The sequence below is a fragment of the Vidua chalybeata genome, chromosome 4 (assembly GCF_026979565.1).
Source record: "Vidua chalybeata isolate OUT-0048 chromosome 4, bVidCha1 merged haplotype, whole genome shotgun sequence".
Classification (NCBI taxonomy): domain Eukaryota; kingdom Metazoa; phylum Chordata; class Aves; order Passeriformes; family Viduidae; genus Vidua; species Vidua chalybeata.
In genome coordinates this window covers 62719863-62791951 of record NC_071533.1, presented here as the reverse complement: position 1 = coordinate 62791951, position 72089 = coordinate 62719863, and positions in this window count along the sequence as shown.

The following is a 72089-nucleotide window of genomic DNA, read 5'->3' as shown; positions in this document are numbered from 1 at the left end:
TTGCTGGCAGCCAACATCTGGACACATGAGTTACAATTCCTGTTAGGTTTACGTGAGTTGGGTAAGTCAATGTTTAAGTCTCAAGACTAAGCAGTAGGTGGGAATCAAATGAAGTGGTTGGGTTCTGGACAGGAAGTCTGGCTTTGCCTTCAGAGCATTCCTGGGCAGCAGCCCAGGGCTCTGCACCAGTGCCTTGTTTTGGGAGTTTGGGGTACCTAAAAGTGCACATGGTATGTCTGGGGCATCACAGTGCTTTGTTGGAAATGGAAACATTCTGGGTCAATTCTAGGAAATTTCCAAACAAAAATACTTTATTCACAAGAAACTCTGCTCTCTGATCATCACTGAGCATAATGAGGCCTTTTAAAAGAACTCTGTTTCCTATGGTGCAAAACAATTGAATTTTCTTAGAAAAACTCCATCTTCCATAAATTAAAAATTATAAATAATGACCTTTTGAAAATTTTATTCTTTTTTCTCTCTCATAATTCTATCCATAAGTACTGTACTTTCTTGCCTTTCTAGTGGGGCAAATTCTCTCTCTCTCTTTTATTCCTGAATATATTAAAAAAATTAATTAAAAGGCTGAGTTTTTGAGGAAAAAAAATGTTTTCTATGACTCAGTGGGAACTGTGCTTGTTCTAATTCTTTATTTTAAAATAGCTGCATTATTTCTGGCAAAATGATGCTTAACCAGCACCTCAACGTAAAAAATAAAAAAATAGCAGCTCTAAGGAGCAATCTAGCAGGATTTCAGCTTCCAGTGAACAGGTATCTGCACAATGTATGCCTCCTGTTTTATCCATGCCTACACACTTGTACAGTCTCCTTCCCTTCCAGAAGACACACAGCCATGGTGTAAAACCTCCTGCTTCTTGCAACATTATGACTTTCTTTTGAATTCTATTATGAATTTCTTTTTTTCCTAATGCTCACTCAGGAATTTTAGGGTATTGGCAGTAGTGTCAAAGTGGCCAAGTTTCTTATCTGCCATCTCCAGTATTTTTTCAACAGCATGATGAAATTTAACATTCATGTGAAGGATTATACTTTATAGGTATATGCTTCAGGTGATGTTTTGTTTTTGTATCTACAGTGTAGTAGTTTGTAGAGATAGGCACAAGAGGATTTGAATAACCCCTTTATTACTCACAAATTTCCTTGGCCAGATTTCCAGCTCCGTTAAGGGACTCTCTTCTCAAGTATGCTAAAAATTCAGGACCATGGGTTGTTTCACTGAGAGACAAAAGAGACAGAGGAAAACAGTTTCATGGTCAAAATCAGATTTTTGCAAAAATACTGTGAATATTTCCAACATCCTTCCCAGTAAGCTGAGCCACATACAAGCCATGTCACAATCTGCATGCACTTGGGAGGGGCTACCACCCTTTCCATCACCACACAATGGAACAATCCTATTTGATCATGTAGGGAAGGAAAAGACACAGAAAGCATGACATTAATGTCACATCAACAGGTTGAAGGCACAAAAACAAGCTTTCTCTCTGAACTTCAAAATACCTGGTTAGGTGTTTGAGCAGTCTGCTGATATCTGAGTTCACAGTAATAGTTCCCAAGTTTCCAAAGTGTTTGTGGCAAAGAAAATAACTAAGAAATTCCATCCTTGCCCTGTCAGTGTCTCAGAAAAAACTGCACAGTAATAATTGCTTAAGCTGCAATACAGCTTTTTTAAGAACTTGATGTCAACTAATCTTGTTTCAGGCCACCTGGCAGTATCAGCCTGGGCTCTTTCACTCCAGCCCCACTAAGCCTTCCTTTCATCAGCTGTCTTTCGAAACTGCAAATTGGCCTGAATTAATTTAAGCAGGAAGTTAATGCTGAGGGAAGAGCTACTCTTCTTTAAGTTCTTTAGAATAAGCTGTCTCTGACCACTAATAAAGCAGAGTTCTTTAGAGCTGATAAAATGAGCAATCATCACCAAAACGTCCTTCCTGTTCTTCCAGCCCTCAGCCAAGACAAGGAATAAATACAAATACAGTTCATAGGTAACATTTTGTGTTTTTTCAAATAAACTAAATGTGTCTTAATGCCCGTGATCTTCCATGAAAATCTTCGTATTAATAACTTCCATAAACCCAGGCCAATAGAAACACAATTCTTTTGATCAGAGTACATATAATTGGTGTAAATTATTCAATGTCATACTTGTGCTGGGTTGCTCTATAGAGTGTACATAAGAATAATTTATTTTTTGCTTCTAGGAATATCCTGGTTTTTATCACTGCATAGCATGCTTAAAGAGTTTGATAGGTTTTTTTATCATAATCAGTACTCTCTGCTGGTTTTGTAGACAACCTTTTTTTTGAGAGGTACTGTCCTCTCCACACTTCTATTTTTACTCCTATTCAAAATGTCATAAGCAGTGGGGCTGGCAAACTGACAATTATTTTTAAATCTGGAAGGGAAAGAGTCTGTTTCTGTGCAACTGAGGAATATATGACAAATAATTTTACTGAGATACAATAATTTCCTGGGCTTTGTTTGTTTCTCTGATGTATTTCTGGTTTTGCCAGCTTCCTGTTCAGATAAATCATCTCTCAAAAAATCAGCAGAACTGTGGATAAGGAAAGAGCACAACCAATCCTTCCTTTGCTGGCTAAATCTGTCCTGATATGTGAGTAAGAAGTTATCAGAATTATTTTTCTTGGGAATTGTTTAGACTCCCGTTTTTTTCCAAACCCTTCACTCCCATGCAAATCATGGACATGCTTTTGCTTCCACCGAAGCCAGTAAAATAAGGGATAACTTCAAAATTTTAAAGATGGTCCAATGCCTGTTTTGACTTTCATTGGAAAAAAAAAAAAAAAAAACAACCAAAACACAGCAGAAATACAAATTTTAGAATAAGTTTGTAAAGATTACAACATGAGGCAGCAGGACAAACCTACAAACCTCACTTTGGAATGTCCTTCAGCAGCAGCTCACTTGCTCTTATTTGTTTCCTGGTAACTCAGAGAAGCACACCCAGTGGATTCCCTGGAACACTGAGCATGAAAATCACTACTTGCTTCTTAAGTAGCCAGTGTCCTGATACTTTTGGTACTGACTTGCAGTCCTCTTCTTGGATTTAATATTTCTTTTTGCTAATCAGAAGAGTTCTTCTATGGGACACCTGGAACTCACAAAGTATGTTAGTTTTCCTGAGCAAGACACGTCTCCACTAAATTATTTTGAGTGTCTGTGCCAGAACATCTTTCTGCAGTAGATGCACTGATGATGTGGTAAATTCACACCAGTTATTAAATATCAGACTATTAATACTGATTGCTTTGTTAAAGAAACAATTTTCTGTTACTTTTCTAGAAATGTGATTTTCAGATGCAGAATTATTTAGTATATCTGAGGGTTATGATTTTTATTATGCTGGGAGCTTAATTTCTGATTTCTGCTTTCTGAGCCCATTTTTGTTGGTGATGTCCTGCGTGATTCTCAATTTCTTCTGACTGTGTGAAGTGTCACTTCATTGATTTTGTGTTTAGGAAGCAGTGCTAGCCCAAGAGGGGTTGTAAAGAGCAAGGTGGTTGGATGCACATACTGGGATGCTCCAAATTGAACATCATTTTCCTGCAGTAATGGTCAGCTCTAGGCCTTTCAGCTGTTCTGCTGCCCTGGCACTACACTCCAGAAAATGCATGGACCTTTTGGCTATAATAATACCTAGCAAGAACTATAGAAGGACTAAATAGATTCACTCTGAACTCTTGGGATCATTCACTGTAGCAGAGAGTGAGGACCCCAGGGGAACTGAGCTGTTCTTCTTCCTTCTGTTTTCATAGGAACATGTATAAAGACATAATCAGGGTAGAAAGCCCTGAATTAAAATTCTCTAGTATGCACACCTTTTGAGACACTAAAAACCCCTCTGTTTAAACATATAAATAGCTTTCTGTCATTTTAGTGTGCTTTCAGTCAACACACAAATTTGGATGGGTTGCTTAACTTCTCAAATTTTCTGATTAATGTTGTCCCCAAACACTCAGTTCTCACTCAGACAACACTTCCATTGACAGCAATGCTGGCTAGGGCTGCAGGGCAAGGACAGATAGCAAAGATCTTAGTACAAGACAAATTCATTAGACAAGCTAAATAATTTAGGCACATTTGAAAAGCAAATGAATGTAGAGGTGTTCCCTTATGATTATTGCTCACATAGATTTTTTTTAAGAGGAAAAACATAAATTAATAAAGGCAAGAATGTTTTTAATGACAATATTAGTGGCTGCCCTGTGGCTATTAAGACATGCACTCATTGTAAACTATATTGATTTTTCCATCGGATAAAATTCTTTGGTTAAATTTTTATTTGCAGCTATAATCCAGACTGGCTGTGTTGGTCATTATCATGATAAAATGTGGTCAGAAAGGTTTTCATTGGAGCAGTAACCACACATTTTCAGACAGACCCCTTAACAGCATCAGGGAGAGTCAGATGCTGTCTATAAGTGCAATAGTCACTGTTTTCGTGGAGGCAATCTTGCCATTGATTAATGGAATGGGTTACAATCTCACAAATTCTATTTTAGCTAAGAACTACCAGCTCTTTGCATCATGCACTGTGTGAATTTACTGCCTTTGCAAATTAAATGCCTGACCCAGTGAACATTCACATGACAAGTTTCACAGAGTTTATCCAAAACCTTTGTATATGTACATAAAGGGTTTTGCCCATGTACAAGGGAAGAGCTTCAGCCTTGGCAGTTTGCTGCTACTTTTTTCAGGAGGAAATGGTCAGTTAAGATGCAGAAGATTTGTTCTGCCCATCTGTGGTCCTGATTTTTACTTAAAAGAGTTACACAAATAAAGCTAAATGTTTAGAGATCTACAGGATATACATGAATGACTAGAGAAACTCTCCATAGGACAGGAGAAAAATAAAAAGAAGCTGGAAAATGTGGATGCAAAAAGCCTTTTCCACATTCTCCATAACCAGCCAATACGCTACAAGAACAAGTTTTCTTATGCTACTTTGAGCCAGAACATTAAAATTTATAATGGTTGCTCTAAACTGACCATAAATATTTTGTGGGACACCTCTTCCTTGTACATGTCACCATTTGTTATAACCATAAATAATTTGACTTATGGTTTATGTTTCTCTCATCCTGTTTCAAGGACAGAGTCATCTAAAGCTTTCTACCATTTCAATTCTCAGACTGGCTGAGGTCTTCAAACCCTTTCCTTTACTGCTGAAGCAGGCAAGAAATCAAAATCCAGCATTGTGGGAAAGAATGTGGCCCTAATTGTGCATGGGCAATAACCTGTTTCCTGAAACAGTATTTTTCCTGTGTGTATTTCACTGCAAATCTCATGTTGCAATGCAGTGGAAGTTTGTGGTGCCCTTTGGGTGCAGAGAGTCCTTGGGACCCAAGACACATCTTGAAAAGCAGTGATTTATTTTCTTGCACAGAGATGCCAAAAACTGCCTGAAATACCATTAAATGAATTACACTGAAATAAAACTTAGAGCTTTCAGAAAGAATTCAGCAATGAAGGTGGCATATTCTATTCTGTTCACAAGATTTCTGTTTTCATATGAATCATGCAAGGCAGAGCAGAACTCTTCATCAGATCATCAGAGAAATTCAGGGATGCTTCACTAGGAATATGGAGCTCCTTTTCTGTAGATCTCTGCAGTTTAAGGCTGTTTTTTTTTCCTCTTCTTTGTGGTTTTGAAGGGCTGGGGACCTACAGGAGAGGACTGAGCATTACAGATTTTTTAAGAGGCAGCTCCCAGCAATTTCTATCTTGAATAACTTCTAAGCTTTCAAGAATACAGTCTAGTATTGCCTAAATTACAGCGATTCCTGTCTAGGAGCAGAGCAATCATTGGTGGCATGGCTTGGGGCCAGGGCACAGAGTGAAACAGTGACTGGTGTCTGTATACAAGCAATTCTCTGTCACCATGTGCCAACCATCCATGCACACAACACACCCATGAAGACTAAGTGTAGTGACAAAAGAATCCTGCCATATGGCTTTAGTCCCTGCTTTCTTGTTGCCTTCTTGGATCACTTAGTCATCAGAATTTTAAAAATACTTAAATCTTTCCCTTTTTCAGATGCCCAACTACTTTGGAAAATTTAGCTATTAAATCAAGATTCTTTAATGAAAGATTTGGGAGAATACATACTTGATGTTTTGGTAGGTAGGCATGCCCATTCTACAGTAATAGAGGTCTTATATGTATTGAAAAGGAAGCAGTACTGTCACTTCTGATGCTCTTACAGACCTTGCCTACCAGGAGAATAAATGAGAATCAATGTATAAAGGAAGTCAGGAAGAGCTGCTTAAGAGTTTGCTGAACAGAGATGTCTTTTTTGATAAATACTCCATGTCAAATGCCAACAAGCTTAAAAAAGGAACGAGTGCTGTAATTGTGATATCCTGTTCAGGTTACACTACCCTCAGGGAAACTGCTACTAATGACTGAATTAATTAATGAGAAATTGTTCTATGCATTACAGAATTTAAACCAGCCCCCTGCCCCAGTTTCCCTGTCTGCTTATTTTTGCACCAGTCTGAGCAAAGAAGCCACTTGCCAATGCTTTGTTAACCTGCTACTCTTGCCAAGCATTTCCGTGTAGTCCTGTGGAAAGCAGGGTTGTGTGCATTTCAGCTGGGAGCAATGTCTTTTTGGATCACATACTCTGCAATCATTGTGTAGAAATGTGTAAAACAAGTACCTTCAGAATCCATGATTGCAATTTTTGGCATTATAACCACTTCTTTCTAAGCTTGTCGACATGATTTGTGCCATGGCGCTGTGGGAACAGACATGAAGAGATAAATTCAGTGATGCAGCTTCCTATTTGACTTCATACTTTTAGAACACCTTGGAAATGCAAAACCCAGTGCATTATTTATATCACAGGGTTTTTTTGTTGTTTCTCTTCAGTATCATCTAAGTGTGCCTCTTGAGAAGATGAGTGTCATGAGGGCAAGTTTTTCCTGTAATTCGTACTCCTTTGGGATTATATGATTATCCTTTCATGCTAAAACTGTTTTATCTTCACAGCTATTTACAGGGGTATGCTGCTATTACCTAAATTACAAAAATGGGCTGTGCAAAAGTACTAACTTATTTATGTGTAGGATACTGCAGTTTTGTTGGGAAGAGCTGAGTAAAATAAGCATCCCTGTTTTTAACAGGATTATGTGACACATGGGGTAGATATAGATAAGGTTGCACAATGCATCTTTAGTTTCTCTTTAACAAACAGAAAGACAGCTCCTTTTCAGCTCACAATTGCAGGCACATTTTGTTCTATTTGAAAGAATGCAAGAAATATTTTCCTGATTTTTATCTGCTTTTAATTAAGCATCTTCGACAAAGAAAGAATTTGTTACATTTTTTCAAGCAAAGCGAGCAAAAAAAAAACCCTCTTCATTCAGATACAGACTTGCCTTGAGTGGGAATGGCTAAATTAATATTCATTTTAGTCCTCTCTGCCTCTGATAATGGTAGAACATAGTGTGTTTGCAGTTCTAAGGCCTTGCAAAAAAGAAATCATTTTGTTTTGCTTGTCAATTTTATAAGTCCAATGATATATTCTATCTCTCTTCTTCAAAGCTTTGTCATGATACTGTGTGTGTACACAGAAGGATGTGTGTAGATACACACCTCTGCATCCAGCATAGCTCTGGTCTTATTTCTTGGCCCACATGAGGAAAAATCCGTAATGTTAACTCTACTTGCTACCACATTAACAATCCAAAGGCTGATTGGGAAATGAGAAACTCTATCCACACCTTTCTCTTCAGCTTCTGCGTTCCCTGCTCAGACGTGTACATGGCTCCTACTGTGGACTCAGGGCCGCCAGTCTCATCATCTACTTCTGTGACTTTGTGACATAGAAAAATATCAAAAAATGCCACATTACCTATCATAAAGTGGAAAACAGAGAGAATCTGAAAGTAAAATCTTGGTCTCCAATGAAATCAACAGTGAATTCCATGTTGATTTCCTGCTGGCTAGAATTTCAGCCAGGGTTTGCATAGTTTTATTTCTTTTGGATGCAGAAAATTGGAAATAAGTATGTTTGCAGAAGTTATACTTTAATAGGGTACATCCTCCCTACTCTTGCCTATGAATGCAGGTGTTTCTGTTACCAGAAGATCAATGATACACATTCATAAATTGCTACAAAGAACTGAGAGAATTTAGTCTTTTACTGAAAGAATCCTTCTGGGAAAGGTAAAACCTAACACATAAAATTCCAACAGTCTTACAGATGGGTTGGATTTTGTTTTCAAATCCAGAATTTTTGGGGGGTTGGTAGACAGGTGAAAGAGAAAAAAAGTATGTTTTGTTCAAAAAAGAGACATTTAACTACCTGAATATGTGTAAAAGAACTTTATTTTTTGAACCTGGAGTAATTTTGCAACATTGATACTATTTGTGTATTGCTGTTTATATTTACAGCGTATGAATATTTATATATAAGCAAAATATTTTTGAATATTTTATTTTATATATAAATGTAGTATTGGTATGTGTTTGGTCTAGAATGAGAGATGTGTTGTTGCAATACAAATCTGACTTTTAAATTGCAAATTTTAATTTATTGCAAAAATATGGGTGTAGTCAGGGGCATCAGTTTTCTAACCAAATGATGACACGGCAGAACTCATGTAAAAATCTGTGTACACACATTTAGCAAATGCAAGACAAAGGACACTGTCATCTATCTGTTTTCAGTGGTTAAAAAAATTATTGCTCTTTTTCTGCTAATTTCTGTCCTTCAGCTGAAAATTACTGTCCCTCAACCATGATTTGATATTTCAACGCAAAGTAAACTAGTTTATAAACCATAAATCTTCTTTATTTGAACTTAGATCATTTACTTAAAGAAAACTCTGTTTTTTTCTGGTACTGATTTAATGAGAGCAGTTTAAGGCCAAGGCTAAAAAATAGACTAAATTATTGCAGAGTAATTACCCTTAGGCTTCTGCACACACTGGGATCTGGACTACAACTCACTGATTCTGGAGTGGAGCATCTATACATGCACACCAGAGAGGTTTCCTGGGACAATCTATTCCACTTGAGTTACTCCAGTTAATTACTTTATCCTGATGAGTCTTGAAAGTCAGCTCTGCCTTTAGCGTTGAAACATTTTCAGAAAAAAGGGATGAATTTTCTTGAAACAACTTTACCACGAAACACCACATTAAAAGAAACAGTTGGGATTGTGAAGCATTACTCTGTGACACTTTTGAAAACCTTCCTCCTCTTGGCTGCTGGCATGATGCACGCAGTGCCAGGGCACCCCACAGTCAGCACTAGGAGCAGGCTGGTTTGCAGCAGGGAAGGCTTTGCTCCCATGTTTGCTGCCACAGATGTCTGTCCAAAGAAGGCCCTCATGCTGCTCACAGTGATGTACATGCCTCTTACCATGAGCAATGCTGTTGATCTCATGGGGACTTGCTTGTGCAAAATGCAGATGGAAGTTGTTTGCTGATTTGGGGCCAGAGCATGCAAATGCTAATTGAGCAGTGTCCTGTGCACGATTTATTGTCTCTGGATGCAAAGGGAAGCGTGTTCTGGTGTGTTACTGGACCATATGCTGCACCACTCTCTGAGGCTTCTCCTCATTGCTGGGGTGTCTCATTAAATTAGTATGGGGCAGCAGGAATATCAGCAAAACAGCTTGATCCAATCTGAGTACGTTCCTTTGCTCCTACGGCTTCTGGCCGTGAGCCTCAAGAGTTAATGGAAATTGGCAAAAATGAGTATGTCCCACTACGGGCAGCTCATGGCATTAAACAATTATGCAAGAATTTTCCTTGGAAGCTATTAGGGATGATGACATTGTGCTTAATATTTGACCTTCCCAGCTTCAACTGCTCAATACCTCTTACTGTACACAGAATTGCCAAAATCCCACCTAATGAGCTGAAAAATGACATATGACAGATCTGATGGCTAACTGCAGCTAGAAGAAGAAAGACTCCTACAGAGCAAAAAATTCTCAATCTTGCTCTTTTTTGCCTACTTTTTCTAGTTATAAAGAGTGTTTAAATATGTAATTTGAAGGCACAGATTAATTAAAGACTTAATTCAAAATAAACTGAATTCAGGCAAAGTTCTGTTGTTTTTAATGTCTTTTTGGCTCAAATCTATAATTTTTTTTACAAAGTTATCGGGTACTCATAGGTTTTCAGTTTTTTTTCTTTCTGGGAAAGCTGTTTTGGTATTTTTCCAAGGGGCACTGTTTCAGTTCCATTTATTCCTGGGAGATTTACACCCAGTTAACTCTTTTGACTTCAAGGAGAGGGAATGGTTCTTAAATTAAACTGTAATAAAAATATTGCTAGGGATAAGAGAATCATGAGTGCTTCCCACTGTACATTTGAGTCAGTGTGTATGAACCTCAGTGTGTTTATAAATGATGTCATTGTCTCTTTTCTCTCTTGCATTATTTAAGTTTCATCTTAAAAGGCCACTACTAAAACTGCTATAATTACTCTAGGAGTAATTAAATTAAAATAATTTTCAGCAGCTCCAGTCCTGTCTCAGTCAGACAAAACTTATGTCCTACTTTTGATAAGAAACAATGGAGTTGAAGAACTAAAACTTTAAATGTTAATTGATTTTCCTATGCAGCCCCACAGCCTTATTTTGCAGAGACCTTGGGATCTCTCACTTCAAATAGCATCAATCTGAAAGAAAATGTTGGCAAAGGAATGAAATTGAAGAGTTTTATGGAGTGTTTTTATAATGTACCTCTCCTATTGTAATCAGTGATACAATGTAGGGACTTGAACTCTGAAAACTTTGTGCATCCTCTAAGGGACCTGAGTAAAGCATCAGTAAATGAATGGTATGCACACAGCCCTGGGAAAGAGCCTTAGTCTCTCTGTTCTTCATCACTTGTGTGATTAAACAAGTTTATTATGACTTTATGTTCCCCCCCTACTTTCCTACTTCATCGACCTATTTTGAAAGGGATTCTGATGCATTGTCACTTTTTTTGGACCCCTGGTCCCCCCCATATATTGTCACTTCAATGGTAAATCACTAGATGGTAAATCTTGATTAACTTAATGAGATTTTTATAAGGGAGTAAAATACTGTGCAATATTTTGGGGCAAGGGTAAGCACACAATGTTTTATCCTACAGCATCTGCAGTTGAAGACTTGGTTAAACAGGACCATAGAGTGTGCCATTCTTCAGCAGTCTAAGCATAATATGCTGTTGAAAGAGCTTATCTGTTCCCTTTCCCATGAGGTCAACAACTTTAGAGGCACCTAATTAAATTCTTCATTAAATCATCAGAAAAAGGAGAAGAGGAAATAGCAAAGAAATCAATTATTTAGGAGATTACAGATGAGCCAGAAAGAGTTGATCTTGAACTTGAGTTTTGAAACAGAAATATTTTCAAGTATAAAGAAGTAAAAATGCCTAGCCTTACAAGAGTGATTTTTTTTTTTTTTAGTTTTGTTAAACTGCCTCCAAAATGCCTTTGTATTATTACACAAGAAATAAAGTGTATTGAAATGATATACTGGTTGAGCCAAATTCAGAGATGAGATTAAATCTCTAGGTTTTATGGTCTTTTGGAGTTTTTTAAAGAATGCATGTGATTGAGGCTTAAGATGCTGAACTGTCATGACATACATAGGGAGGGGCTGGGAGGTTTTCAAAGGCTGAATTTAAGCAGGCTACTTCAAGTTGCTGAAGATAAAAGATGAGAGGGGCTCAAAGTTCAAGCACCGACATCCAGCTAAAGGCAACCACATGGTATTTGTGGACTTGAATTTGGGTAAAACATGCTTAAATCCACATGCAAAACAATATCTAGACAAATCTTTAAAAATGTATATATCAGTATGTATGGCTAAAAAGTCTGAATTATTTATGGGCTAGTGTATGTTGAGCAAGTGTAGGATACAGTGTTTTGGGATAGATTTTTCAGTTTCTATGGTTTGAATTGTACTGGGGTTAAATAATAAAACAGAGCCTCTTGGAAAAATACCTGGATATTCCATGTGGATTTTTCGGAGTGCAGATCATGACTGTACTAGCAAACGGCACAAAACAGCACCATGACATGTAGCTCCAATGCAAATAAAACAGGCTCCAAAATCTACAGGTGGCTGTTGTGCAGTATGAGCACATACATATGCACACAAACAAAAGCTTACACTAAATTTCTGCTTTTTGTTTTGGGAGGGAATACAACTTTCAAATTGATTAAGAGAGCATGCCTAATTAGAAACATTTATCACATGTACACTCACAATTGCTTTTTTGTTTTCGCTCTTCATTTGAAATTGTATAAATCACAGGAAAATAAGTATCTCATATCCCAAATGCCCATCTCTTTGTTCTTTTTTATTTGATTGCAGTCAGATGAAAAGCGCTGCTTTGAAATAGAGGCAATGGCCAGAGGCCTATTGATTGCCTGTAAACAGAAACAAAAAAGCAGCCCTGGTAACATTTAGAATGGTTTATCAGTGATCAAAGCACAGGAGGTGCTGTCTAGACAGCCTAGGTGTGGACTAGCAAATGGATTTCATTAGGGGTCCTCTACTCTGGTGCCATTGTTTCGGCTCTGCTCTTCTTCAGGCCAATCTGTGATTGATTTCCAGAGAGGTGCCCAAGTGCCTGTGGCAATGGGATAAAGCTTACAGGACTTTGCTTGTTCTGACAAGGCAGAGTAGCTGCCTATCACATTAGCACAAAATGACACTTTCATTTACTTCCACAGTGCTTTGAAACAAATACTTTCAGCTACAGCAATTGCTCTTTGCAGCTTGAGCTCTGGAGTCAACTTCTTGTGTTCTAGAGAGTAAAAGGTTATGAAATAATTTCTGAAGTATCCTATAGTTAAAAAGGGTCATATTCTGATGTCTCTGACAGCACCATACTTTCCTCTTCTTGCATAGTCACAGTTTTTGTTTTAAGGATGCATTTTATTTATAATGTTACTGAGTGTGCTTTTCACTATAGGGGAAAAGAATTTTGCATTTTATCCTTAAAAATTCCTGTATGCATCCCACATGTGCTGTGCCTGCCTGTAAGGATATTTGGCATTCACCAACTGGTGCACTAAATCATGGGACTCAGATTATTCAAATGGTTTCACTACAACCCCTAATGTGAAAATGCAGGGCTAAGTTAACTTACAAAAAGGCCTCACATTCAGCTGGTGCAAATTACCAAATTACTATAAACTACAAAATTACCAATGTGCAAGAGCAGCAGATGTGGTCCATGTTGCCTCAGCCTCTCCACTTTGTGCTTGTGCTGTTTCACAGGTGACCTGATTCCACTGCTCAGATGCAGCTGCTGCTGGATGAACTCCTAGGGAAGAGGGTAAAGGCATGTGGCAATCCTGCCTGTCACAGCACCACCAAATTCTAGAATGGAATGGATCTCTGCAGATCATCTAGTCTGACAGTCTGGCAAGGCAAGGTCACCTGGAGCAGGTGACACAGAAACATGTCCAGGTGGGTTTGGAATGTCTCCAGAAAGGGAGACTTCACTGCCTCTCTGGGCAGCCAGTTCCAGTGCTCTGCCACCCTCAATGTTCTTCCTTGTGTTTAGCTGGAACCCCTTGTGTTTATGACTATTGCTCCTTATCCTGTCACTGGGCACCACTGGAAAGAGCCTGGCACCATCCTCTTGACACCTGCCCTTGAGATATTTATATGCACTAGTGAGATCTCTCAGTCTTCTGCAGATCCCATAGCCTCTCGTAAGAGAGATCCTCCAGACCCCTTTCTTGATGCCTTCTCTTTTATTTCCTCTGGGTCATTGTTTTGGTTTTGTGGATCCCACAAGTTCCACCAAGGTCATGGACCTCTTGGTAATGACAATACCTGTCAGGAAGCTCCGAAGGCCCCTGTTACTATTACCACAAGAAATATATGGAACCTCTAATGCAGAAATCAATGCTTCATCCCCAGCAATGGGATGCTAGAGCCTGGTGTGCAGGGCTTGGGTAGGGAGCTCTGAGCAGGATCACTCCCTCCACGGCCTTCATGGGCTCCTTATATTACTTCGAAGAAGTCTGAAAATGTTCAGGAACAGAAATCCAAAATGCAGCTGGTGAATTTGGGCAGTTGCTAAATGTATTAAATATAACTTTAGTTTTGCTTTCTTTTTTAGTTTATGGAGATATAACTGTGACTGCTGCCACACAAAAAAAAGTCTTTGTGAGACTTCATATACTATGTTAGAAAGATCTCTTTAATACTCTCCAGACTAGGACTAAATCAAGACATTTACTTTACAGATAAAATTTTGACCAGTGCTCTGGTTTCAAGTGGAAAAGAGTTTTTTCCCAGACTTTTTGAAAAACAGATGATGGAGAAACTGGCCAGGTGGTAGCAGGGGTCAAAGGGGACATTGAAGAAAAATGGACTGGAGCTTGATTAAGACACCAAAGGACTTTGCCATCTCCAGATACTGGCTTTGCCTAGCCAGGGTAAAATAAAATAAAATTGGTTTCAGGATGGTGATTTTGTTAAGGAATCTCTATCCAATATTAAGGGAAGAGCAGCATAGTGTTAAAGGCACGTGCAAGGTCTGCGTGCCATGTGGGTGCCTGTCATGTAACTCCTGAGCAGCTAAGCTATAAACCAAAAGATTCATACCATTGGCTCTGGGAACAGAGGATTTGGTGTCTAGGCTCACAGCTGACCCAGGCTGGATGTAGAGATGGTGACCAGGCATCACCTTTCAGGACAACAGGCAACAGCAAGCTCAGGTAAGCTGTGCTATCCTTGGACTCCTGAGGCTTCAGGAACTCACTGGATTCAGTCGATGTAGTCACTCACATGGTTACATTCAATAACCAATGCAATTCCATTACAGGAAATTGCCTATTGATTTTTTTTCCCCATAGCATTTCAGCCTAATTTTTAATTTACATTTTTTATTACTAAAGTAGGGCAAGACTGAAGAGAAAAACCTGTTTCAAATACCTGAATTCACTTCACCATTTTCTTGATTGCTTGTGTTTGCTCACACCAAACATGTGGGCTATTTGCAGTTGGGATATAAATGTATGCACTCACACATAAGGCTTACAAAATTCAAACCATTGTGAAGTGATTGCTACTACCTCTCTAGTAAAAGCTTAATATTATTATTGGCTTTGTTGAAGGCTGAGGTTAAATAGAAGATTAAACTAAAAAATGTTGCAATCCTAACAAAATGCCATGAAGTGGGAAGACTGTTAAAGTTTCTAAAAATGTGTTCCTCTCCTTCCCACTCTATCTGTTTTAACCCATTCCACTTCTAGTCCATTGCAGAGATAGATTCACTTCTGGTTTGGAACTGTTAGAAGAAGAAATTTAAGTGATAGTTGAAAAAGCAAGGGCTGAAGACTGAGTGGCATAGAAAAGTTAGTAAAACATGTTTGCAAATCTGTATCTGAATCAATGTTGCAGAAGAAGGAAAACATAATGAAGAAAGTCTCCACATTCTTTTCTTGTAAATGTAGTGACCAGAAATGGGCATTTCTTTGTTCTGATTTATTGTTTCCCTCAACACTTTAGTGATAAAGTGAATATAAGCTGAACTGGGAAACTTTTCAAACTCTTTTGAGTAATTATCTGCTGTTTACTGGAACATCTTTCCTAAATGAAATCTTCAGAACTCACACACTCACGAATTAGTAGTTTTATGCATAATTTTCTCACCATCATAAAAACATGGGGTAATACCACAAAACAATTCAGTTTTTCATTGGCTTAGTAAAAAGTTTAAAGATAATTTTCTTAGAAAAAAATCTTTCTAGCTTTCTGAGAAAAGACATTTCTAACTTTCTTGGAAGTTATCTTTACATTCCTGTTTTCTAAAAGAAAAATATATATTAATGTAAACATTGCATGAGAGAAGAAAGTGTTTTTCCAAAGAACTATTCTTTTGCATGATGGAATTGTGTGAATGCCCCAAAAAAGGTGCATTTGTAACATTTTAATTAGTGATAGCCTTTCCTTTCACCAGTGTTGTGCCCTGTTTAGACTTGGACTGTTTAACATTTCTCTGTGTTCCTGTGCTCAAGTCAACATTACAGTGACTTAGATCTCATTAAAGACAGAACTTCATACTTACTGCAGTAGATCATGCCTGTCTATACTGAGCTTTTCAAACATTTCAGACACAGCTTTTTAACAAACACAAGTTTTTTAAATGAAATGCTAATGAAATGCTGTAGACCTTTATCCACTCAGCTTCTTTGAGACCACGGTTTGCCAGGCATTCGCTCGGAAATGTCCAACAATGTTTTGCAACAGCAGTTATGTGCCTGGCCTGACCTTTGCCTGATGGTGCAAGCTCCAAGTGCAGAGCTTCTTGTGCCATTGCCAAGAGATGTCTTTCCATCATATCTGTTGCAGTTTTCCATTGACTTTTGGACAGGCCTTTAACAGTGACCAATTAGCTCCTTCCTACTCCAGTGAGTGGAGTGGTGGTTACCACATCAGCAGACCTGTCCTGTTTCTGAGCTGTGCCCTATTTTGGATCAATCTCTGTCTTTCCCCTTCTCTGACTCTTTTCTTTTGCTTCTTTTGACTAGAATAAGATACTAAGATACTCCATCACCCACTATGCTTTGGATTACTTAAATATATTCCCCTCCCTTCCTCTGCTTGGCCTGTTCAGGCTGAACTGCCTTATACCATGTGTAGCCCCAAAGCAAACTTGAAACTTAAATAACCTCAATAAATCTTATTCTTTGCTCTGGCATCTGGGTGTCTTGCAGGACGTGTAATGGGATGTTCAGGGCCTCAGCCACTGGGAGATGCCTTTTGCTGCCTGCAGCTCTCGCCGTCAGCTGGAAGAGAATGATTTAATCATTTAAGAAATGCTAAACGACCAGGTGTGCCATTTTTTGACTTCTGTGCTCACTTCTCAGTGCCACAATTCAAAGGGCAGTTCCTGGCCCCAAGACATTATTTTTTAATACAAAGTAGCACTTCCAAATGTATGTTTTTCCTGGGTATTCCCTCTGCTTTCTGACTGTCTGGAATTTTTAGTTTAGAAAAACAATGTCACGTTGAATCAGAAAATTCTATTTGAATGTAGTCTCTAGCCTCACCCAGTTCCTCTTACTTTTGGCTCCCTTCTCAGAAAATAAATCTCTCTTTCTTATATGATTTTTTTTTCTTTGTCACTCTATGGATTGAAACTTTCCTTTCCAGCTTTAACAGAAAACAATGTCACTCTCATTCTTTGCATTCCAGAGCTTTGGATTAGTTGATTTAACAGTGATTAATCATGCTACAGGTTACCAAATATCAATCTTCACATAAAAAGCCAAATTCTTCTCAAAGTAAAAGTTATAATTTCAGAAGTTTTATTAAAAACAAAACTCAGATATAAGTCTATGGCAAAAACAATACACTATATATGTGAAAACTTTATTTCAAGCGCCTTTTCTGTAACATAGATGACAGCTCTTGCAAAAGAATATAATAGTCTTTGGTATAAACCAGATCTTTCAGTGACAGAAATAGTGACAATTAACATTACCTAGGGATTCTTTCTCCTTAATTAGGATTCATTTAGAATTCACCTAGAAAATTTTAATAAACCTTTCTTTCTAACAAAGAAGCATGTGGTGGAATTTTAATGGCTCCATTATTTTAGAAACCCAAAATTGTAGTGACGATGGGAATTTGGCTGTACTGCTTGAAGAACATCTGGTTTAAAATAAATATGCAAATATCTTCATATATGTGTTAATCTGTCAAGTCCAAAGGATGCCAGAGTTCAGTGAGACCAGACACTGAAGTGTAGTAACCAAATAGAAGTGGCTGGCAGCAGCTTGGGTTTGCATCACACAGATCTATTCATTCGTATTTACCTTGTTATACTCTGATGAGACACACAGGCACATCAATAACAAAGACCTTGATGTTCATCCCAATGTCACCTACACCAGGCAAAACGCATATTTTTTTTTTTCTTTAGGTTTGTGAGAATGATGTGTCTTCTCCCACAAACCTGAGCTGTCAATGGTGACTGCTATGTCCATTTCCTGGTTTCTTTCTTGGGACCTAATTTCATGATGAGTATATTAGTTTACAGAGAAGGTTGGAAAACAGCTTCTTTTCTAAAAAACCTTTTGCATGGGAAATCATAGAATGGTTTGGTTTGGACAGGACCTTAAGGATCATTTCATTACAAACCCTACCACAGAACAGTGTAGCATCCTTCTCATCTTCCTTTCCACAACTATGTTGGCCCAGCTGAAAAAGTCCTCAAAAGTGATCACTGCTGCTCTGTGTTGTCATTAGTGAGATCTGCCAGAAAAACCTCCCAGCTCTGGATGGGATGGTGCTGAAGCCCTGATCCATCATGTTAACTAGGCTTCATGAAAGTAGCTGGAGATCAGCAAGTCAAAGACCTTCTCTTCATGACAGGCATTTCAACACAACATGTGGACATATGTATAATGATGGGGTCTTGTCAGTCCTGATGTAGATGGGCCACTTCCCACCTTCCTTTTGGGAAGTCTTGCCTAATGTGAACCTGCAGGTGATATCCTTGCTTTGTGTAATTCAGTACCAGTCAAGGACCAAAATTATGCTAAGAGATGTTCTGAGGAAGAGAAAGTCATTTAGTCATTTGAGGTTATATTGAGAGACATCTTAGTTACATTGACTAGCAATTGAGAGACAGATCCCAGGTTTCTTCTTTGTTTACATATGTATGAACATTTTTAGTTTGATTGCCTTCAATTAGGTGATGCTTGTTTTTCAGTGGCTGTTTTATATCTGGTTTTAATCTGGGCTATACTATACAGAAAAATGCTGCTTGCTTTTAAAGAGTATGAGGTAAGCAAACCCACCAAAAGTGCACTAGAAAATATTAATTTCCACAACTAATTCAGGAAAATTTTTGTTGTGCCATACGAGGTACACATGAAACAAATTTTTCAGATCCCCAAAGAAAAGAGAAAGAGGTCACTCTCCTTTACACTGTCCATACTAGCATGCAAGCATGTGGTTATATTACACCCTACAAAGAGTCATTAGGTCTGTTCAGAAAACCCCATGAGTCAGTCAAAATATCTCCAGCTGGGAAGTGCAGCTCTGTCTAGCCTACAGCACCATGCTGTGATTTAAAACCATGATGAAGCCCCTTGTGAGTGGGAGCCTACACACTTACATTAGCCTGGGTACTTAATTTTCAGGATGTTTGGGATCTCAATGAAATTAAGTTTTCAAGGTCTGAACTTGTCTTCAATTTTATTTAATGGTTATCATCTGGTTTCTCTAGGTAGTTGACATGATTTACATTATCAGGACTTAATTCAATAAAATATTTCTGTAGGCTGTCTGTAAATGGAATTTTTGGAAAGAACTAAAATTTGTTCTACTTACAGATACAGATAAAAGTACTATAAGGATGTTTCAGAAATGTAAATTAGCATTAAACCATTAAAATAATGTATACATAATTTGTATGGTCATCTATAATGTTTATAGCAATTCTCCTTACTGAGGTTGAACTGGCTCTTTCTACAAAGGTCCAACAGTGGTGGAATTAACCCAGGAAAAAGAAGCAGTTAATTAATGCTCTAATGCTAACTTGAGTGACAATTTAAAATGTACATTCCTCTGGTAATAACCATGAATTCGTTGTCTTGAAATGCAGACAAATGTTAAGTATTAATGCACCTTCAGATATGGGAAAATGAGTATTTTATGATTTATGTTTCCTTCATTCCTATCACCTCAAATAAGAAAAATGCTGGTTCTCAATTGCCAAATAGCTGTATCTGGTATTTGTTAGATTATGATTAACAATAACCATTGACAGCTAGCACCTCAGAGCAAGCCAGCTCTTCTCATTACACAACTGATAGTTCAGACAAGATTTAATCAAACAAGGAAAATATACAATGTTTATCTTAGCTACTATGCAGGCCTGCACAGATTGAGGGGTTTGTACAGATGGGCAACAAAATATGAGAAATATGACTCCCAGAGTTTCATCTGACTCCCAAAAAGCAGGTGCAAACATAACTTTAATGGGCATATGTACTTTGGCTGGCAAGAGCCTCATAAATGGCCCCTTTGCCTGATGTTTTTTTTTTTCCTTTGTTCTGCCATGAGTGAGAATAATTTGTGCAGATGGAAAGGATGATAGAAATATTGTTTCTAGGGTTGTGTTTCTGAGTGGGATGTCTTTCCAATCCAGTCTCAGAGTGGCTTCTGCAGCCCTCAACAAGAGCAGTCAGCCAGCAAGAAGGAATAACTTCACCCCCTTAGCCTTCTCTTTATCCTTTTGTCTTCTGGCTGACACCTGCAACGTATTAATCAGTCAGAATCTGGCCTGCAACACAATGTGTGCAAAAGTAACTTACATTCTATTGAGTGACCATGATGTCTCACTGCACTAGACATGCTCATTAAAAACAGGCAAACCCATTAAGTTAATATAAAGCAAAAACAGTTCCAAATACTTAAAAATGGAAGTGCAGCCAAAATTCCCCAAAATTGGAAATGATTAAGCTGTATTCCCATATTTAGTACATATGTACACACATGTGAACATGAACACGTGTTCATACACAAGGAAATGTGTATAGAGTTTGGAAGCACAGACTGTGCTTCCCAGGTGCAATGGGCTAGGAAATGTTGCTAATCACAGAGAAAGCTGTTTTGTGATGTTTTGTAGTCCTGTGTGCTCTCACCTAAAACCCGTATATATTTTTATATTGGATCCACTTTTCCTTACTCTTCCTTTTACTAGAGAAAATAAAAATAAAACAAATAGGAAAGGTCTTGTGGTCTTGGAAGAAAGGAATATATAGAATCCAGTAGAAGAAACAGCATAAATACTGAGTTAAAGGAATGAGTCTTTGAATTAGTCTTAGCAGAAATTGTTAAAGGACAGAAATGTCTACAAAACGAGCAAGTGCCCTGTGCCAATATGTCACAGCCCACAATAGGCTGAGTGTAGATACATTTCTCCTGCATTTACACCAAGCTCCAGAATGCCTCCAGTGGCTCATTTCTTGTCACGACAGCAGGGCCCTCCTTCAGCAGGAGCAATTGCCCAGGACAGATGTCATCCAAAGGCAGATAAAAGCATCTTAAGGAGCCAATGTAAAGAATTCTGACTTTAATGGTTAGTAAGAGGCAATAACAACGTTAGCCTGTAGAAGCATCACAGAAGATCTGCAATTAAGCATAGAGCCACACCTCAGAAATGCTATCAGCTTATATATTTGCTTAATTTAACATTTCTGAAGTGCCCCTGAGGAGACTTGTGGCTCTTGGTAAGAGACATAACATTCCTCAGAGTTACAGGAATGTGGATTACAGGAATGCAATTACCTGTGGACACAGGTAATTACAAACAGTTTTCAGAATAAAAAGTAAAGACATTTGAGGACCAAGGCCATGAAGAAGTAAATAATCTGTGAGTATACCAAAGTATTAGTGACATACAAGTTGAAAGTCTCCAAGCATCCCTAGAGTATCCTCATGCCACACATGAGGATACTCTACAAAGGCTTGGGCATGGTTATAATCACGCCATGAAAACCACTTGTGCTGTGCAATTGCAAGTGCGATGTCCCACAGGAACTACTCACCAAACTGGAAGGAATGATGCCAGTTAACACTTTCAAAGCAATATAAGGTCAAGATTTCAAGTTCTATGAATACTTAGAAGCACTCAGTATTGGCAAGAGGAGTAGAGGGCTTGCCTGCCCTCCAGCATCAATGCTTTCACAGTCTTTCTTTGGCCGTATCAGAGAGTTCAGCTCTGAGTGAACTTTCTGTGGCTATGTACTTTGTCACCAGCTTCATCCAATAAAGCAGCAGTGGGGATTTTAAAGGGATAATTAATGCAAAAAAGTTGTTCTGTTCTGACTAAAGCAATACCAGTCTTTACCAGTTTCATAGAGGAGCCAACAACTTAACAGTTATGGCCTTATTAGAAACATGAGTTAATGTTCTATATTTTTCCCCAAAAAAACATACCTACTGTTGCTGAACTGAGGAGAAAAGAGGCAAGGGAGCTAAATATGTAACTGGTCACTGTAGTATGATGAGGCCAGAACTTTTCTCTGACTTATAAATAGCCCAGCCAAAGTCTGGGATGAAGTGTGCTGGGGTCATACAAAGAATTCATGGCACATGCCAGAATTGCACAATGTTGTAATTGTAACCCTTGCTTTCATTTATTAACTGCAGTATTTCTTGTGCCAAGTCTGTAGTTAAACTGCACATTCTCTGGGAAGCAAAAGTGTTGTCTTTATATTCAACAAGGTGCCTGTAACACTTTTGGAGCCACAATTTTTGTAGTATAGTTCTATGCATTGCTGTAGAATTCATATCCCAAAGAGCCTTTCTGAAACATCAGTTACACTCTCCAGTGTTCCCCTCTCCTCTAATTTTTTCCTTTTTCTTTTTTATTTCTTCTTTTCTTCTTCATGCAAAAAGAGAGGAGCATAATGCCAGATGTATCAAGCTGCTTGGTTTGCAATATGCTTAGCAACACAAACAGCCTCGCTGACAATGATCCCAGTGAGAGGAAGCGTTTCACAATAAAGCCATTAGCCGTGATGTGGTCTGAAGTTCCAGATGCATGTGTCTAAAAGTCAGCCTTTTTTTTTTTGCCTATCTGGTTTCCTGTGAATTCTGGACTGTGAAATGCATAATGTACCATTTTTATTGGCCCATGTATATTGGGAATTATATGCCTATAGTGGTGCCTGCAAAATTACTCCTGAACACTTTGGAGAGCATGTGGAGCTCATTTGCATTTCTTCCTTAAGGCTTGGGGAAAGCTATCTATTTTTTTAAAAAAGACACTTCATTGTGAAAAAACATGCAATTTTTGATTCCCTTCGTAGTATTTAAGAGAGAAGAAAAACATACAGCCTTTTCCACTTCCCAGTTCCCTGTATAAACCTTATACACCTTGCAGAAGAAATATTCCTCAGAATGCCTTCCATACATTCTACTTCAGCTAGTCTAATTCTGAATACACAATTAATCTGAATAATATCTACTGAGATATTTAAAGGCTTGATTACATTAGTGAAATTTGTAGCTGTCTAATGTTACCTCATTGATCACAATGATTCTTGTCAGTAAGTAGCTGCGAATTGCAGGCACAACAATTCACAACCCAGCACTTACTTTATAGACTGTGTCTTTATGTCCACACAGCTAATCTAAACCTACTCTGAGGGTGCCATTCTTTAAATATTCTGAGTCCTGACTTGACTTCTACATTTCACAAGAGTTCTTAGTCAACAGATATTGTAATATGTGCTTCTAGGGAAATGAAATGGAAAAAGCCTTCTAAGCCATCAAAGCAGTGCAACAAATGCCTAGTTTGGGAGGGCTGGGAATATTTTCCTTTCTTCCAGACACAACAGATCTACAGTAGATGACCTAAACCTGTAGTGATACTGGGATTGAAGACAGGAGCAGCAGAGCTGAAAGACCATGCCCATGTCTGGGGACATAGCAACAGCAAGAACCTTTTTAATTCATGACATTACTGCTATGAGGAGGATTACTTGTGGAATAAACTCACATGAATAAATCAGGGTGACTTGGTCAATTGTCAGGTTTTTTTAGAAAAAAAATCCCAAAAGAGGTGCAGCTCATTTTTTCCTAATCAGTCTAAGAAAAGATAGCCTAAAACTAGATCAGACTGAAATAATTATTTCAGATTTTATTGGAAGATAAGTAGAATCTAATATAAAATCTTCCAAAACTGATTGGAAGCATGTATGGATTTCAGAAATGAGATAAATTCAATGGAATAACCACTTCAGCTATATTTAGGATTTATGACCATTTTCTAAACAAAGCTGCCAAGTAAGAATAAAATTTTACTTGGCAAATTTAAGCATGTTTTGTTTCAAAACATATGGTGTAGAAATTTGGGAAACTTATTTAATGATGCTTGAATTCTCTCCTTAACTTCCCTTTTCCATTATACTGGCTTTGAGGTACAGTGTATTTTATCAGCTGTTTCCCACAAACCCATCTTTCTGACACTCTGCTGTTTCTTCTCAGACCTGCTGCAGTAGTCTTGTCTCCTTCTGCCTTATAAAGAATCTTTAATTGGTAAGACCTAACAGAAATCTTTCTCTACCCTCTTTGTTTACATTCAGCTCCTTTTGCTACCTTTTTCTCTGAATTATTTTGTGCCTATTTTTCCCTGACTTTCTGCAATTGGACACTATCCAAACTGTTCTTCCTCCCACCCCTGATTCCCAAAATCTAATTCCCCCAACTGATGGGGTGTTAGAAAACTGACAGAAGAAAAACCATCAATTTCATTACAGAGATCAGGCTGGATGTCAAAGTGGGATTACTTAAAACTCTATTAATATAGTTTTTCTTCCTTTAGGGTGAAATTCTTCTAGAAAACTCTGAAAAAAAAACCCTACACACACATTTACATGTAATTCCTTTAAATTTTGCTGTGCATAGAGCTACTAATATCATTGTGGAAAACAAGGAATTTTGTCTCAATTTTGTCTTCAAATATAACCTTCAGTAACCAGGGGATGGCTACTAGCTGTTTATATTTTCTAACATCATTGCCCACTGTTAACATTAGTTCTAATTTCCATGCTTTTAATTGACACACAGATGAGTTCATAGTGCTTTATGTTGTAGTATGCTGTAATTTTGAAGCAGTCTATAAATATCCACTTTACAGAAGTCAGAAAATATCAGGTGCTAGAAATATCCTTGTTCCTTCCTTGTGCATGAGATTAGCTCTAGTTTGCCAATCAACACTGTTATTTAATTCTCGCTTATATTTTTATCTTTCTTATCTATTGTATGTATAATATATGGGATATTCATAAAAGTAAAAAAAGTATAAATCTGAAAAAAATTCTTCATGTTGTTTAATATTAATGTCACTCTAAAAATTATAGCATTAGAGGGTTTCTAGCAGTTTGGGGTTTTTTGCTTGATTGGTTGGCTGGGTTTTGTCTGGTTGGTTTGTTGTTGTCTTTTTTTTATTTCTGAGAAATAGATTTTAGCTCTGGTCCTGGTGTTAGCAACACTGAATTTTTAAATAATTAAGAATTCATTGTCATTGTCTTTGCTCTAATTCAGTGAATAGAACCACTAGATTCCATTGCTGGTGGTATCCTGGTATGACTTTGAACCTCCAAGGAAGGTCCTTTGTGACCACTAAGTGCCAGTTGTTAATGATGAGGGGTGTCCAGGGAGCACTAAGTCTTGGGTGTAGCCATTTACAATTCAGGCATCTCTAAGTGTTGGAAGGTTTGTTGGGAAGACATTTCAACAAACAGCAGTGCTGCTTAGCCATCTTTAAATTTTCTTATAATGCCTTATAAATAAAGTTGTAGTTTTGTTTTGATGGGTTTTTTGTTTGTGTCCTGAGGTGTTTTTAGTTTTGCTTTTGTTTTTGTTTTCCTGAAAGTCTAAATTTGGTTTTGTTCCATTAGAAATTATACAAAATATCAATATCGTCTTGCCTCCTTCAAATTAGTTGTAAGATGTAAGAAATATGTGGCATTAATAAATATGTAAGCTTGAATATATAAATACTTAAAGAAGGGGAATATAATTAACATTTCCAGTCACTGTCAAGAAAAATCTGTGTACTTATGAAAGTCTTCTATCATACTGTATTTGGCCACAAAGTTGCTATTTCCAATAATATTATGGTTTAATTATATGCTTTTGTTCTGTTTACTGAAATAAAATAACTGCTTCATTGTTAAATAATGAAAGCAGAAAACAAAATAAAATAAATACTCTATTATGTTTTTGTAAAGGAAAGGAATCAGAGCTGTTTGAGCAAACCAGCCTCTGTTATAATGGGAGAACAGTGAAATAGGAAGTCAAGGTCACCATTGGAAATGTTTGTGTGTGTGTGTGTGTGTGTGGGCATTTGCAACCACATCCAAGCACAAAGCCTCAGCTGTTTCTGCAGAGGCTGGGGGGATTAAAGATGAAGCTCCCAGCAAAAAAGGCTTAAGGGTTGAAGCTGCACTTTTAAGGTGTTGTGAAGGAACATACCAGAGTGTCAGTATCAATCATTCCTTTATGCTCCGGTTTAGCATTTTCTATTTATTTATTTGTTTTTCTTTTGTTTAGCAAGATTCTCAGTCTTCCAAGCTGTGTTGATGTAAGAAGGGAGGGAGCTTTTACATAGCTAAGGTCTATTAGTGAACTAATTGACTAGTTCCCCTCTGCAGCCCGTAAGTGTTCTCACATTTTAGATGATCACTCCATGTCTAAGGTGTCCACTTTCCAAATCACTTTTCCAGCTTTCGCTGATGAAGTCAATAGGTTGTAGGACCACCATGAGTGCCTGTGGAGAGCTCGGCACTAGGGGAGTGTTGTGTGTTTCAGCCCTGATAGCCTGGAGTAGCTATTAGCTCTAATTGTTGAATGGTTGAATGCTTTGAAGGACAAACGTATGTCCTAAGGCTGTGGCCCTGATGAATGTAAGGGTTTCTTTTACTTGTCATTAGTAATTGAGGGTAAATTAATATTTACTAAGCAGAGTTTCACAGGAAAGAGAATGCATGAGAAATCTAAGGAAAAAAATGTCACAGGAGAAAATGTTGTTTCCCTTAACACTTTGAACTCAGCAGCAATTAAAAAACAGCAAGTGAAAACTTGGGATAAAATTAATAATTTTATTACTTCTCCCCCTGATTATAATAATAATTTCCTGTCCCTTGATATATAAACACTATAAACATTCCAGATGCATAATATATGTTATTAATGGGTGATACCCTGCTAACTAGAACTGCTGAATTTCAAAACTGTTGACTTGTACAAAATAGATTTCATTCACAGTATGTGAAAATGTATCATGGCTGTATGTGTGTTCACAGAGGAGCTACAGAGGAGCCCATTCCTATGTAGCATCTGATTTATTTAATAAATTTGAAAATGCTACAAAAATACAGCGTTTTGGACCAAACTGTAACCTTTAAACATCAGAGGTTCTTGTCATATATGTGGTTTACATAGACATTCACACTTTTGTTTGATGTTTCCTTAAAGCATCACTAAAGCCCTGAAGTCATCCATATGTTGACTGAATACCTAATGCTGATTGAATTAAATATGGCATAGGCACTACTTGGTGGAAGTTTTTCTCACCAGCTCCATAAGAAGAATTTTTTTTTGATGTTCAGCTATTTAGTAAAACCAAATGGAAGCACAGAACTAAAAGTAGCAGTGTGTGCAACCCAGCAGAACAACAGACATAAAAACCAGTGTGTGAAATAGCAAAGGGCATCTTTGAATGAAATCAAGTCCTGGATTTTTCTATTGGCTCAGTGTCTTGCCTTTACTACCAAACCTCTCAGGCTTGCTGATGGAGCCAGGGCAGGCACCCCTAAAAGGGACACAACATGTTTTAAGGAGCAGTTTTCTTCTGGTGGAACAACCTCTCCTAGAGCCAAACACCAATCTGGATGCATTCTTTTGCTCAGGCTCCATCAAACCAGGAGCTGGGCTGGAGAGTGATGATAAGGGATTTTCTGCATTCAGACACAGCTATTTTAGATAAGTTTCACAGCACAAACCTGATGTAAAACAAGGCAGGCTGCAATCTTATGATGAGAGGAAAGGAAAGTTTGTGTAGCAAGTAATTTCCCCCAGCTCTTCCACTGAGAAAAGCTAATATGCCCCAGCACCACAGACAATGGTCTCTATCTTATATCTTAATTGAAGTGTCAAAGGCACAGAGACAGCTAACAATTCTAACAGCTACCAATCCATACATTGAATTGTCTTTATGGTCACATCCTAATACCCTGGACAAGGAGTTAGGATTGCAACTTTATGGAAGTAAAATATGATTTCAGATGAAAAAAAATCTACTTTGGCCAGTTAAAACAGATTTAAGTCTGTTCTTGCTAAGAAAGCCACATGAAACGTTCTTACTGGAACTTAAAAGTCCCAAGTTAAATATCATTATACAGCACATACATTGGATTCATCTGTCTAAAGTCCCTTGGAATAAAGCAAAACTCTTTTTTTTTTTGGGTATATATATTTGAGAAGAAAATGTTTTAGAAAACTAGCATCACATTGACTCTTTAATGTGGAAACAGCTATAGTCACTGGTAAGATTGTGTGAAATCTCATCTTAATCTTCATTAGTCATACAGATCTGTTCCTCATTTTGAGGCATCTATGCTTTCAAGTAAAATTCTTTCACAGGTAGCCCTGATAGAACACCACTTCTAAACACTTGGAATCATGAAATATTCATCTTTTTCCTGAAATATATGACTCCTTGCAGAAGACACTCCCTAGGTTTCTTTAGATTAGAAACAAAAATACAAAACTGCCCTCTAAGGTCCCAGTGGAAACTCATTAGACACCAATAAGTCAAGCTGTTTAGCAAAAACAAATGTTGTATCTGAAGCAGTGAAATCTGCACCTGGGCGGCTGCTGCACAGCTCCATCGGTGGCTTCCTCACCCACCGAACGTCACGTCTGATTGCCCTGTGCTGTATGTCTCTCTGTCCACAGCAACTCAGCTGCTTTTTTCCTTCTGAGGCTGCAAAGGGAAATATTTCCAAGGACTTAATTAATTTAGTATAGCAAGAAATTAGTCCAAAAGAAGGGGAAAGAAAAAAAACCCCAACCAGCAAAGCTCTCATGTTAACTACTGACGGTACTATACAATTTCAAAGAAAGCATGTCTTACTATGGGCTTTAAGAGCTCAACTTCCCATTAACACCACAAATAAAAATGTAATTAGAATTGTAGTTTCGTTTTCTCCCTCCAGCAGAGCATTATTGCATTCCTCCCCTGCGCGGGCTCAGCGTTTCGGAGGTTGTAGTTAGCAGCCAGCAAGATGTGTCCTTTTGGCGGAATTTACCACTTTATGAAAGATGTGGTCAAGATCCCAAAGAACCGTATTGATACCAGATGTAGTCTTGTCACTGAGTCTTAAAACAAGACTCTCATGAATCTTAAGTTTCCATTTTCTCTCTCTGCTCTATTACAAGGAAAAGAGTCTGAGTGAATTACTGTCGATGTTGCTAGCAAAAGTATTTTTTACTTGAAAATAGACGTCATTGTGGGAAAATGTTACACAAGAAACTATGTCAAAACAAATTTTCACTAAATTAGGCAAGCTGAGGTTGTCATGTCTTAATTAAACGAATGCTTGCATAAATATGTTAGTACATCTAGTCAGAATCAGTAGTCCTCAAAATCAATGCTGCATTACCAATTTAGTTTTTAGACAATAAAGGCGTTGGTTTTTTAGCATTAGTGCTGTATGTGTTGCAAAACAAAACAGAAACAATTCTCATTGGTGAAGGATTTCAATAAAGTTTAATAATATCCATATGTACAATAAATATTTCTGGACCCTCAAGCACTTATATTTCCTTTTGAACTTGTGAACAGAAATTGATTCAAGGTGATAAATTTGTAATCCATTATGATGGATGGAGCTGTCTTTCAAAAAAAAGATAATGGTATATAATTTATATATTCTCTGTGAGTAGATTTGGGAAAAAATATCTAAAAGGAAGCCAGATGTAATGAAAGAGAGTAAAAAAAGTAAACTGTAATATTAGTTTTTACTGAAGCATGTGCCACATAATTAGGAGTTCAAAGAAATGCAAATGATGCAAATATTGCTTTTGGCTACCACAGATGACCTTGTAGCAACTTGGTTTAAAACAATATATTTATTACATATCTCACATTAATTAAGCAAAGTATGATATTTGAATTAAATTTTCAAGCTGGAAAAACAAGTGTCATAAGATTAAACAGAAACATATGTGAATTTCCAAACACATTTGTAAAGTACAGCTTTGCCATTAAAAGCTCAGATGCTATAGTTTTGCATAACAGAAAACCACAGCTGCACGTGTGGTAAAATAGCAAATGTTGATTTCTAAATCGTATTTGGCACGTTTGCATATTTATTCCCCATTGTCTTGTAGTTTATTAAACAATCTTCTCTTAAAATTCAAAACATCACATTAGCAAATTCTGATGGCAGAGAAGATTGTACTCAGAGCTCATGGCCAGGGTGCACACAAGGTGATGTAGAAAGCCTTGCAATGAAAAAAGGACATACTGAAGATATCCACAGGGTGACAGGCAAACAGTGCCTTTCATCCTACCTCTCCCTTTTGCCCTGCAGTGACACTGAGTACATATTGTCTTGGATAAAGAGAGGCAGTTTGGCCACAGGTTTGAGAGGAGACAGGTTCTGCCCTGGGCTTATTTGTCCATAATGGAATAATAAAAAACCTGTGCTAAGGTGACTCGAATGGATCCCTGTCAACACATCATATTATTGGCCATAGAACAGAGGAGAGTCTATGGGAAAAGCCACACAAATTCTAAGGTGCTTTCCAGGTAAATGTGACTGGCTTGCTGAACGACTGACCCTGTGAAGAGCAAATACAAAAGAGAGGACTTTTCAATTTATCTGCATTCTATAATGTAATATCAAAATAAAAAGTTTTAAAAATTGTAGTCTGTTTTTAACTAAATTACAAGAGATGCCACACACTGATGACCTTCAGGAAATGTATTCTTTCCTCATTCTGCAAGGCTTTTACAGGTTTTTATATGAAATACAAGAGAAAGATGTAAAATCACAAGTAATGTGTAGCCAGTAAGAGCTAAGAAAAGCATAGAAAAAGTATTCAATAAGTAGTCCGTGATATAAACCATTACAATGAGCCCTTCTTACATATCTGAAGCCAGATGTTGTTCCAAATTACATCACTGTAAATCCAGAATAGTTCCACTGAAGCCAATGAATCTAGTCCAGATGAGAGAAGAATTTTGTCTGCAATCTATTCACTTCAGATCAGTTTATATCCATATGTCCATAGTTTACTGTAGTATTTTCTTAAATTAAGAAAATACCTGACATAATCCAGTGATGTCCAGCATAGTGTTTGTCTGAAAGAACAAGCTTCCCTAACAGGTAACTTTCTGCCTATCAAATCCCTTAAGTTCATTGACTGGAAGCAACCAAAGTTCGTATTGAAGGGTGAAGAATAGTAAATCATCTCTTCACATATATCATGGCCTGAAACCAGAATTCAGAATTCACTATTTAAAGGGTGTCCTGTTGACCATAGCTGTCAAAATACAGCAGAAATTAGAGAAGTTTGTGGCATGTCACAGCCCTCTGCCTTGCACATGTAGTGTATTTAGATCTACAAAGCAAGTGCAATTGCAGCAGATCTGCTCTTTAAGTGCAGCATGAGTGATGGGCAATGGCAGGACTTTGTAGATGCCAGGGCTCCTTTACATGCCAATTTTGTGGCACAGCAGAAATTCATAATGCAGGCAACGGCAGAATTTGTTTCATCTGGAGAAAGTGACAATAAACAGGGTACAGATTACAGAAAATCAACTGCCTTTCAAGTGTATCTTGAACATTCCTGACGGTGAGTGAAAGCATGTTTGGTGTATGTGATCAAAATTATTTTCTCTCTGATTTACTCATGGATAGACACCACATTGCAGAAAGTAATTTTCTTTGCATTAACCCAGCAGGTGTGACAGTTTAGTAGAAGGAGAGATACTAGGGGGATTTAGAGAACCTTTCTCTCCTGCATGATTGATTAATAGTCAGACATCTCCAAAGGATTAAAGGCTTGTCAACAGAACGCAAAACCTGGAAAACCTGGTGGTGTTTTTATCTTTCTTCAGGGAATTCAGACTTCTGATTCAAGAGGATGTATAGCTTTTATCTACTTGAAACTGCAGCTCATCTTGTGACTATAGGTATGTAATTGAACAAGAACCACCTTTTGTAAGACCCGCTCAGATTGGTAAATGTTGTTTTCACCTAAGAATGCAGGTATTTGTATGCATATTTGAATATGTGTCTGGGAAATGGAAAATGTGTACAATTCCTTACATCTCCAAAGGTAATTAGAATTCACAGAGACAAGTGGTCATGCCAACCCACGCTCATCCTCCCATTCCTGTTTAACCATTAGGGTTGAAGACCTCTGCCTCCTTCCTTTATGGTGTTTTTAAGGTACCCCAAATTTAAGGCAGCTCTCACCAAACCAAGGGAAGACTAAGTGGGAATAATTGTTTTTATAATACAGTGGCAGGAACATTAAATGGAAGAGGAATACCTTATATTTTGTCCTCTTGCCCTTTATCTTTGGTCCTTTGGTGGCTTTCCAGTTGCTCTGCAATGCTGGCTACATTTTAGAACTGTAAATGGGAATAGTCCTGGGAGCAGAGCCCAGTTCCATCTTTCCAGCTGAGTACCAAAGCCATGAGTCTGTGCTGCCCAATTCCCTTTAGCTTGCCCTCCTGCTGAGGCTTTGACTTTTGCACACCAGAGAAAACAATGGTTTTACTTCAGTAGGAGGGCCTATAGTGACTATCCTGCCACCCAGCCCAGGCAACCACCTGGGAGTTTACATCTTTCTGTTAAAAATGGGCTTGGATTTCCCCAGGGTAAGAAGATTCTTTATCCTTAATTTGTCACTCCATGGATTAGAGCTGTTTGGTGAAGGTAAGCTTTTCTAGAGAGATTTCCAAGGGAACATGCCCACAGCTGTTGCCTTTGGTACTGATCTCAGTACTGGCTGTGTGTGAATTTGCTCAGGATATGCCAAACTTCAGATTCCTTCCAGGACACAGGTCCCCTATATAACAAGGCCCAACAGTTTGAGTTCTGTGCCATGAAATCCCACACACCTCTCCCTCTCTGGTCTCTAACACCTGCCTACACAGACTGAAACAAGTGCTTCCACACTGGGCCAGCTGAGGTGCTTGCTGGTCTAACATGGAAGTGTCCAGCAAAGTTAAGCATTTCTGGGATTAAGAACTGCTAAAGATGATCAGTTCAGCTTCTCTCTGAGGACCTGCATGGCACAGAAATGCTGCTGTGGTAGTTTTCAGGGTGCTCTTTAAAACTCCATGTTCTTCTAGCTGACACTTCCTCTGAGCATCCACCAATCACCTTGTGCTCCCTGGTTTCAGTGGGGAGAAAGCTAATAACTACAGCCCAGGCGGGTGCACATTGATAGTAGGAGTCAGAGAAGGAGGACTCCCATTCCAGCTGATTTCTGAGTATTTAAACAGCAGTCAAAGAGAGTTGCTGGGGGTCCATTTCCTCAGTGGTATTAAGTGGAGATTTTTCCTCTGATCGCCAAGATGATTGTCTGAGTGGAATTTTCTGCAAGACATCCATCTTTATTAAAAGAGCACTATAATATGAGATGGAATTCACAGAGCATTTTGCACAACTGCTGATATTATCTTAAGCATGGGCTATTACTTTTCCTTTCCCTAGTTTTGTGGTTTGCAAGGCTCACGGTCAATTTATCTTCCTGCAGAGAACAGATAATTCCCTTTGATTTGAGGGAAGTTACACATGACACACACAGGAGAACAGGAACTACATATTTTCTTTTAAAAACAAGCAAATAAAGGCTGAACAGGGGGTTCAATTTTACACTGAATATTAACTGAATTGTGGAGTTATTTAGCAAAAATCATACAACACTTCTAAAACTGTGATGAACTATTCTTTTTAGTGGTTCTATTATACTGAAAATGATAGGATTCTTAAAAACCCACATTAAAAAAATCCTGTGAATTTCTCTGCTTTGTTCTGCAAAGTTTTGCTGTTGAACTTCATCTTTTTGTCAATACATGGCAACAACAATGTTCAGTGGTAGAAAACAATATTGAAAGCTGCTGTTGAAACTGGATCTACTCGCACTGCTGACTCCAGCTGATATTATGGTGGGGCCCTGCAACACTGCCACCGAGCAGTCTCTCGGTGTAGATCTTCATCAGTTTTACATGCTGTAAATTTCAGCTTCAAACTGATTCTCATCTCTGTCAGAACAATTACTTTTTTACCTACCAGTTTACTAACTAGAGGGAATAAAGAGAAGTGAAATTACCTTCTTCCAACTCTGTGAAAGTCCTTTTAGAATAAATAAAAAGCATGAACATAATGCATGAGTCACACAGAGCCTGATGTAACTACCAGTGACAGCTGAAACACATATGCTTTATTACATGATGCTGTTAAACAGCAGGAGAAAGTTCCAAATTTTTAGGACTTATTCAAGTTAGAGAAACCAGAAAGTCCTTTAGGGAAGAACGTCTAAATATTTTAAGGGTGTAATAGAAATCAGAATGGTGAAAGAGAAAGCAAAAGAATGAAGCCAACAAATTTTTTGCAGCACATTGACATTTATCTTTCTCTTAGGGGTTTTCTTATATTTTTTTATTATTTTCTACCCATGTGCAATCTAGCGTAGTGTTTATTTGGCTACATATTTCACTGCATATATACTTCAAAGTTACCTTTAACTGTATATTTTCTGCTTCATGAAAAAAAACAACCATTGACCTTGTGGCTGAAGGCAAGGGTAAAAAACTCTTACACATAGATTAAAAAATATTTAGTATGCTGAGGTCAAGTATTTTAAGTAATTTATTCACATTTTAGATCAAAATCTATTGTGTTTTCTTTCAGAAATTTGTAAATATCTCCTATGTATAAGTACATATTAAAATAAATGTATATTGGCTTGAAATTAACACCTTGACTTTTCGTTCAATGTGAGCCCAGTAAAGTATTTGATGGGGAAATAAGGTATGTTACCTGATCCTTGGCCACTTTTATTTCCATGCATTTTTTACTCTTGTAACTGAAACATATCTGACACGCTTATGTTAAGTTCAATTTAAAGACAAGAACACTCATTGTCTTCAGTAAAGACCATGGATTTTTCTTTTCCTAAAGGAAATTTGTATAGATGAAGTCATGTGGATGGCAATCTTGGCTTTGGGTCTGATTGATGAGGAGTACAACTGATGTGCACAGCTATGTGCATCTACTTCATGTGCTTTGAGTTTTAAATCTCTTTGGAGAGTGTTGTGTCTGTTGCTTACGAGTGCTCATTCTCTCACTTTTTCTCAAAACAATGTGAATTGTTAATAAATCAACTGGTAAATTGTGCTCAGTAATATGCAGAATATATCCTAGGCAGGCAAACTTTTGGAGGTGAAGTGAAAACAGTTTTCTGTTGTTGGTCTATTGGAGCAGACCTGGAGTGCTCAAACACAAGGAATTACTGTCATTTCATGCATGGAAATTTCCAGGGGGGTAGGCTGGCTGCTTTTTAGAAGGTGCTTACCATAGAAATGAGTTAGATAACACAAAGCATCCAGCAATGTTCTAGGTGTATGTGCTTGGTAAATCCTGCACTTAAGCCTCTTTAAGTCAGTCCTGATATGGACTAAGACATGGAAAGTGGAATCAGATGGTGACTGGGAAGTTGCACATCATCCCTTTCTGTGGTGACTTTGCCAGGTCATGAGATATGTACACAAAAGGCCCTTTTTTTTCATCCTTGATGGATAATGACTGGGAAGAGGATTTTTCTCTTCTTATGTATGCCTACTGCATGAAACATTCAATAGTATAGAACAAAAAAGAATATTTTAGTTGGAAGAGACCTAAAACGACCATCTAGTCCTACTGCTTGACCAATTCAGGGCTGACCTGAGGATAAAGCATGTTGTTAAAGACTTTGTCCAAATGTCTCTTAAGCACAAACAGGCCCGGGGCATCAACCACCCCTCTAAGAAGCCTGTTCTAGAGTCTGGTCAGCCTCTCAGTATAGAAAGGCTTCCTACTGTCCAGCCTAAACCTTCCCTGGTGCAGCTTTGAGCCATTGCCACATGTCCTGTCACTGGATGCCAGGGAGAAGAGATTGGTACCTCCCTCTCTTCTTTCCCTGCAACAGAGAGAAATGAGGTCACCCTCAAAATTGTTAGCGTTTTTCTGGTGTTTGGCCCAGCAAACACGCTAGTGCAAAGAATCTGCCACAATCTTTTCTTACTAAGGATCTCCAAAAAGCATCGTATTGTGTTTTGGGAGTTTTCAATAAAAGGATTTCAAGTTAGGGAATGTAAACAGAATTTATCATGGAATGATAGCACCAAAGGGAATAGCTGTGAACAGACTGGAAGAAAATTTATGTGTGTGACATTGTCTGTGCATAACTGGCGCATATTGTAATAATCATTATTTGAATTATTCTTTTCCTTTCTACTCGACAGGCCTATCCATTATGAAAATTGTTATTGTTTCAATGAGAATACAAGTTGTTCTGAGTTTTTGGAAGCAGATTATAACTATTGTTGCCAGTTCCTAAAATGCCTGTTGGGCATTGCTATTTTATTCAGTAAATAAATAGTTTAAAACAATAATTGTTATTTGTTAGAATGAGCATACTTGAATTGGTAACTAATAAAATATATTGAGGCAAAAATAAACTTTTTATATATTCAGTACAAGATGAGATATTTTTAAAAGATGTGGAAAACATTTGCACCAAAAATGCAGGATGTGAAAATCACTCCTAAAGCAAGCAACCTCTAAGTTTTTGTCCCTATAGTGCAAGGCCTTTTAGTCAGCATTTGCTGTTTCTAACTGCTACCAGCATTTGCCTGCTGAAAATGCTTGAACAGTCAGGATATGAAAATGAGAGATATCATAAATTAGTGATGAAGGAATATTTCATAGAAATCATAAGAACCATAGAATGGTTTGAGTTGGTAGGGACCTTAGAGATTATCTAGTCCCAGCCCCCTGCCATGGGCAGGAACACTGTGCACTAGACCTGGTTGCTGGAAGCACCAGAAATAGTTTATTTTGAACTGCTATTATTTTTGCCATCTGTAAGGAACAAATGTGGGATTTGTAATATCCAAAACCACCAGTACTGAAATTAAATACCAGACACTTTAAAGTAGGCCAGGCTGCTCTGCAGCTGAGGCATACTGAGTTGCTGGTAATGGATACTACTGAAAACAGTATTGTAGGTGGTATCAGCTGATTAAACTCTAGATTATGTCCTGTGTGTACCCAGCTCTCCTTGATATTGGCAGGAAGTAAGATAGCGTGATATCTTTGAGTATTTTGGTTCTTAGGGCTTTCCACTTGAGCCAGAAAGCTTTCTGGGCATAGCTCTTGCCGTGGTCTAAGGAAGCTTCTCACACAGGAAGTGAGAATTGCCGGACCCTTGAAGTTTTTTAGTTTTTAAAGCCAGCAAAACTTTTCTTCCGTGAAGTCATTCAAGGGAAGGTTTCTGCCTTCTTCTCTTCCTCTTCCTCTTCCTCTTCCTCTTCCTCTCCTCAGAATTGAAGGAAATTAATTGCACATGGTATTAAACTGGAGGAGGTCAGGTCAAAGAATTTTCATGTTCAGTTTAAAGAAACAAACCCTCCAATCACTGTAGCCGGAGTTCACTGTACTTTAAGTTCAGTTTCATAAGTGTTTGATAACATTCGATCTGAAAATTGAAGAAGAGGAAACAAAGAGGGAAACAGACTTTTCTCAGTGGTATTTAGGGTAGCAAGAGGCACAAACTGAATCACATGAAATTCCATTTAAATGTAAAAAAAATTGGTCGAACACTGTTATAGTTTGCCCAGAGAGGTTGTGGAGTCCCTCTCCTTGGACAAAACCTGACTAGCCATGGTCCAGAACAACCTGCTGTAGTTATCCCAGCATTGAGGAGGGCCTTGGGCTAGATGATCTCCAGAGGTCCCTGACAAACTCATTCTGGGACGCAGGGTGCTGTGGAATACTTTTGAAATCCAACCTGGGATTAATCATAGTTAATTTTCTTCTGTATGTATGCCACTATTTTTTCTCACTTTTCTTTCCTCCTGCAAGTGGGAGCAGCACCTGTGCTTAGCATGAAATGAAATGAATCTTAGGGATGCAAAATGGATTTCTGGTCACTCATGGAAAATCTTCTGGGAGGGGGACAGAATAAATGTGATTCCACAGACCCCTGTTTCTGATGTAATGAATCTATGCACAAGAATAATAATTTTACTATATTTATATCTGTCAGGCTATAACCAATCCTAAGGTACTTTTTTTTTTTTTTTAAAAGAGCACCATCTCAAATATACCCATATGCCTATGGACATGCTTTTTTTACCTCTTCACACTCATAGAGATATACTTCATAAATGCTCCTTTTATCTAGCTAAAGAACAGTGGAATACTGTTTGTCAAGAGCAGGGATAACACCTTCCAACATCTCTAACCACTGTTCAGACCACAGTATTTCCTTGCAAGTGTGTACTGCAATTTGTCTTTCATTTTTTGTTTTGCTTTTTGAGCCTTAGAAGTTGCTTGCTTTAGGAGTGATTTTCGCATCCTGTATTTTTGGTGCAAATGTTTTCCACATCTTTTAAAAATATCTTGTCTTGTACTGAATATATAAAAAGTTTATTTTTGCCTCAATATATTTTATTAGTTACCAGTTAAGCATACCTACAACAACAAGACCGAAAAATACAGGGTTTGTCATTAAGTTACTTTGAGACAAAAATGTGAAAATTAATGTATTTATCAATTTATTTTAAAAGAAGACTTCAACAGTATTTCTAAGTCAACAGAAGTTTTACTCCATATACTTTGAAGTCAGAAAACTGTAGCTGTTAAAAATGGAAGTATCATAAAACCATAATAGGAAAAATGTTTTTCATAGAGAAAAGGTTATTTAAGTTTTTCAAATCAACTGGATGAAAGAAAGCAGTCAGGGATTTATAGTCTGGTATCACAATTTTGTCTGCTGGGTTTTTACTACTAAAAATAGGATATGTGTATTTTATAAGTTCCATTTAATTCAAGTGCACCATATCACTCTTAGAGCTTCACATATATAGCACTGAAGCAGGAACTGGGATAGAATATGTCAGGAAAATATCAGGGGAAATTCATTCCTTTGTTGTTATTGGTATCAGCTGCTGGCAGTGTGAAATCCTCAGGGGAAGATGTACCCTCAAGGTCTCATGCTGTATTATTATACACAACACACAGGTACATTAGTTACACTGTCTTTCTTCCACACACACCGTGTGGTATTTGAATACCAATTAGCATTCTACATTAAACAGGGGGCATCCTGGGGCTGCCTGTATTTAATTATTTTAGTGTGCCATTCTGTCTGATTATATGTCTAGCTGTTCAATTTACCTTGTGACATATTCTGTATGCAATGGTTTAGTGAAGGTGATCTTCAAATTAAATACCATCCCTGTGGGTAACAGTGCTGTAATATGGATGACAGAAGCAGACATCATCATCTCCTACATGAGATGATGCAGGGCTCCTCTTTCAGCAGCCCTGCTTCTGAGTACTTACACTTTCCCCCTGTCATTTCTGTATTTCTCTGCTCAAGTATCCTAACTGGGTATTTGCTCATTTAGAGTCTTCTGGTTTTAATTTTCCTGCTTTTGAAACCCAAATTGCATGCAGCAATGGGGCCTTGTACTGATGCACCATGGCCAGCACCTCTCTTTGGAAAATCAGTTTAGTACATCTAAACCTTAATTACAGGCTCCAGATTTGGGATGATCAAACTCATTAAGATAGCCTGGGTTACAGCAACCTCTGGTCTTGCCCTTGTGTGTGGGGGTGTAGAACCTCACACACCACAGGTATGCCAGAGCTACTGCTGCAGATGGGCATGTGGAGAAAATAACACTGAGAAAAGAAATGAGGAAGGGTTTATGGAACAGAACCACAGAGAGGTGCTGAGTAGCACCTCTGAAAAATGGTCCTCGAGGGCATGTCTTCATCAATGTCAGACTTACTGAGTCTCTGCTCAGAACGAGCTGGGCTTGGTGCAGCTGCATCCTGGGCACCAGCATCACCAATCCGTGCTGTGGGGGGTGAAGGGGATTACAGAGGATGGGGTCCATGCTGGCCTCCCCTGAGCCACCCAGACTCACCTCTGATGCTTTCCCATCAGAACATTTCTCCAGTTCATCCAAATTTGTGGGAACATTATAACTCCAACAAAACTTGCCTTAGTTACTTTCTGCCACCTTTCTGAAATCAGCCATCCTCTTCTTTCCCTGGCAGGCTGGTTGTACAGCTGGGGAGCCCAGAGTCACAAATTTCCAAAACCTGGCAACTGAGAACATCAGGATGTGCATCCTATATTCCATGGGGAATGCAACCAGAAATATCATTGTCTAGATCCCATATGTCTGAGGGAATTCCTAATGCCTGTTAAACAATTTTTAGTTTAGAGTGAAACACTTATTTCAAGGAGAAATATTTTTTATTTCTTTTAAAATACTGTTATAGATTATCATTACCATAATAGAAAATAGTTTTTGTTTCCCTTATCATCTCCATCACTCACACCTACACATAGGGTTTGGAAAGAATATTTTTTTACTTTCTTAAATGTGTTTGTAGAGGGAGAATTATCTTCCTGACCTATCCCCAAAAGAGGCAGACATAAATCTCAATACTGGCCCTCTGTGGCTGGTTTGATGGTTTATACTGATTCTGTCCTGGAGGTGACATTGAAGCTCCTCTCAAAGAGGCAGATGTGGGATGTGCAGGAATTTTTCAGCACTGAATATATCGCTTAAGAAAGTGTGCTCTGGCAGACTGAGAACAGGGTGTGCACTCAGGTCCACTGTTTTCTTCTGGCAAAACCTTTCATTTGCAGCCAAGGCAGACAATGAACAAACCAAGCACTCATGCCATAGAGAGTAATGCTGCAGTGGCACACGCTTCTGTTGGAAACCTAAAGATCTCATGGTTAAAGGTGAGATAAGGATATTATATCTTTAGCCAGCACTGTTGAAAAAGAATGAAACACTGAGACGTGTCCACAGACTAATCTTGACAAAGTAATTTTTGGTTTCCATTTCTTGTAAAAGCAAAATCCCTATTACTTAAAAACTGACAATATCATCAAAACTTCCTTTCCCCCCCCCCTCCATATTGTCCCCAGGTGTTTTATTAATTTTTAACTTTTAGCATTTTTCCAAAAAAGTGCATTTTTCATGGTAATTAAAATTGCTCTTTGGTGAAGGTTCTGGATAAAAAATATAGAAAAAATAATACTGATAATTATAATTATAATAAGAAGAATTAATTTCACAAAAGAAACTAGACTCTTTATTTTTTTGCACAACATAAATGTTTTCAAATCTTTTCCCAAAATATTTTGCATACTTTGGCCTCTTTTAGTGCGGATAATCAACTCTGTGTCAACACGTCACTTAATTCAGGTTAAACCATTCACAGAGATTTGAAATGTCTCCCTTTTTTGTACCCCAGTAGAAAACAGGGATACAGGAATATAAATAGCTACAGGGAATACAGTACAGCTACAAATACTTGTTGACAACTGCTTGAGATACCTCTGGCCAGATACACAAAGCCTGGTGCAGCCTTCTTCAGTTGATAGCAGATATTTGTCCTATCAGGATTCATTTGGGGATCAGGCAATTCACCCAGAGCTTTGCCTCAGTCCAAGCTTTCTGGCAATGTTTCTCACTAAACCTGGAACATTACTAAAAAATTAGGCTGCATTGAGCAGTTTCTGTCATTAATTTCTCATTTGCAGTCTTCTTTCTGCTCTTTTGCCCACAGTCTGTCTATATTTGTTTTTACTTCTGAGCCATTTTCTGCATGTTCTCCATGGAAATGCAAGCTCAATATTATTTTAGTTGAACACAAAATCCCAGCATAGTTTCAGCACACTTGAAACTGGGACTCTGCTTCCCTAGTGACATAGGCTGAACTAGAACTGAGAGCCGCAAGCAAAGCAATTCAGCAAAGAGCTCTGAGATTTGAGCAAGACACAAAGTCCTTTTTCACCTTTTTGACTTTAAGCATTTTTATCATCCTCAGTGCTTTCCCCATCTTGCCAGGGCATTTATATTTTAGAGGTTTTCCCACAGAGTTATTTACTGGGTAATGTCTTCACTGAGAACATTTAACTTTAAGTCATAAATGGTGACTTGTTATTTTTATTATTCTGTAAAAGCCTTTTGTCCACTTTGTTTAGCATCACGAGCCTTTGCCTACAGTGAATTCCACTAGCACTACAACCAAAGTATCACAGCCAACAACTCACATTATACATGAGCCTTGGATAAGGCTGTGGACTAAGCCATGCAAAGAATCAGTGAGCGGTGTTCCTTCCTCCTTTGCTTGCCAGCATTATTTAAAAGTGATGCCAGAGCATTTTTCACTTAAACCCTATAAATATAGCTCTTTGAACATGTTCTGTTGTTGATTTAAAATTTAAACATTTAATTTAGCTTCCCATTAAAACAAAATCTCACAGGCTCCTCTGAAATGTAACATGCTCTGAGGCAGCTTTCCATTGTGAGGCAGAGTAACAACTAAATGAGATTTTTTCCCTCTTAAATTAAGATTTGGAAATTATATTAAATGGCATTGTTTGTTGTAGTGAATAAGAAAGAGCACTAAAAGGATGGTTCTGCATTTAATATATTCTGGCAATTTCTGCTTTAAAGGCTTTATTTTCTGAATCACTGAAATGAAAGACAGGATTGCTACTGATTGAAAAATGAGTAGTACCATGCTCTAAGAGCCCATCTCAGATCCTGCTGAAACCACTGGAAAGCTTTAGACAGCAGCCATGTAAAGAGAGACATGCCTCCTCTGGATCTTGTGGAAATACACCTGGAGAAGGGCACTGAAAACCACTGGAAAATCTACGAAGGGAATGAAGGTCTGCTCATCTCCAAATAGTGCAGGAGGAGCCAGGCAAGTAGGAATTTGGATCAAGACCATAAGGCAAAATAATGACCTCTGCCAGGTTTTCCTTCCTCCTGTGGTGTGCTCTTGCTGCCTTTTCCAGAGAGCTTTTGTTCACCTCCACGAAATATAAATAAACTCAATTGAATAGACTGAGTTGGTTTTGTACTGCAACAATTCCAAATCCTGCATCTCTTCTTTCCCCTGTTTGAAACAGAGCCACCACAACTTGAACCCCACAACCTTAAAGTGAAAATAGGAATTTCTTAGATATAGAAGCTTCCTTTCCAAAATGGGTGTTCACTTATGGCTGATATTATTTGCCTAATTTCCCCACTCCCAGAACAACTTAAAAATCCATCTTGTGTGCCAAGATACAGCGAATGAGCAACTGCTTATGCTTTAATGAGTACAAATGAAATTAAAAACCTACATGCTGCATCTTGTTTCAAATCATATCATGAGCAAAGACCATGTCTTCCTATACTGGGAGCCTTTCCACCAACTTGCAGCCAGCTCCTAGTGAATTTGAAATTCCAGTGGTAGCAACACAAGCAAGAAATTGTGAAGGAAAACCACTATTTGAAATAAGAAAGTGAGACTGTATAATTTACCAAATAGGTCACTGTTTTCTTTAGTATTTAGCTCTTTAGCAAGTGCTGGTAAACGATGAAGCCATGTATCTCTCTCTATGTTTTATGTTGAAAAAAAAATAGGATTTAATATATTTCTGCTATATCTAGGATCTTATTTTCAGAGTTACAATGATTCCCGAATTAATTTTTTAAGATTTTTAATTTTTCCAACTTGATTGGAAACATCTAAAAAGCTTCTATGTCAGCAACCATTTCTCACAGAAATACTTCTTCCATCTGTCCTTCAAGAAGAGTTCTGGGAATGATGAAAAAAAATCCTTTCTTTTTTTACTAAATGTAGAATTGTAAGGCAAGTATTTTGTACAGCCCTGTTTTGTAGCTTTAAGCCCGGAGAAATTGTGGAAAGCCTTTTGACGATGTTCTCCACAGAAATGGGTCAGGGAAATGATCACAGTGAAAGTAGTGAGAAAGCTCATCCACCCCAAAAGGAATGGAAAACACTCACTGCAAAACAGAAAGGGCCAATTTGGTTTCAAGTTCAGCTGTAGGTTCAAGAACTCCTACACTTAACTGCTCCCACACAACAGCTGTAAAGATAAATATGACCATTTTTCCATTGTAATTGGCAATTGCTAAGTTTTGCAGTTGAACCAGTGGCATGGACATATCTGCTCAGGTTCCTGAGAAGCTGAGCTCAATGCTAAAGGTTGCTTTACACTGTTTAATTTAGAGGTCAAATTATTTTCATCTCTGAGTAAAGGAGGAGAGGGAGGACAGAGGAGTGGGGAAGAGAATTGGTGTAGACACCTTTGTGTTTCACAGTCTTTTCTTTGAATATGGACCAGGTTGGTGGTTACAGGAGCATGAAGCCTTGAGAATTGCTGCTTTGCATGTGTAATACTGAACAAATTGCTCAGATGCACTAAGAGCATACAATAGTTTACAAATATTTATGTGCATCTGGTGTGTAAAACCGAATGTATTTAATCCCAAATATTTTGGAGCACACCACAGCTGTCATTAGCAGTGACATTTCTATTCATGCAAAATAATATGTAATTACCCAGTCAAATCTAACCTGCTCATCCTCATGTACAGTTTTCTTCTGCCAAAGAGCTAAAAACTAAATGATAGCTCCCCTATGTTCCAGAGCTGGAAGCACACTGTGTTTTTAAACAGCCATCCATCGCAAACCTGGTGGATCCCACTGCTCAAATTAACAGAGCACATGACTCGAATATAAGCATCCAGCGGAGGAAGTCCTCATTTGGGAGCCAGCCATGGGCTGAGAAATCCCCTCGGCGCGGGGTCGCCTGCGTGACTCCCAGCCGGGGTCACATGCAGGCAGCGGCACGGGGCGATGGGCACACCTTTCCCCGCTGCCCCAGCAGCTGTCATGGGAATGATCAGCTGCCTATTACATGCATGCATGCACTTCCCTGCCTCAGAGCACACAGCCGTAATACGCTCTGCTCACAGGGAAAAATTTATATCCCTAGTTTGGCGCAGAAGGGCAGTACCCCCTTGCCAGGCAGCCCCTGCAACTGCCAGGAAATTAATTGAGTAATTTTCCCTGCTTTGTTGATGGCAGTGGGGAGGGAAGGACAAAATCTGCACCATCGGTAGCAAATTTATTGCAGGATGAATTAAGCATAACCAGCCCTCAGGGATTACCATGTTTGCATGAGCATCAAAAAAGCCAGGGTCCACCAGGCTCCCTAGTCATCCCAAGCTGTGGAGAAAAGCATTTTCTTCACAAGCTACTTCTTCAGAGCAGCAAAATATCTCATATTCCTCTTCTTTTTAGGTTATCCCCCTATGACCTCCTTATCAGTAATTCATGCCATATAAAGAGGAGAGCGCTTTTTAGGAGTAGTGTGTTTTTTGTGAAGCAGAGCTGTTAGGAGGATGCAGCGTGCACAGAGTCCCCCAGTAATGAATTACAACAGAGGAAAAAATGGTTTAAATGGGAACTGATTTGGAAAGCGGCGAAAGCAGAATATTCCTTTCCTCTGTGAACTGAGTTATCCTGGGGGCCTACGAATCTCTGAAAAAAAAAAAGTCTTTTTACAAAGCAATGCTGCCTAACTTCAGTCGAGAACAGAGCTAGGTGTAGACTAACACAGACCTGCCCTCTGAAGGACATGGCCTGAGCCATGATGGCCTGAACACAAAAAGAGGAGATCAAAGAAATCAACTGGGCATCTCCAGTGGCAGGCACAGAGCCTGCCAGGTATCTGCTGTCACAAACTGTACTGGATGCTGACCATGCATCATTGATTAAGACCCATAAACTATCTTTGGTATAGGAAATTGAGCAGAACATGTTTAAACTGCAAAACCAGATGATATTAATGCTATTACAAGCTCTGTTTGCACAGTCATTGCATTTTTCTTTTTTTTTTTTTTCTTGAAAGCAGAGTTACCTTGTTGGCCTTTTAAGTATGTACGTGGAACTTACTGGCAGTAGAACTTTGACCTTTTCAGTGATGGGTAATAATTTGATTTACCATCCTCTGTTCACCATTTTATTTAAATTGTTTATTCAAACACCAATGTAAGCACTATCTATTATCAATTCACAGCCTTCTCTTTGCATATGTAGTTTAAAAATCAAACAAATCTTCCTGGGTCCTGCTCCTGTATTTCTATTGACTTCAGGAGAATGCTAATAATTTACCTTATCAGAGAGCTGGTTTTCATGTCATTCTCTAGCTCCAAAAAGCTGCGAGGCAAAGACAAAGCAAAACCTTATCTGTTCTATACTTTGTCCTCACAGTTCATTTACACAAGAGTGCACACAGCATTGATACAACCTGCTTTTCCAGAGAAAATGAGAGAAATATGTGCATGTTACATGACAGTTGTTAAAGATGTGAAGTGCAGCTTTAAATTCTAAGTTTAAGATAATGTCTTTTTTTTTTTTTTTTTTTTTTTTTTTTTGGAGATGAAGTGCATAAATTATTGAGTGCCTGACTATTCTTGCACACACTTTTCTTAATAATTGAAATCCCAGTTCTGAAGATTACAGTGATTGTCAAGATCTCTGAGTTAGCAAAACATTATACTCCTCCACTGAAAGGACTCAGATCTGATGAGAAAAGAAAATTTGTGATCTTGGCTTCCCTTGAACTTTTGCTGTTAGTCCAGAGCCAGAAGAATGAGCAGAGAAGCAGTCTTGGAGCCCAGAGAAACATGTGGTTTCTGTCTAGCACAATAAGTGACAGACCACTCATGGCCTGTTCTTATCACCTTTAAAATTTGAAGGTTTTGACTTTGGTTCAAATGAATCTGGATCTGTAGGAGGGCTTTATTCCTTTTTTTCCCCCTCAGTTGCTCAAAAGTAGTTGGCAAATTCTACTGTTGCAGCAAAGCAATATGGGCCCACATGTTTTGGGGTCAGATCTTGGATCCAGGAACTTAGCCAGGTGTTTGGAGTTATCATTTGTGTAACAGGCACTGCTGATGTGTGTGATGAATTTTGATAAAACCTCAGTGCTGTTGAGTTTTTTTCTTAGGAACCAAGTAGAGCTTTTGCTGATGGGGCACCAGGAAGGTCTGACCAGTTGCAAGTTTCTTCAAGCCCCCCAGTTCTGTGTACCATTTCCAGAACCAGGGCAGGATGCTCTCAAAGGGATCAATGGCCACAGCTATAACTAACCAGCCCACTCTTGCTGATTCCCTAGTTCACATCTTCTTGGTCTGCATAATCTGGGGGCTAACTGCATGCAACCTGGCAAATCCAGTCTGCTGCAATGCCCTTCTGTCCAGGTGGGAATGGACAAAGTGAAAAACAGCAAGAAAAGAAGATTTTGGAGATTAATTCCAGCCAGTGTTTTCCTGGTGCTTTCAGCACTCTTGTGCTCTGACTCAGAGAAAGTAAACCCAGCAAACCCACAAACCCCCCCAAAGCATTCTGAGCAGGGACAATATTTTAGCATCCACAATCTGTCTCTCGATGCATGGTGATCTTTAAGGAGACAAACAATAGACAGACCATGGCTGTTTCTTGCTTGGTTTCCTACTTTTGCCCTCTCATGCAAAGACATTAGCACAGCATAACATATCAGTTCCTGTTCCTGGTCTTGAAGAAATCACAGGTTCCCTTGAAGAAGGAGTTGTTTCTATAAAATAGAAATACATGAAGACCAAGTGCCTGATGTCAAGGCACAGAAAAACTTCAAATATATGCAACCAAAACTCAGTCTGTATTCAGCAAATGCACTGGAAAATACTGATACAAACATTAACAATAATTTTGAAGATTGTTCAGCAGGAGAAAAACCCATGACTTTTTAGTTTTGTTTGTTCATTTTTTATCCCCAAACCTATTTTACATGTGTAGAAATATATTGTAAATACAATTTACAATATATTGTAAATACAATTGTATTGTATTTAAAAGCTCCTTACCTAGCCTCAATCCCAAACAGCCTCACAAGGCTACATTTATCTAGAGACATGTTAACTACATTTATGCAGACTTTTACATTCTGCCAATGTGTGTAAACCAAATATTTTAAGCATTTTCCAAATTCGGGTCCAGAGCTGCAGGTTTGGGGTGCCATGAATTGATCCCAGGCTGCAAAATGTAATTTGGGGCTTGGAGTCTGTGATATTAAAAAAGTAAATTATTACAGAATTTGCACTTGGACTTACAGTATGGTTTTGAAGTTGTCTATCTCTATTTTCCCTCATCTTTAAAATTTTGGAAAAAAAAAAAAAAGGAGATTATATTTTAGAGTGGAATTTGGGAAGATTTGACCCCAGACGACCTTTGCCAGGAACTGTTAAAGAGCAAACAGGGCAGAAAGGCAGAAATGGTTTGCTGCACAAAAATGGTGACTCTGTTCTAAGCTTCATAGATTGGAAAGAGCATTTTGAAAGTCCAGGCAAAAATGTGACAAGAAGCCAGTTTAAATAGGAGCACATAGGTGTGATATGTTCTGAGGGCCAGGTGTGACTTGGGAGCCTGGCAGCTTTGTGCACATTGTAATTTTGACATCAAGGATGAAGAGAGACAGGCTAACAAAGACTAGTGATAATTAAGTCATGGAAAGGTATGGCTCACAGTGTTACTGCTTTTGTGAGACATGGAGAGCAAATGCACTGTGAAGGGTTACTTGTGTAAAAGGCAAGTCCATTGTTTGTGGCATAGCCACGAGCAGTTTACAAATGCACTTATTTTGTCTTTGTACATCTCTACTTGTAAGCATTTACCTTGTAATAGCCAGCTCTGAATAATGCTCCATCCTCCTGCTTTTGTGTATGAGGAAGAGGTTAAAAGACAGAAAACAATAACCAGCTTTCTCCTCTTTTTCTGCAGTTGGTAGCTGCTGTTATAATTTGCTGCTTTTGTATATATAACACAAAAACAACCTTCAGGATCATGAAGAAAAATACTCTTGTGTGAAAGTGTATGTGCCGTGCATGAATTTTTAAAACTCAGATCCTTTGTTTATAACCAGGCCAAGTGGTACTAATATTAGCAGGGCTCCACAGGCAGTAAACCAATGCAAATTCAGCTTTACAAATCCTCATTTTCTTTGTTGGTTACAGAAAAATTATTTATTATCCACCTTTGTTACTTCCCTGAAAAAAAATCCCTGATGGGATAAGGGCATGAGAAGTTGAAGAGGATGTTCAACTCCACATCTTAGAGGAACATCTGTTTCTCATGGTTCTATTTCCCACATAAAACATTGTAAAAAGTTTTGCTGTGTATATGCATGTGTCCAATGTGTGCATTCTCACTTTCACTCCTAGTAGCCCTCCTCTGCTAGTCTGTGTTCAAACAGACCCTTACAGGAGGGTGGGGGGGTTGTCTTGCTCAGCCATTGGTTTGAAAATGTTAGGTGGCAACTTAAGATAGCTGTTTAGGCTCTTTTTGCAGTCAGTGGACCAAAAATAATTGCCTAGAAGATGGTGGAGGAATTGTCCTCTGCAGGTGATTTCACCGACTGAAGAGGGAGCTTAGACAACCAGTGTACACAGCAGTCAGTCAAAGACAGCAAAGTTCTGCTCAGAGAGGCCTGGCTGGTGTTCTGGTTTTACACACAAATAATGCAGTGCATACAGACTAGGGGAGTTTGCTGCACCTCTTCTCTGTGCATAGAGCGTGGCTTCAAAAGAGAACTAAAAATTACTTTGAATACATTAAAATATTTGACCATACTATATCTCATTTTTTATGTCTACAGAGGAAAAAAATCCTACTTTAAATCATGAAAAGCTATTTAAAATTGAGCACATGAGAAAATATAATTCATTTTAAGAAACACCGCAGTGATTTTATTATAGGAAATAATCCAAAGTCCAGAATGTTGGAGTGAGACTAAGAATATACACCTCTACCACTACATATAATTTCCATTGCTTTTTGAGTATATATTACACCTTCATAGATCAATATAGCATTACACATATATATGAATCTAAAAATGCATATCTGTATACAAACAGTTGATTGGTGAAGCAGCATGCCCATCATGAGAAAATGGGTTCCAGGTCACTATGTGGTGCATTTCTAACAGGTCTGTGCTAAGGAAATAACACAGAGCAGTAAAATACCAAGATGTTTGTCCTTTGTCCTGGTCTGTGTAGCCCATGTGAGGCTGCTGGACGCTTTAGGTCCAGGCAGTGAGATCAGAAATGTGCAGTGTTTGCTTGGTTGGGCTGGGTCACTCAGGCAGCCCTGGGTAAATGACCCCCAGGTGTGCAGAAGAGGGCTCTAAGGGCTGCTCTCATGCTGCAGGCTGGAGCTGCCTGTTGATTGCAGTGCACAAAACCAGGATCCAGGACTGGGTGTGGAGCACAGGCTTTAGGTTTTGGTGTGAGTGTGTGCACCCAGGAGAAAGACCCCAACAGCCCAGTGTACTCAATATGACTGTGTGTGCTGGGCTTCTTTTGGCAGGCTGCTTTTTCATGCTTCAGGAATTCCTGTTCTTTATACATTCTATTCCATTTTACATGATCTTAAATTCCTTTTTGGCCATCTTTTTGTTTTTATAATGCACGGCAGTGTCGGCTGACTGTATGTTTCACATCACTAAGTATATTTCATTTGACACTTCTTTTTCTCTGCAGTTCCTTAGATGCCTTAACATGTTGCTTTCTCCCTCCTGGTGTTCTCTGCTTAATGCTCTTTTCTGCTCCTTCCTGAAGCTTCCTTAATTGATGCATTTGGCAATTTGTTGCATTAAAAAAAAAAAAAAAAAGACCTTTGACTTACCAGTTTTAAGCACTTCCATTGTCTCATGTTGTCAGCTTTTGTCCACCGTTTTCTTTCCTCAAAGATAATGGGAGTGAAATTAAAATGTGTCTCTTTTTCAGACTCTAATGTGATTTTCTTAAGCATGGCTATTCTGCATAAACTTTCTCAGGGGTCACCACCAGCTTCAAAGGAGTTTTTAATAAGCACAGGAAAAAAAAAATCCTGTCTGGGTTCAGTTCCTGTCATGTTGGAAAAAGATGTGACCAGTGTTGGATTCATGCAGCAATATTTGCTTTTAGATTAAAGATGTGTTTAGATTGGAAGTAATTTCTCTTCCACCCATGAATAGTGGGAAACAAACACCACTGTTACTGTGAGATATTTGGAAGAGCTCTGAATGTGAGCAAAGTCTCACAAAGTACTCAATTAATGTAAAAGTACTCAATTAATGACTGAATGAACTCTTCCAAATTTACTAATAATCAGCATTATTCATAATAAATGCTAATCAATTTAAAAAATGGCAATGGTTTCCTCAAGCATCTGGAGGATAGCTCCCCCAGACAGATTGCCGTGGAGGGGCAGCAGATGGAAATTGGGGCCTGAGCCTGCTCTTAACCTACAAGCTTGAGATGCAGACAAGCTGTGGGAGTTTGCCCAAAAATGTGAATTAGCCATGGCCAGAATTCCTAGACAGGATTGCCTGTGCCTGGTGGGGACTCCACAGGCGCGTGTCCCCAGCCCCAGCAAGGAGCCCCATGGGAATGGGGAAGAGGAGACAGGGGAACAAAGACAGTGCTGCAGCAAACTCAGCATTTTCATTTCCCTCAGCTGGTTTAAAGGAGGGAATATAGAAAACCCACAAAACCCAAACAAGGCCACCCTCATTCTCCTGGGTGGGTGCACTGCTGTGGGTGGGCTCCTCCAGCACAGATGGGATGGAGCAGATTTGCCCCCAGCCCCAGTGAAATCTTCATCACAAGAGGCAGCTCCAAAACTCTCTGTGAGGCAGGATTCAGCCCTGGAACATGCAGAGGTTGGGGGAAAGCAGGTTTTGGGGTTCAGTCCAGGCTGGGGTGGGCTGGCAGCAACATCCCAGGGGAAGGCTGTGAGGTCAGCCAGGGAGGGCTCAGGCAGAGCTGGATCATGGGCACTGCTCCTCTCTCCTGGAGATGTTTGGACTTGTAACGTGCACTTGAGGCAACAACAAAGCCAGGTTTTCCTCTGCAGCTGGCCCTAGAGAGCTGCAGAGATGGACTGAATTCCTGCATGGATTTCATGCCTGTGGGGACTGCATTCCTGCATGGGCAAACCTGGGCTGGGAGATGCTGAGGATGCTCCATGACATCCTGCAAGTAGAGGGGCTGGGATTGCTAAAAAAAATTGTCAGCACTGTGACAGCAGGAGTTCTTCCTGAGTGGATTTGGTAGTTTTGCTGTCTGTGCTTTTTCCTTTTACCCTATTGTTTACCATTGTATTTTCTTTAATATAATCCTCACCTTTCTGTTTCGTGGGGCTATGAAGCCATCAGGCCCAGAGCTGGTGCAGATGAGTGTACCCAGAGGAACTGCATGCAGGAAAAATTCCCAAATGCCTGCTCCCATGGCTGCTTTAGTTTGCAGAAATTCTCTGCAAAATCCAAGAGTGCTTTGGGAAAAATCAGAAACAAATTTTAAACCACAAGTTTTGCTTCTCAGTTCTCAGTTTTAATTGTACCCAGATATGTATTTTAAGTCTTTCTGAACAAAAATCCCTTGTGGGTTAGTTTTCTTTGCTTAATCCTTAACGGACTCAAAGATTTCTGTCTAAATTCTTAGATAGGACTCAGTACCTTATTCTCTCTGTTTCTAAGGTATCCTTCTGATTGTCTTTGTAGATCAACATGATTTAAGCAGCTTTTGGTAATGATATGTCAATACTAGAGTATTTTGCTTATAACATGAAGTAGGAATACACTACCCTGTCCATGTGTATGATAGTGGGAGATCTTCAGTTTGCTTGGCTATTGGGATTGCACTTCTGTTACTGTGACATTTTGATGTTTAAGGAAAAGAATAAACTCCATTTACCCACTTAACTTTAAGGATAAGAAAAGGAAAGCTGTGCTCATATGTCAATAGTGACATTGTATTCAAGAACTTCAGATGCAGAAAAGATGGCTCTGGAATATGTTTGTATGATCTCATATGGATTGCTTGAAAATATTAATAACCTGCATTTAAAAACATAAACCTAAACTTCTGCAGTGTGAAATCATCCTCTAGGAAACTATAAGGCACTTTTTACATGTTTAGGTTAGATTTTTAATCTCATTTGTAGGTTTTTTTTAACATCTATATCAACCACATGTCACTTACATAGTCCATTTATATTTTAATTTAGTGTCTGCATATCAAATATATAATGTACAGCTGGATTCAGCACAACATTTTCTACAAAAGACATAGGGAGGTATTAGCTTATAAGAAATACATCTGGCTTTGGTGTAGCAGAACTTTTTCAAAGACAGAGAAATTTCTGTGATAATTAAGCTTGAGACTCAGAGAAGGAAAGAATTCCTGCTGGAGTATTAGATCTTGCTCAAAGACTGGGAACTGGGTGAGAGGGTTTTTTTTATGGATAATAATCTATTGTATATTACTAAAATATTTAGGAAAAGGTGCGGGCAATTATTTGCAGCTGTTACTTGGTGACTCTGTCCAGGTATTAGACAATCTCTTATACTCCAGTTTAGGAATCTGTCATATTTTTACTTACAGTCAACTGAGTCCTGAGCAGCTGAACACACTAAGCTGTCTGCCCTGGCGCTTCCGTACAAAAGGCTTTTAAATTAAGTAAAAATTCATTTCAACAGTTAGGTTATGTTTTCCCTTGAGGTTTCTAACACTGTTCACTTTCATTGCCAAGGATGTTTCCTCCTTCATGGTAAAAGTTCTATTTTTTTTTTCCTCTTTTTTTAATCCTTGCAGCCCTTGTTAGATTGAGTAAGTCAAGGTGCCACTGCCTTTGTGTCACTGAAGGGCCCGATCCCACAGCCCTCGCACCCGGCTGCGAGCGGCACTCGGAGAGCTGGGGGTGGAGGGGGGCACAGGTAAAATGAGAGAGAACTAAATGGAAAAGACAAGTGGTTTATCTGTCTGCAGTTTGTTCATTGCCACCTACAGCTTCCTCGTAGTGAATGGATGGCTTTCTTTTGAAAGCAACAAAGGCTTCTCTGGAAAAATTAAAATACTTGCTCGGTTTTACTCACTAATTTAGTATGCAAGAAATGTTAGTTTCTTCTCTCAAACACCAGCAGACAGATGGCAGAAAAAATATAGTAGACTCTGGACTCCCACTGAAAGCTGACCTAGTCTCACCCCTGGCTTTATTGTTTTTCTTTCATAATTAGCTTTTGCTCAGCTTTGTCATTTTCATAAGCCTCGATATTCTTCAATTAACAAAACAGAACAAGAACAACAAGAGCTTAGGCAGCTCATGAGGTCACTTCTTGCAGGGGCTGGATTATGGCACCAAAAGAAGCCTGAAAAGCATGTATTGATCCAGTCTGACAGTTCCTGCCACATTAAGCCTCACCACAGCTGTGATATAAAGGCGCTTAGAGCTGTTATCATAAATACCATCCACTATCTTTAAAGATCATCAAAATTGCTTCACATTGTATAAGAGTTATTGTCATATAATTTGTTCAATGCATTTTAACAGCATAAATTGGTTTAGCATTTTAATACTAGCTTAAAGGTCAAATGCAGATAATTTAAACTAACATTTATCCTATGAAAGTTATCATATAAGCTCAATTTACTGAATGTGTGGAATGAAAAACAGTCATCTTTATTATTTTGTTCATTTATCCAAAATCTAAATATGGCCCTTTTTTTTTTTTAATTTTAAGGCAATTCCAGTTAAGCTGTGAAAGAACAGATTTGAGATTATTTGTCAATGTCTATAATATTTAGGATATGATCCTATAGCAAAATATTATCTTCTACTTTGTTCTGTAGAAAAGGGATTATAAGAGAAGAATATTTATTATAATAAAGAATGGAAAAATACAGCTACAGCTATGATGATGAACCAAAGATATTAGGCAGAAACATATCTGTGGATCTCAACCCCACCCACAGCTGAGTGTTTGCTCCTCTGTAGCCCTGCTGTGCACAGAAAACTCCCTTCCAACTTGTGGCTCATTGAACCAAAAAAAGATGGAAGATAAATGTCTGTTTGAGAGAAAGAAATAAATTAGTGATCATATGGGTGGAAGGGAATATATAGTCAATAACATCAGCAAAGACAAATAGGCCAAGTCTTGTTGTAAAACACACTTTCCCAAGGGGGTCTCCTGGAGTTTTTCTGCTGTAGGCAAGAATTGCAAGATACTGGTATGACCTACAATAAACTGTTCAATCAACAGAGCTGGAGCAGCAATCAGGTCCCAGAGGAAATTTCTGTTCCCACCCAGAATTCAGCTGGGGAAGTCAGTGGCCTGCTGGTCACACTGTCGGGGTGGGATGGGATAGACCCAGGACACATCTCCTGGGACTGATCTGAAGCACAGTCAATCCTAACACTTGTGCTGTCAGGGGCTTGTCTGACATGTGGTTTATTCCAGAGTTTTTTTCAAACAGTTGTGTAAACAAGTGTTTGGAGGAGCAGGAACTGGAGCAGAAGTTTCCAGCATGGTAGCAGACTTCTCTTATCAAGTTCTAGAGATAGTTTCTCAAATGCATTGGCCATCTACATACTTAGGTTTTGTACTTTGTGCTTGGGGCAGAAGAGGCAAAAGCAGTAAGGTAAAATCACAGTTAACTTTCATATAACTTCTGAAGCCAACAGAAAATTTCCTGGATTATACTGACTGCATTTTATTTGATCACAGTTTCTAGAGTCAAGATATCTGCCCAATGCTTGTCCACAGTTGCAGTGTCATTTATTTTGCAGGACTAATAGTCAAATTTTTACTGGGGCTTGAGCTGATATCCCCAGAGCTCCCCACAGCCTCGTGGCATCCCTCTGTCCATCTCATCCTCACTGGGAGCCTGCCCCAGGCTGCAGGATTTGCCTCCTGGGGTCACTTCCAAGCTCCTGCCCTCCCACTCCTTGGTAGCTGTCACAAAGCATGTGCAGCATTCAGAGCACTAACATCTATTCATGGTGAGGTGGGGGGAACACCAAAACCAGACACTTCTCTAAGTGTAAGGGAACAGCAAAAACCAGTGGTGATGCCCTGAACACTCAATCAGCATCCAGGATTTGCAGCCAGGGACCTTTCCCAGCCAGAGGTGTTTCCCAGGCAGGTGACAAGGGTAAGGGCACGAGTGCTGGGCACAGGAGGAGCTAGAACCAGTGCAGAATTTGGGAGGCTCCCTTGCTTCCTGTTTTGTCTGTTTAGCCCTAATTTCATTCAATCTGCATGGAGATTTTAATTTTTGTTCCAATCTTTTTCCTTCACTATTTGAGCGATCTAATCTGATGAGACAGCTCCTAATCCAGTCTTAACTCTTCCATGTTTTTTCAAGCCTGATGTTTGTGAGCATTTCTAACAAGCTTCTAACTATACAAATTAGCTATCTTAATAAGCATTATAAAGGAGCATAAGTGTCTGCATTACCAGAGGTCTTGCTGGTTATGATATTATGAGATGAAAGATTGAGTGCATGAATCATTTGTAATAACAATTTTGACTTATTATTCTATTCATTAATAGTCCAGAAGAAAAGCTGGTTATGTCAAACAGTTGTAGAATTGAAATTCTTTTGACTTTTTTCTACTTGTTTTTGGTATTTTTCCTCTGGAGACACAGGGGTGGAGGGAATCACTTTCCTTTTTGTTTGGAGTTCCTTTTCCCCCTTTTATTAGAGAAAAAAGAAACTCAAAAAACTGCAAAACCATTGTCACTTTGAATTTTGGTCTCAGTGACAAAACAATAACAAAAAAACCCCAGCCCTTTTTCCTTTTTATCTAGAAGTAATAACAAAAGAATTGAAGAATTTTATCTTATTGGACAAATAATTGACAGTACTGTTCTTTTTTATTGTCAATGGAAACTTCTGCTGTTGTTCCTTCTGTGGGATTCACAGTTAAAGGCAGCATTGTAAAATCTGCTGATAATACTACATACTCCTGGCACAGCACATCTTCTCTCCTCTAAGAGATGCTTCATTTTAAGATGTGAAGGGGTGTCTGTGTCACTTGTTTGAGCAGAATCACAAGTGAATCTCTGGACCACCCATGAATTTCATTGTTGCACTCCAGAAGGTGTGTTGGGAATGACCCAGCATGCAGTAGAGTTACCATGATCACTTCATTTTTACCAGCTGCTGATAGAAAAAAACACATATTTTTCAAAGGAAGGAATAGCAGAAAGCATAAGAATTACTGTGTTTTTTTTTTTTTTCCACTTGTTTTGGGGGGTTTTTGTGCAATGTTATCATTTATATGAAAGGCAGAATTAACTTTTTAATTACCATTTTTCCTCCTGTATCTCAGAAATGCTGTCATTCCTGAAATCAGCAGAATTATGCAAAGAGGATTATGAGATGCAAAGTAAGATGCCAACCCCTAGTTTCCTTTTCATCTGTGCAAGCTTCTGTAAGAAGTTCATGAGTTTTAGTAGAGTTAATCTGATTCACTGAGATCTAAAAGAGATCTATCTTTAGATCACAAAGTCAGCCTTGTAAATAGTACATACTGAGAACAATTTGAAGTGGCTTCTGTGGTAACAGATATCATCTTTTATTTAAAAACGCTACTTACTGGTCTAGATGTGTCGCCATCACTGTATTGCCATCATTGCAATAGGAATCCTATAAAGAACTTATACAAAATCTCTAAGGAGTTTCATTTTGCTCTGATAGGATGTGATCATATTATTTGCATTTCTAAACATGAGAATATCAGAAGAAATAGCACACTGTAGAGGTGAATTTGCCCATGCCCTTACTTCCTCCTTCTCAATGAGTGTTCAGAACTGGAGGAGACACAACCTGTTGAATTCACACAAATTCCAAAGGCTAGTCACATAAACCTTAAAATTTCAGCCAGGGTGTACCTTATAGCTCACTGTCACATTGGTCCCAGAACCACTGAATTGCAGAGGTTAGAAGGGATGCCTGGAGGGCATCTGGTCCAATTGCTCTGCCCAAGCAGGAAACTAATCTAAACAATGAAATCATTGCTTGGGAATTTGGAAATCCTATGAATGTCAGCTACATAAATTACTGTTAGAAACCAGGTGAAAATAGCCCATGCTCAAACAGAGATTTAACAAAATGAGTTCAAACCCTGTATCTTTCCTTATGATACTTACAGGTGTAAAAACAAATGAACCTTTCAAATGTTTTCGCTCCCCCCACACCTTGGAAATACCTGTGTGTGCACACAAATCCATACAGCAGTTCCCTGAGACAGAACCCGGCTCTGACCACCGACATACGTTCTTACCTACGCCGCACATGTTGAGCTGTCACATCGCCTACGGCACAGCCCGACACGCGAGGATGAGAGATAGGCAGGGAATGCTTTGAAGCTGCTCTGTCAGTGCTCGAGACTGAAGGATTATCCAACTGTTCTCAATAGTGCTACCAGCTGCAATGTATTCTCACTTAGACATTCTTGAAAGCAAAGTGGTCTGGTCATCTGGAAAGGTGAAATATCCCATCGTTTTGTTCTCTCACTGAGGGGACAGTGAGACTGTGATTGATATGAAAAGACTCCTAAATGAGAGGTCCCAGATAATCTTTGTGACCCATTTTTGGATGTGTTTTTTATTTTTTTCTCTCAGCTTTATTGACGAATGAATGTCAGGGTTTTATAAAAAAGACCCCTACACAAGTTAGTAATATTTCAGGGGTTATAGGTTACCATGGTTTGGCAGGAAATATAAGATTTAGTTAATAATTTGTATGTTGTTGTTTTGTTGCACTTATCATCTAAACTCTTCATGACAAATAGAAATATTACTAATTTTATATGGAATTTATCTTCAGCTTTTTAAGAGTAAAAGGAACAGACTAGAGTGAGCTATTTACCCAAGAAAAAAATATTGCAAAGGAAAGTGATTGTCATTTGAGATATTGTCACCTCAGGAAAAAAATATACAGCAATATGACTAATTTTTTATCTTTCTAGGGTTTGTAACAAGGTCAAAGTCATACATCCAATGTGTTTGGGATTAAAATACAGAAAAGGGGGGTGACTCAGAGTGATGTTCAGAGTCATGGATCCCTCTCACAAAAGACATCTCCAGACTCTTCACTCCTTCTTCCTCTTTCAGTGCTTTCTTAAGCACTTCCCAAGCATCTCTTACGCTGCTTCCTTAAGCTATTTCAATATTTAATCTGAACCAGCCTTTTCTTTCTTCACACCCTCCTTTCTCTGTCCAGATCTCTTGCTCAAGATCTTATACCAAATAAATGATAAGAGGTAAAAAAAACAGACACTGACTGCAAGCACAGAGTGACCGTGATGTGTACGTGTTACAAAATCAGTGACCTCAGGAAATGATTTTGTGTAATCCTTGACGTCTCCTTTGCTACTGCAGTCATGCTTGTTTCTGTCCTGGATGTTAAATCATGACTGCCACATACAAGAAGGGAAGACATTTTAATTACTGGTTTTAGTCATTCAGATGCCTTTATTCTGGCTCACATTTACTGTGATGATAATGTATCATTGCTCCCTCTGACACAAATACCCCATTCTGACACAAGTGTCTGCCCACAGAGCAATAACCTAAGCCTGAGGCCCTGTAAGTCAGCCTTTCAGGGAGAGAGAAACCAGTGACACCATGTCTGGGTATATTCTAAGTATAAATTGTTTTGTTTACTTATATAAACCAGGCCTGGTGGTAGAAGTGGTAAAACAACACTTTGTTCCAGGCGGTTATTTCTTTAAGGAATATTTGCTTAACCGTCATGTTTGGTTGTCAGAGAATAATTATCCTAATAATAAATACTTAATCAGAGAGGAAAGGGCATAGAATATACCAGTGTCCTCTAGTTTTTTTCAGACTCTTATGCTAAAAAGGCAATTTTACATGTCATCTCAAATGGAAATTTTGCACACATGCCAGGAACTTGAAAAGCTAAATATAAAAGTTGCACTTAAAAACACTTGCCATAATAATATTTTCTTCTTTAGCCAATATTCCAGTGCATTTCTTGCTTGTCATTACTTCAAACTATTGGACTCTGACCCTTCTTTGAAGTCTGTGGCATATGCTGAAAATTAAGCAAGTCTTAAGTGTTTAAAGGATTGGTTTCACTTAGAAATAGCCAGTGTATTTAACTTCCAGCACTAATTCTAAACTTCTGTCTTCAGCAAATTGTGTCTCATGATGAAAATAAGCGCACTCATTCTGTGTGTCTCTGACTTTTTACAGTCAGTTATATACCCTATGTTTTCCCAAAGTGCTTGTGGTCAAAGCATGTGGCTGTGCAAAGCCATGGCACAAAAGCTGGTATCACCTTGAGCTGCCAAGCTTTTCAAGCAGTGTGAAGTCCAGAGTATAAAGCAAATTGCAGCTTTGGTCTGATAATAAATGCATGTGATTAGCCAGGAACTAATATATGTGGATTATAACTTACAAGTTCTTTTACAAGTGGCAGTATTCAAGATTTGTGGTCCAAATTCCTGGCAAAATTGAAAATCATAGCCCAAACACAGTGTGGTGGAGATTGGGATCTTTTAGCAACTCATTATGTCAGAGTTTCTTTGACAGAGTGATAATGGCTGTTCTCCATTCCTTAACCCTCTCCAGGCCTGTGAGACCTCACATTGTTTTTGCAGGAGTGTTTCTTTACCTGCTGAGGCAGATGGGAGCCCACCTCCTTGCTGTGATGCCTTTCTGCTCAGCTGAGATCCTGCTACAGAAATAATTGAGGGCATGGGGGTGGAGGATCAAGCAGCACACAGACTGCATGGTTACCTACATCATTGTCTCAGAGATAAGCTGAAAGGATGGGTGATTGTTCCCATTAATGTCACTTCCATCTCTTTGGTACAGAAGACGGGTTGAGCCTTAATGAAGGGACTTTGGCCAAACTGGCAGAAGAGGATTGGAGGGTCCCTTATTCCCTGTGCTCAGGGATTTTTTCCATACAAGGATATAATTGGAAATGGAAGACCTAAACTACAAACTGCAAACTTTTCCAGTGTAATGCATCCACCTCCTTGGATTAACACAGTAACCACACAGAGACTTTGCAGTTGCCTTTAGGGCCAGAGAGTTCTGTTTTATGGAACTTGGGGGAAAGTCTGAAGTCTGTTTATCCAAGTATAAGTTGACATTCCCATAGTATAAACACACAGGTCATAACACTCAAATCCTGTTCTACAGGTTGGTATATCCCAATTTAATCAAGCAGTTTTCCTTCATGGGGTCACATACCAGCTGAGAAAGACAGTGGGTCATAAATAATGAGCTGCAGTTTACCATGCCAGGGTGTCCTAAGCAGAATACAATACTCGAGACAATGCAATGATTGCAAAATCCTTAAATCCTTTCCTAACATTAAGACTTCAATTATCTCACAAACTTAATGGGAATGCTGTCATAATTGACATCAGACATGGCTTAGTTATCTACATGAACATCACTCAGAACCACAGAATCAATTCAGTTGGAAAAGAGCTCCGAGATCAAATCCAACCTATGGACCCATCACCACCTTGTCAACCAGACCATGGCATTGAGTGCCATGTCCAGTCTTTCCTTAAACACCTCTAGGGATAGTGACCCCACCACCTCCTTGGTCAGCCCGTTCCGATGTCTAATCACCCTTTCTGTGATGAATTTCATCCTGATGTCCAACCTAAACCTCTCTTGCTGCAGCTCAAGACTGTGTCCACTTATCCTGTTGCCGGTGGCCTGGCAGATAATAGACAAAAGACTATTATTACTTCCCTTAGAAAGTGCACTGCAAATTTCTTGCTCTTGCCGTGAGGTAGGGCTTGAAGAAAACCCAAATAGAACAAAAGTTTTTACTCACTTGAAAACCCTTAGTCAGCCTGAAGTAGCAGTTCTGGGTACAGATGAGAACAATCTGCTTTTGGAGACAGCATGCACAGAGGAGCAGAGTGATTGGTGCCACACCTTGAGGCCTTTCACTTCATGTCCTGAGTGACTGTTAATGACTTATGCTGAAGGTTTTGAAATGAAAGATGTCTTAGATAATTAAATCTCCTTTAGCTCTATTTACATTGAAGATATGGGGGTTTTTCAGCACTGCAATACTGTGTTTCATTTCAGATGGGTTAATTTCTGTGGTTACATCAGAAAAAAGACTGATTCATGTCAGAATCAAAATAGCTTTTGATTGCACACAGAGAAATAATGAACTGTGAACCAATAAAAAATTAATTATGAACCATGTAAAACTGCTTTCTCAACCTAAGCCATTATTGGTTTTAATTTTCTTTTTTATAAGTCTATTTGAAAGCCAAAAGAAAACAACTTGAGTTCAAAGATCATTTTTAGAATCTAGGAACTAAATATTTGATCATGTTTAAGTTAATGCATCTGTATTGTTGAGTTCTTTCATACCTTTTTTTGCTTGACTGAAATGAGTTTCAATGTTTAGCCATTTTAGTATGTTAATTAAGTGTAAATTTCTGCTGCCTGTCTCACTCCAAAATTCCATTTCTGGGAGGATATCACTTGCTAACAACTTCCTTGTCAGTTCTCAATAGGGAATGACATTTAAAAAGTGGAGAAAGCACTCTGAAAATGATAGATTTCATAGGAGTAGCAGGGTTAGCTCAAATGTGTTTTTGTGAACTGGGCACTCTATCTTTTGAGTAATAGGTGAAGGGTAATTTTATTAAGTAACCTAAAACCTAAAATCAAGATGAAAATGAGGACATTTAGAAGGCCCTCCATCTTAGACAGAACAGCCGAGTACAAGGACCTGACAGGTATGATAAAGAGCTTAGATGTTCTTCTAATATTGTTCTTGCCATAAGCCCCCAGGCTTTGTTCTACATGCTTAGTTAAACTGTTTTTATCTTACATAAATCCTGGTAAGCTACTTTAAGATCCATCAGACTACCTCAATTGCCATTTAAGTGTTTTTTTCTGCACTAACTGCTTCTTGTTAAATAGTTTGACATTTATGTGTCTAGACTTGGGTTGTTTTGATATTGATTTTGGAAAGAATGATAATGGAGTATAGTGGTAATATTACTTTTGCTGTCATACCTAGTAGCAATATATCTCTTTGAACTTCTTGTGTTAGGAGCAAAATCTACACATATGTCTGCCTAAATTTAGGAGGTTCTTCAAAGCTAGTATTCTGCTTTCGTTATGTTTCTGCTGCTACTAACATTTCTTCCTTACATTGCTGAGAATCTTTATTTTGAGGAAAATATGTCAGAAGACAAAGCTTCCAGGTCACTGTCTGCACAGGAAAGACAGTTGTGCTGTCAGCTAACTCTCTCCCTCCCTTCTCCCTCACTAATGACCTTAGTGTGGGTATGGAAAGCTGCTTTCTGTGGATGCTTAAAGTGTACATAATAAGCCAATCACTTTTAAGATGTTTACTGCTATCTGTTAAATGAGATGAGCTTTATGCTGACTTTCCAGCTCATCCCCCACCCCAATGTGTTTTGTTGTTTGCCTGTCTCAGATTAGAATACTGGAAAGAGTCTCATTTTTCTGACTTTGGTTGAAATAGAGTTGCCTAACATACAACTAAAACAAAGAATTTTAGGCAGAAAATGAGGAAGTTACCAATTTTCAAAAAAAAAAAAAAAAACAACCCTCCACCATGAGACAGGAAGCTCTGAACTATGAGATACACAAGCCATTAAAAGGAAAGTAAACCATCAACATTTTAACACCAATATAGCTTTACTATATTGGTATTAAAATATCACAACAAATATTGTACCAATTTTGTATGCTAAAATCTTCAAAGCCAAGCTGATGACAGTGTTGACCTTTAAAACTGCCCAGGTGCTTTCCTCAGTTTAAATTTCTAGCCTTTGCTAGTGTAAGGATATGGAGGTCATCTTTTGTGAGCAGAAGGAAAGAGATTTCACCAGGAAACAACTGAGTTAGACTTTTTCATGCTTTTTTTTTCTCTGCTTCTTCCACAGGGCCTTCTGTTCCTCTGTCCTCATTCGCTTCCTTCCACATCCTGCTGGTAATTGGGGTAGTGGAAGTGTGTTGGGATGGGCACACGGGGATGGCACCTCAGCTGCTGCAGCTCAGACTCCTGATATGTCATCAGTTGCACAGTTCTCCAAGGTGTTGCAGCTCTGCTGTCCTTCCAATAATTAGATATGAGCAACTTCAAAAAGGGCATTTCTGGTCCAAGCAAATATATCGTGAACTAGTCAGCAAGAAAATACACCAATATTAAATATATAAGTTGAGAGCATGTAAGGTAGTAGTTTCCTGTAATTTCCTGAAAGTGAAGACAATCAAATATAATCTGCCTTTTTCTATATTCCTACACTCTACTACCTGGGAGATATCTCTCTCCAAGACTCTAATTCTTCTCGTTCAGTACGTGTGTATTACAGGTTTTTTCCCCTAAGCAAAATAAAATACTGGCCAGTGGCTGAGGTCCTTGCAGCAGTGATTTAGGACACTTCACATCCCTGGGCTCAGGGCAGCTCTCACAGTGCAGTGCTCAGGAGGAAAATGGCCCCATGAAACCCCCAACTGTGATCACTTCAACGGGAGTTGCCAAACATCATACTCAAGAAATGGAGTGAACTTTAGTTCAAAAGTAGTGAGTGCTGCTCAGCCAAGTATTTATACTCAGAAGATGGCTAAGGACTGCAAAACCAGTGTTTTTCTCAGCAGGAAAATATAAGCACCGGGCCATTTTTATATTTATTTAAGGAAATGCCAGTAAGCCTTAGCTATTCCATTCCCCATGACACTATCAATCTTAGTGGACAGGTATTGAATTTGTAAATTATGTGCTTCTAAGTGAAAAGAAAATCTCATGGGTATTTATTTCATTTCACAATGGTAATATATGTCTTACAGTCTGTTCTAGGGAAAGCTAGCCTAAAAAAGTGAATCAAACCCTTTAAACCCATGGACTAAGGCCAGAGTCTCCTCTATTTTTGTCTCCTTCTCTATCAATGTGCTGAAATCTGTAATGCGTGTAGTACTGTAATACATGTAGATCCAACTCCAGTTTTCACCATAGTGATGTAAAATGACTGCCCCAATAACCTTCATGGCCACTGAGACTTTAGTTTCCCACCAATTCTAACATTTCAGGGCTCAAGAACCATTCAATTATTACTTTTCTTCACTCAAATATTTTTTGTAGTCTGACAGCCAAGTTAGCTGGGCATTTTTACATAGTTGTACTCTGGACAGAAGAGCTGACTTTTTCAAATAAATATTAGATTTTCAGGGAAATATATTCCTTCCAGGAGTTCTGGTGACTACTTCATTTCTATGTAATCCTTGCGTAAACTTGATGGGTTCGGCTTCACACCGTAATTTCTTCTGCAGAGGGAAATGCACATTGCCTCTATCTTTGGCCCAGCAGAACTCATCTTTGTCCAGGACTGTCCAGCAATTTCTGTCCTCTCTGGTTTCTTCTTAAATAAAAATTTCATGCATGTTAACTCCAGTGCTATTTATGATTTCAAGATCACATGATTGTTCTTATGAAAAACATGACAGAGCAATACAGGTAGAAAGCATCACAATGTTTATATGGCTTGAGTGCCATAATGAGATATTGATTCTAAAAAAGAGTTCTAAAATTTCACTCTAAATAGTCAACAACAGAACCCAGCTCCTCATCTACAGGGTAAGGCAGCCTCCCATCCATATAATGAATCCTGCCTTGTCTGAGCCTTACCTAAAACTGTGGAAAAAGATTGGAGTGATAAAATATACCCCAGACATCATGTTTTTCTCTGAATTATCTGAGTAATAGGGCTAGTTGTCCAGGCTTGCACAATACTCAGCAGAAAGACATGGGAGCTTCTAGAGGTCTATTTCACTCAGCCAAGTCCAGATGGTGAAGACAGTGGCTGAATTACCCTCTGGAAACTCTTGTTTTAGATGGCTATTAAAAATTTTGGATAACTAATTTAGAATAATTACCTAACAGAAAAATAAAGTGGAAGGAAATAATTTGTCATGTAAAATATAAGATACTGGGTATTTCAGCAGTCTGGGCTCTGTAGAGTATACTCAACCTGCCTAAATTTAGCCTTGTAAGTTTCCATTACAATCAGTTTGGTGAAATGGACATTTCAAGGACCTTTTTCACCTGCTTTATCCATCTGTATTTAATTCCACCTAGCTCCAAAACGTAAGTCAGCATTCCCACTACCATTTTATATGATTCCTTGCTAATCAGAGAAAAACATTTTAATATTGGTATGACTCAATGCTCTACCCTTTCAGGCTTTTGTCTGGAGCATGTCTGCAGAGGTGATGGACACTTTCCACATGCATGATGAGCAGATGTGAATGCTCCTCCTGGCTAACCAGTGAGTGCCGTACCTGAAGCTGTTTAGTTCTCTTGGCAAAACACAAAGGCCAAATCTTTAAAAAAAAAAATCAAAATAAGTGAGAAGCAGACCACAATTAATGGGACCTAATCCCTGAGGGATGTAATTAATCATCTTTGAATCAGAATGAGCTCATGGGAAAAATAAATCCACATCTGGGGACAAACAGATATTTTTACTGTATGAATACTGGTCTGTTATGGGGGAGTAGTAGATGAATAAGGTTTATTGTCTTCCCTAATTCTGGGTAACATCTTAGAGGGGTTGCTGTTTGTAATAATTGTGATATTTTATACAGTTTTGTGACTAATTTGACCTCAAATTATTTTAATGTTACATGCTTCTGTTTTCATTGCATTATATGTATATAAATATATATGTATTTTTCTATTTAGTTGCTTAAAATAGTTAACTAAATAAATACAAATGGAAACCTTCATGGACCAGATGTTTCTTTCCTAGATTGCAAAGGCTTCAGGGTACATTAGAGACAACTTAATAAGTCTAATAACACAGTGGTGGTCCACAGAACTTGCCCATTTTAGATCTCATAAAGTCCTAGTAAAAGTTCTAGTACCACAGGCTTCCTTGGAAAACTCAGACTGGTACTTCTAGTCCATAAAATTGCCAAAATATTTTGGAACTGTAGAAGCTGGTTTGTAAACACTTGTGAAATCAGCTGAATACAGAAACTGGAACAAAGTAATTAATTTAAAATGAGTCAGAGTGTCATTTTTGTGGTTGAAAATAGAAGCCATGTTGCAACCTGTGAGATTTCTGCAGCATCTAAAGGTCAGCTTACACTTTTCCACATAGGGAGTGACTTGGTAGTGAGGCAGCCACACATTGCCGACTACTTTGGCAGAGCTTGGAGCGTTGAGCAGTGATGAGCGTGGTACCAGGGAAGAGCAGACCAGTGAGGAGCCGCCTTTTTCCTAACAGCTCTTGGTGCTCATATGAAGAACTGAGGATTCCCATGGCCTGGGGCTATCCTGGTGTTGGGACACCTTGTGGATGCTCAGACTGTCCAGTGTCACACAGCCAGTGTGTTTTGTGGCACCACCAGCACACCTCAGGGTCATGGACTTGCTGTGGAGGCATCTGTCCATCATCTGCCCCAGAGAGCAATGGAAGGACCCTGGGAGTGCTGTAGCCTGGGATCAGCTGAGGTCTTGAATATGTCTGGAACTGAAAGCAAGTTTTGGATAGGCAAGGACAGCTTCAGGAAAAGAGATACTTGAGGGTAGGACACTGGACAGAGCAAGAAAAGAAGGCAGGCAGAAGACAGAGATATCAGTTAGTGGGACATCAGGAAGGGACCAGTAGACAGAAATGCTACATGAAGAAATGCTATTGTGAAATAAAAATGGATACGTCAGGGGAAGGTAAAAATTTGGAAAAAGAGTGTAGACAGATATCCCCCCCCCAAAAAAAAAATTGAGAAGGACATACATGATAGAGAAGACCAAGAAGAAATGGTTTTGTTCAGGTCAGTGCTAATCAGAGCCAGTAAAGGCAACAGGGCTTTGTCCAGAATGTACTGAGTGATGGCTATTTATCTTCAAAGGAGAATTTGGATTCTAGCTGCCCTTGCTGTTTCAATAATCCTACACTGTCTAAATGAGCCTATGAGCATGCCAGGGAGATTTTACAACCCAGAAATTGGACAACTATTCCTGCTTTTTAATGTGATAGCAATAAACAAGTATCAAGTGTGGGAACAATTATATAATAATAAAAAGGAGATGAAGAATGTACATGTTCCCTTTTCCCATCCAGAAAAATAACCCTCTTTGTTGGAAATTAGACTTTTTTTCCAGCAGACTGCAATGATAAATAGGAATGGGTGTAGTTAAAATAAAAATCACTCTAAGAATAGCAGTTCTGGTTCTTTGTAGTCCAGTTGGAAACCACTCTAATTTGAAAACTGGACACATGACAATGGCAAAAGACTCTAACTTGATAACTCGCAGGCTCTACAGGTGGACCAAGTATGGAGTTATGAGACCCAATAAAAATAATGGTTGGACAGATATTGAGTCCATAAAATGATGGCAGCCAGGCATGGAGTATAATATGATACAGATGTAGGTGTATCGCTCTGAATAGTTTGCACTCTGTTTCAACAATAAAAATGTGTGATGTTTCCAGTACTCGCCACCAACCATATGAGAAAATAACTTTTTCATCTGGTTTCAATACAAAACACACCATCCTAAAATCAATTGATATTTCATACTCTTTGTATTCTTCTTTCCTGCACATGCAGGAAGTATTAATGGTGACATGATTGTATGTTACTGCAGTTTAACAAAATGATCAGGAAGACAAGCTATGTTAGCAACATTATTCAGACATTTAATAGCATTTATCCTTTTAACTTCATTATAGTGAATGCCCCAAGGCCCAAAGAGAGTTATTTTTAACATGACTTCAGACAGAATGGAGTAACTTCTCATATGAACATGCACTGGCCTCTTTACAGAGATATATTACCAAGGCTCCAGGATACAAAAATAAGAGGCTGCCACCCCTTATTTTATTCCATCTCCCCTCTGCCCTTACTCTTCCTTGCAACCACTCCATGTGGTCAGTACTCTCCAGTTTCTCCCTAAGGTCAGAAACAAAAGTCTCAGCCCTGAGGCCTTCACAGCTGTTACCACTCTCCAGATGTCAGCACTTGCCTGTCCCTTGTCCCTCTTTCCCACTCCTCCAAAAAAAAACCCCGAATTTGTTTAGGCTTGCATCTTTTCCCATATTTCCCTTCAGAAAGCAGTACAAGCTTCTCCAAGAAACTGAGCATGTGTGTGTGTATCTGCATGTGCATGAAAATTTATCTTTTTCTCAGTAAGTATCCCCACCATCCCCTGCCAAAGGGGAGGAATGGGGAGGGGGAGAAGGAAGGAGAGACCTTGTCCTGTCTTGAACACAGAAGAGTCCTTGGATGCCATCAGATGCTGGCGATCCCATTAGTGCCCAGATGACCAAGTGCTGCTGTCACTCCCCCAGATAATTAACCCCATCTTCACCATTCCTCACTTCAATGAGACCAAAGATTCCAGAAAGCATTGTAACTACTCTGCATCAAGCCACTGACAATTTTAAATGGTGTTTATAGATCTGACTGTGCACTGTCTTGCTCAATTTTTGTTTCTCTTCTCCCCTTTCATTTCCTTTGGTATGTTCATTCCCTTCTGTTTTCTTTACACTTCTTCATCACCCTTTGATTTTTCCGCCCTTAACCCCTCAGTTCCTGTTCTTGTCCTGTTTTCCTTTACTTAACTACTTTTATGCCTCAACCATATTTTTTCTTCTTGGTTCATTTTTCTTCATCCCTAATGTTTGCTTATTTATTTGGTGCTGTCAGGTTGGCTGATGACACTTCTTTAATTATAGCAACTAGTCCCAGCAGTTACTCTTTGGTTCTTGAAACATTTCTTGCTTTTTAACTTCTTTTCCTCTTGAAATATAAGTTTCAAAGGTATATTTGTCACCTCTTGTCTGAGATGAAAAAGAGATATTTTCTCTGCTCTCAGACTCACTTTCAGTCTTCTCCTTTGTCTCTATAAAAGATCCAATTTTGTTGGACTATTCTTTTAGCAATGCAAAGGAGGAAGAGCGAAGGCAATCTCAGGATTGCCTTTCATGTATAGTTTTCTTCCTTAGTTTTTTTTCAAGGGTATTCCCATGCAATGAACTGTATTTTCATGGCTGTGAAGCACTGGACATATTGCTCACAGACCTGTCTCCCCCTGTACTATGAATCTCCTACATGGGCTTCTCATCTCTTTCCTGTATTGTACTTCATTAAATCTGTGATTTTAATCATTTCACTCAAGGGATGCTCACTGTTCCTGGTTTTGTCCATCTTCTCACATGGTTCTTCCATGGGCTTGACCAGTCTCATATCCAGTAGAACTCTTTATGGTTAACTGTCTTTCCCTTAATACCTAGGTTAACAACAAGTGCACATCAAATAAACCACAATTTTTCCATATTGCCTTTCTCAGGTCACCCTCATGTCTCCCCCAGACTCTGTCATGTTAAGGTTTATCCCCCTATTATTAAACATAATAGATAGTGGTTGGGTATTTTTTCCCCAAAAGGATCTCATCCTTTATGAAGCCCTATGTAAATCCTCTTCTAAAAAAAAGGAAAATACCCAATACCACACAGTCCTTCTAATCCTGCAACACACAGTCAGTGTGCTATTGTGCCATTCTATTTATATATTCAATATAGAACACTTCCTTATTCTTCCAGTTCTGCACAAATATTTATAATAAAAGTTACCCTTGACGCTGAAAGCTATTCACTTGTGCGTTCATACCAAGTTCACATTCTGCCAGCTGATCTCAATGCAAAAAAAACCCAAAAAAACAAAAAAAACCACAAAACCAGTTTTTATTGCAATACTGCCACAGTATTATTTCAAAAATCACTTTTCTGAACTGATGAGCCAGGGAAGAAAAAAATCCCTGGAAGTTCAGGATCCTGACCTCTTCCACAAACCAGGATGGGCCCTTCTCAAGCCACTCCACTGACTTCAGCACTGGCAGGGTTTGCTGAGGGATAGTAGAACCTTTTCCTGCAGGCCAGCCTTCAGCCAGATCTGTACTGCATGATCTTTATCTGACAGTCAAGAATCCATGTATGAGGCTCTATCACTTTTTGTCTTCTTCTTGGTTTCCCTTTGGCTGTGAGTTATGGCCTCTTCTTTCAGCTCTTGCTGAGATGTAAATGCTTCAAATTCTTTGATATGGTCTCCTTAGTTGGGACACACCACACCCAATTCTGGCCATGCATTGATTTTTCATCAAAATCACAGAATTACAGACTATGCTGAGTTGAAGAGGCCCACAAGGATTATTGAGTCCAACTCCTGCTCCTGCACAGAACCATACCCAAGAATCATACCATATGCCCAAAAGCACGTTGCATTATGCATAAAAATGGATATTATGCAAGAGTGGACATTACAAAAATGTTAGAAATTCCAAACAGTTTCTTTTGATTATTCAAAAAAATACATATTTTAACCCTCCAAATTTGCCTACTACACAATATGTTTTTGTGTTCATATAAAGAAACTACTTTGAAAGGAATAAATGTGTGAGAAGAAAGGAATGAAAAAAAGATCATTCAGCTGATTTACATGCAACAGTGAACAACAAAGACAACAAATATGGTGGGAAAAATATGCCAAGTTGGCAGAATTGAACTGCTAAGTGTCCAAAAAGAGAAAGTGAGTTTTTTCCTGCTCTTATCTTCTGTTCTAACTGGGTGGCCATGTTTCCTGACCCTGACAGCTGACACTGCTAGTTTTGGTGAGGACATTGCGGAGTGTTGTCCTTGGGCTTCTGCTGCACATACATTCCTACTGAGACAGATTGTGGTAGGAGCTCCCTGCACACCTCTGCCCTGTCCCTCACATCTGAATCAGAGAAGCAAATGCATCACTCATGCTGAGGAAAACAGCACAACAGGCTGATGAAGGAAGGGGGAAGTGAGGAGGAAGACTGAGGACCTTATACAGAGCACCAAGGAAAATTTCTGCAAAGGGCATCAGGGACCACCATACCACTGTGGAGCAGAATAACACTGAGGAAATGAGAGGATGAAATGTAACTCATGAGTGGGAAGCAGCAGATGTTCTTCCTCAAGGGCATAAGCAGAACTATAATTACAGAAAGCAAAGACATCCCATCAAGCAGAAGAGCATTAGCTATGCAGCTGAGAAAGCCACAAATAAATTGACAAGTATAATTATTTGCCTTTACATAAAGGAAGTAAAGAAAAATGACACAGGGTCATCCCCAGGCACAAAGAAGTGGGCATAGGGCAGACAGAAAGGGCACAAAAGAAGACATTTTATTTACAATAATATTTGACATCCAATAGCATATCAACAACAAAATTGTATGTGGTATACTTTAGACAGAAGAAAAGTTCATGCATCCTTCTTCAGAGCCCAGTGAATTAGTCAGAGTCTATCCAGATCATATTTTATGTGAAAGTAACCACCAGGTCACAAATGTGTCAGTGCAATCTCACTGCATTCAGAGGGAGCATGCCTGTATGAAAGGCTATTTGGACATATTTTTAAAGGATTAGTCTCCAAGGCTACATGTCTGCAATGTATTCAAGCACCTACACCCATCTCACCTAACCAAGCCAAAACCTCTCTGTGATAAATTAAC